At 37.6% G+C, this 72,089-nt stretch overlaps 2 protein-coding genes and 1 pseudogene across 3 annotated transcripts; all 3 read right to left on the bottom strand.

Annotated features, from left to right (window-relative positions):
* Nucleotides 1–1,849: 1,849 nt before the first annotated feature.
* On the bottom strand, nucleotides 1,850–23,674 carry LOC141633333 (DNA polymerase epsilon catalytic subunit A-like). Its single transcript, XM_074445814.1, has 48 exons — nucleotides 23,401–23,674; nucleotides 22,760–22,825; nucleotides 22,600–22,659; nucleotides 22,422–22,517; nucleotides 21,512–21,672; nucleotides 21,320–21,408; nucleotides 20,975–21,192; nucleotides 19,985–20,071; nucleotides 19,765–19,899; nucleotides 19,391–19,513; nucleotides 19,064–19,147; nucleotides 18,244–18,408; nucleotides 17,983–18,159; nucleotides 17,301–17,414; nucleotides 16,378–16,482; nucleotides 15,448–15,566; nucleotides 15,217–15,358; nucleotides 15,043–15,137; nucleotides 14,634–14,739; nucleotides 14,454–14,533; nucleotides 14,200–14,376; nucleotides 14,004–14,091; nucleotides 13,016–13,096; nucleotides 12,768–12,911; nucleotides 11,310–11,405; nucleotides 10,914–11,114; nucleotides 10,574–10,628; nucleotides 10,326–10,468; nucleotides 9,671–10,246; nucleotides 9,396–9,587; nucleotides 9,240–9,314; nucleotides 8,321–8,511; nucleotides 7,831–8,014; nucleotides 7,687–7,751; nucleotides 6,684–6,816; nucleotides 6,494–6,595; nucleotides 6,319–6,402; nucleotides 5,956–6,030; nucleotides 5,695–5,754; nucleotides 5,354–5,616; nucleotides 5,224–5,272; nucleotides 4,577–4,737; nucleotides 4,428–4,494; nucleotides 4,063–4,197; nucleotides 3,805–3,975; nucleotides 3,509–3,718; nucleotides 2,583–2,689; nucleotides 1,850–2,342 (listed from the first exon to the last, which is right to left on the bottom strand). Exons 1-48 carry the CDS (start codon nucleotides 23,587–23,589, stop codon nucleotides 1,982–1,984), a joined length of 6,657 nt encoding a protein of 2,218 aa, XP_074301915.1. The 5' UTR covers nucleotides 23,590–23,674; the 3' UTR covers nucleotides 1,850–1,981.
* Nucleotides 23,675–35,645: 11,971 nt separating this feature from the next.
* Nucleotides 35,646–38,268, bottom strand: LOC141632720 (F-box protein FBW2-like; annotated as a pseudogene).
* A 15,901-nt stretch (nucleotides 38,269–54,169) lies between these two features.
* On the bottom strand, nucleotides 54,170–63,788 carry LOC141633335 (peptidyl-prolyl cis-trans isomerase CYP71-like). 2 transcript variants are annotated; one of them, XR_012538120.1, is made up of 14 exons: nucleotides 63,567–63,788; nucleotides 60,900–60,985; nucleotides 59,798–59,886; nucleotides 59,237–59,476; nucleotides 58,971–59,092; nucleotides 58,282–58,357; nucleotides 58,046–58,153; nucleotides 57,765–57,941; nucleotides 57,417–57,634; nucleotides 57,174–57,306; nucleotides 56,575–56,798; nucleotides 55,748–55,901; nucleotides 55,256–55,406; nucleotides 54,170–54,605 (listed from the first exon to the last, which is right to left on the bottom strand). XR_012538120.1 is itself a non-coding variant. In XM_074445815.1 (13 exons), exons 1-13 carry the CDS (start codon nucleotides 63,758–63,760, stop codon nucleotides 55,323–55,325), a joined length of 1,905 nt encoding a protein of 634 aa, XP_074301916.1. In that variant the 5' UTR covers nucleotides 63,761–63,788; the 3' UTR covers nucleotides 55,155–55,322. The 2 variants fall into 2 exon arrangements, 1 of the variants encoding a protein (XP_074301916.1); XM_074445815.1 differs by lacking the exon at nucleotides 54,170–54,605 and having other exon boundaries at nucleotides 55,155–55,406.
* Between the last annotated feature and the right edge of the window lie 8,301 nt (nucleotides 63,789–72,089).

Genomic DNA, 72,089 nt, shown 5'->3' on the forward strand with positions numbered 1-72,089 from the left:
TTGCCTTATTTCATTATACGTCATATGAATATATAGTACATATCGTGCTAGGGCTACAACTTAATACGACTCAATACGGGCCTTGGACTGGGCCATACAATATTGCCCTATTCTACTCTATTAATATATCTGAGGTAGTATCTCTTATTGTTTATTTTCTGAGTTTTATTTTAAAGTTTTTGAGTTCTGCTTTAGTATAAAGTTTTTGAGCACATTTACTAAAACATTACACTAAAAAAAATATAATATTGGTCAAAAACTATATTTATAAATGATAATATCTTTCGGAAAAATGTGTATATCTTTCGCCAAAATTACAAGTGTCGGTGACTACCTCGGATCGTAATCTTTTTTCTCGTGTAGACTGTAGACCAATTGAGACAATGTTATACCGATTTGAGGCATTGTTGTGTACGGATGGAGACCATTCTTGTGTAGTTGGTTGTCATGTTTTGTCTAATGTTGATAATCGGAAGATCGATAGGGGGCGATTATACTTGGGAACTAGACGTGTTTGGACGATAGTAGTACTAGGATGGTTGATGTTATGGGAAGGCCTCGTGGAGTGCTACATGATTGCATTCTTTGAAAAAATCAAGTGGGTTTAGCGTGTTGGTTATTTAGTTTACCCTTAATCAATAATCATGATTAGTAGTACTATTAGGATGGTTCTCTTTCCCAAAAAAAAAAAAAAAAAAAAAAAGATGGTTGATTTTCTGAGAATATCTCGTACTTCATGACTGCATCCTTTAAAAAAAACGAAGTGAATTTGGCGCGTTGGTTACTTTATCCCAGAAACAATAATCATGATGTCACTAGTTCGGTATGTCAATGTTAATAGTAATAGAGCAAAACTTTTTGATTAGTTGATTACCTCTTTGAAGAACATTCGCGAAAAAGGAATTACTCATTGTCATCGACGGTAGACACCCCAAGTTACACCAAAAATAAAATAAAACTAAAAGACAATTGATTACGTTGGTATTATTACGGGTACTTATTAAACGACAACAAATACCGTAATGCAACATTTAAAACTCATACCCTTAACCATTTTACCAGACTAATTTTGTTGATTTTGACCTTGGTGCGAAAACCATATGGCTCAGGGTGGCCATGGATGACGGGCAACCATGCGGTCCATGCCTAGGTGAAGTCAGGGTTTCGTGGGTCTCCGACAGCTTTGATTGGCTCCAACCAAAGATACAGCTAAACCTAAACAGGTTTGGATGCTCTTGGTCCTTCATTCTCGCGTAAACACCTTACCATGGTGATCTTGGTTAAAGCTGGCAAGTCTAACCCGACCCGACAGAACCTGAGAATATTGCAACCTAAAAACGACCAGATGACGTCCTGTAACCCGACATAACCCGATGATCAGTGGCCCAAACCCTACCCGATACTGACCCGATTAAACTAATGGCCCGACAATTATTAACCTTAATATTGATCAAAATGAAAGTGTTTGTGTTTAGATTGATACGTTTGACTTAATAATGAAGTAATTAAACCTAATAATGATTAAAAAATTGAAGTAATTGATAAAGTAGTCGGACCCGATAATGACCTGACTCAACACAATTGGCCTGAAATGACCAGACCCAATAACAACCCAAACCCGACTCAATATGATCCGAACCCAATATAACCCAACCCGACTAACTCAATTGCCACCTCTAATCTTGGTACAGGCAACACCCATTATGTTATTATCTCCACAATGTTACTTCGGAAAAGGATTGCATATTTCTCGATTTTATCGCGTTTAGAAAAAAATTACTCCATCCATGTTTCATAGTCATACTGTATTTCAAAAACTTGTGATCTTTTGTTTAACTGCAAATTAGTCTGGTAAAACTATTCGTAATTATATTAGAGGTTAAAATGAAAATCCGTAGCAAAAAATGATTTCACTTATAATTTACAAATAAATGAACTCACATACCTGCAAATATACATCCCTCAACATTCTAAATTGATGTTACCTAATTTCCAGAATCCAAGCTACACAATCTCTCAAGAGTTGGAAATTTTGTTGGACAGCTATTTTATAAAACACAAGCATTTTTCTACGGAACTTAGTCGGATCTTCAAGGCATTTGAATGGACCGGCACATTTGCATTGCGCGGTCAGGTGACGATCCTTGACCATATGGCACTTGACACATACCAAATCTTGCAGATGGTAAAGGCGTTCGCGCTGCCTTGCTATTTGGAGAAGCGAGTTTTCTACCTTCTCTCGGTCGTAAGGATGCCCACATTGTGGCACTCCACATCGCCACTCCTCTGTCAGCAGGGTTGGGTCCCTCCCCAGGTCGAGGTCTCTTACATCGTTGCAGTAGCTATTCAATATAGAGCAAACCAAGAGTTAGCCATCCAAGCCATCCATGATAATTTAAATGAGTATTAAGGGAAACGTAAATTTTATAAATAATTTTGTAAAGTAATTTTATTAAGATTAAAAGGTAAGGACTGAAAAAAGGTAATCTGGTACTACACTGCAGAAACCGGGAACATAAAAAGAAATACAAAGAAAAAATAAGCAAGCAAATTAAAGAGTGCTAGGCTTTAGAATTATTTACCTGCAAATCATGTTGGGTAACACAAAGGACGGATGAGAAAGGCTAAATTCGGCTTCAGGAGCAAACTCTTTGACACGTATATATCGTAACAAATTCCTTCTCATGACCTGTCAGATAGCACAAAAAAGTTGTCACTACTCAGAGAGACACAATAAGAATCAGAAAACCAAAAGAGAGCAAAGTTCATGACAATTCTTGACAAGCAATAGCTTTCCTACTCTTGGAGGAGTTGGACAATATCTCAAGTTAAAGTTTTGTATGCACCCAACCAAGCTTGCAGATAAGCAAATATCTAAAAAATTATGGCCACTATGAGCATTTTCGCTTCAACAAGCACCATACCAAAACAACAACATCAACAACATCAGAGCCTTAATCCCAAAATGATTTGGGGTCGGCTGACATGAATCATCCTTTAGAACCGTCCATGGGTGATCGCACACCTCAAAAAGCGAATAGAAAAGGGAAAAATGAAAAAGGAAAAACAACAAGCACCATACCAACTGATTAAAAAAAGGGTAATGCTAAATACAACCCAGTGGGTTGTATTTAAGCATTAAATACCTTCTAATTTGGGTATTAATTTAGGAATTAAGAACTAAATTACACATTAACCAATACAATCAATGCATATATGAAGAATTTATTTCCTCTTTTGGTTTCTTAAATACAGCCCAGTGGGTTGTATTTATCATTACCCTTAAAAAAAACACCAGCATTATGGATTTATGGATTGCGTCCAAGTTCATACATTTAACTTTATGCCCAGGTTGTAAGAATACATAAGCCAGAACAAGCATCACCGGTATGAAGGTCAAGAAACAATTTCAATGCAACAAGCAAGCTTTGATCACAAAAAAGGACTCCTGGGTCAGGGTGCAACATCATATAATTACATCAAGTTAAGAGTCCTTAAGAAGTGTTACCAGGACATCATGCTGAACATTTTGGTCCAATGCCAAAACAGCACAGACATGCTTGATAAATTCCAATGCGCTGTCCCCAGTATAAACATTTCCAGAAAGTTGAGGATCAACTTTTGATAACTCATCGTTTTGAGGTATCTTCACAGCTTTTGAATGACGGACTATCTCGCGGACGATTGTAAAAAGTTTGTCTGAGAAATAACAGCTGATCTGAAGCATAATAAAGTTTCATCAGTCTAATACATTAACAATAAAGTGTGCCTGCCAACAGAAGATTTCAGGTATTTAATGAATACCTGATCTCTGAGATATTCATTCAAACGTGCCTCGAACTTCTCGGCAACGGAAGCTGTGATCGATGGTGTGCACAGGTCACCATCCTCAAGAAATGATTCATTCGTAGTTTGATTCAGGGCATACTCCCACGGTTTATACATAAACTCAGAGACTGTAACAACAAAATGGTCCTGCAAGAGGGACAAAATAGGGGAATTGTGAGTTTGGAAAGCAGAATATCAAACAATGGAGAAAAGTTTTGCCATTAAACAACTTACTTGAGTTGTCTTTGGTAGGTATTCAGCAATATTCCAACTGGACACAATATCCACTTGAAGTTCACCAGAAGAGAAAGTTGAAGAGCTGGCAGATGCTGCATCGGAATCTTTGGCCTGAATGCCTCCATAATTGTACTACAACATCATAGATAATCTTTGAATTTTTGAGCATGAAAGTAATTTATTACTCATTGTGGTAATTCAAATCATGTTTAAGCAGATGCGCCAATGGCTTTGTTTAATTGTGGATGTAATGCTCTCTCTATTTTTTCAGTTAGGTAGGTTATGTGATCATTGGTATCAATTCAGTCGTAGAAAAGATGTTTTAGATGACATGTGAAAAATAATGTACAAGAACAGATCACCTGATCCATGAAAAGCAAGGAGTGCCAAAAGTGTAGTGGTTCAATCTCAATCCACTCAAACATGTCCCTGTATAGAGTGACTAGTTACTTACCAGTAAATTTGCCATGTAAGAAACAAAGAAAAAAAGAAAAAACTGCAGATGCAGTACCTAGTCTGTAATGCTTTAAGCAAGCGCTCACAGTATGCTCTTGCCGCTGATAAGTCTGCCTTTCCAGTGTCTAGAATAATTTTTGAAAAATTTGCGAAAACAATTGTGGCACCCAATTTACGGAACTCTGCCAACAGTAATGCGAAAACCTTTTGCATCACCTGTTCAAACAAGATCGATTGATATCAGTGTTAGCATTTTAACTTTGAAAAGAAAAACAATACATTTACATCAAGAGTATGCATACATCTGCTAAACAATGCCCAAACAGGTATATGCTCAATTGCACCCCTCACATGCTCAATTGGGCATGTCATGTCCTATACCTCCTCTAGTCTAGTCATATAGATTCATTATATAAATTTCTACTCATTGTAAGAAATAACCCAAAAACATTCCCATGCAAGTGTGGGTCTCATTTCTAAAAAAACTTGGTCCAAAATCACACGTGTATTCAAGTGAGAAGCGGGAGTGCCGTAAAGATGTCAAAGGCTGAAATGAGAGAGGTATATCAGTTTGAGAGAGCAGCAATGAAACGACATCAAGCTCATATAGCATGGTGAATATACATATCAAGCAAAAGCTTTTCTCGTAGGAGTAACCCAACAAATCCGGTGGTTTTATGTAATATAGAAACAAGAATTTACCTTGCAAAGCATTGTGTGAAGGGAGGGATCATGAAGTTTAGACTGTGGGCTGAAATGAGAAAGGAAGGTAACTGATTACGGGTAAGTTCCACCAAAGGCGGATAGGAAATAAGCCTACAAAATCACAAACCTACAAAGCCATCGATAAAGATGTTGTAGTATTGCATCAGCAAAAACATTTCCTGATGTAATTGCATCCTGCAGGCATCTTTGGACCAACTGTTTCAGAACCCAGAATGCAGATCCACAGGAAGTAGTCTCATCAAAACTATATTGATCGCTGGACGTGTGTGGCTCTGCATCTGTATCTTGCTCAAATCCATATAAACCACTGCCCTCAATTTCATTGATTAGACTGCTCTTCAGAAGAGCATTAACAGCTAAGTGATGAATCTGCAAAGCAAAATATTTCCTTAAATTTACAAGCACAATGCAGAGCAAAGCTGTAAATAGAATTCTATAGATCTGAACCTTAAGCTCCACTGTGATCTTTCTATATGCTCCAGGGTAGACTAGAACGGGTTGATTGACCTGTAAAGCACAAACGCAGAGTTAAATACAGACAAATGCAAAAAAAAAAAATTGTTGCAGTGTGAAGTATGTTACTCCTGTCCAAAAAGATTAATGACTTATCATGCACTCATGATATATGAAGATAGATCATCTAAAATAACAGTGCCTAAAGTTTCTTTTAATCAATAAGCTTAGTCGAGTTTAACCACCAATGCAAACCTCATCAACAAAGCAAGAGTTATCTTTGTTAAAGCCACCTAAATCTGGAACACCATCTTCAGAAATCCAGAGTACCTGCAAAAGTCCGAATATCTCTTTTAAAGAAACACACGTAAAGAGGATTCAAAGTTTCGGGCTTTCTTTTACTCTCTATCTTTCTCCTTTTTATTTCTCTGGAGATAAGTAACCAGGTAGGAATAAATGAAAAGACATAAAATCAGTGATATGCCATCAGATCATCCTGATGCCAATGTCGCAAGCCAATTCCAATTTATAACTCTGACATAAGAAATTCTGTCTAGGACAATCTATGTTTATCCCCAAGCACCATCAATCAATACTAAAATAAGAACCAGATGGTACCTGCTGATTATCACGCAGAGCTCTAGAGAAAAAGATATCTATAGTGTATATAATCCAGTCAAGGTCAAGGTTTCCAAGAGGTACCTGTATGACATAAAAAAATTCAAGGCTCATGTATGAGTCTAAGTTCATTTAAGGAAGATAAAACAACATCAATTTGCCTTAGGAAAATTACATGTGCATATCTTGAAAGAGAAATCCTCTCATGCAGCCACTGGGATGATGCTGCACATCTTTGCAGGGCAATTTTTGCAGCAACAGTTTGCCACCCAATAGCCTACATACATGAGAATCAGTCTTACATATTAAAACAAAGATCCGGTGCATCATATAGATGGTAGAGGAACAGTGAGGCTAGGCAGTACCGGATATTGACTATCACGGGCATTGGCAGGGATGCTCACGCAAGGTAGGTCATTCAGAACTTGAATACCGGTCTTCAACAGATGAATACTCGGGCACTCAGTAACAGCAAGGCAAGGACGGTTGGTTTGTGGTCTGAAAATGAAAGGCACATTAACGTAATAAACTGTTTAGCTCATCCGAAATAAAGCTTTCTAGTAATAGAACCGTCATGTAAGACCCGCTTCTCCGAGGCCTGATGGTGAAAAACTTCTATCGATGGCATTAGTGGCTGGTGCACTAGGCCATTGTGCAAAAAACATTTTTTTCTCCCCAACATGCACCACATCTCGGAAAGTGGGTCTTACGCAATGGCCAAGTGCACCAGCCACTCTAGTCATCGATGCCCGAACCCGTCATAGCCGGCAAATCAATTCCTCAGTTTGACATTTGCCAGTACCACTCCGTAATGGGAAACCCTAATATTTTGGGACCGTGGCTTTATTGTGGTTGTTAAAATAACTGATACTTCTACGCACAAATTACATCTTTAGTAACACGCATAATCCCCTCAGATTCCAGTTTCCACATATAGATAAGTCACTCAACTAGTGTAGTGTCTTATAGGAACAAACTTTTTACATTGGTATAAGAAAAGGGAAACAGAACTGTAGGTGTTCAAATTACTGAAAAGTCACATACGAATATTAACTTAACTGTAACAACAACAAAAAGTCCATCTTTGCAATCAATTAAAAGGCAATAATGCCAGTGATCTGCCTCCAAATGGCATACCTAACAATAATTTAAGAGTACTAGAAAGTATAAGATCATTTGTCTTTAAACTACGTTAGTTATCTAACAAAGCTGCTTCTGCCGGCATTTTCTTAAACTATTTCCACGGAGAAAGTATTCGTGTGTCCCTGAGTTAGTTTTCCTACCGAGTGGTGCAATAAGTGGGGGTATCATACTCATACCCATCCTGAAACATAACCTAGTGATTAAAAATCATATCTAGAATGAAACCTGTGTTTGCTAATAGTTCTCTGCATAATCCTTTCAGCTTCATGATTCTCAACAACATAGTCAACCTGAATATGGTGTGATGAACATTAGTTAAACATGTACAGAATAGAAATCCAAAAATTTCGAACAAGTTTCCAGACTTGCCTTGTATGAGATGACACCTTGAGAAATGGAAGGATCTATGGGCAAAGCTTGGCAAGCTTCATGATAAAATCTCTTAATGTTAGTAGAATTCAACCCTTTATTTTGATGGGGATCAACTACAACAAAAGAAATCATACTAGAAGCTGGGAAGTACCCTCCGTATACTGCCCGCCCTTCACAACAGCTGAGAGAGAAGAATGAACAGGAAATTAAATATTTAATATACTTATTACGTAGTACTTGCAAACAAATGTCCAGTCAAGTGAAAGAAAATTTATAGCCATGAACTAAAAAGTAGCAAAAGACAAAAGAAATTGTACCCTGCTTACTCATTAAACAGTAACTGATCAAATCTACGTGCGTTAATGTACGTGTTGAATAAGAAAATCGAATAATTTCAACCATGCATATTGTTTATACCCAAGATGAACCAATGAGTTGCTCTAGCCCATCAAAAGGTTGTAAAGAAATAACAAATGAAAATATTTACCTGTGGTACAAGTAAAAGAAAGAGAGGGACATCTCAAGATAATGGCATTCAGCCGTTGTTTTCATCTGCAGTTCATTTACACTCCACTCAGCTTGGGCATTTCTTTTTTTTGCACCTTTATCCACTTTACAGACACAGCCTATCTGGAGGACAGCATTAAATTCTGGAGGAACTTTGGTTTCATATATGCCCTGATAATATAATAGCATCATTGAGATATCAGGGATAACAGACATCTGCAATTGGCATCTTAAGAAACAGAAAACCGACAATTCAGAATGTAAGATCACAGATGTGCCCCCTTGTCTACAAAACCCAATTGAAATTTATCACGGGATCTAATAGAAGTAATTAGCTATTTGATCCTCTCACTCCTATGTTTACATTTTTAACGGAGCCAAAGATTAATTATCCTTTGGTTCTTGTGACCAAAAATAATATTTTTTTGGTTCTAAATATGATGGAACAAAACAAATTGGCTGCACTTAAGTTGTAAAATACCATCATTTGATTGAAGTCTCAACGTGATTTCATTTTGGGTTATTCGAAAATTGCATCTTTACATTATTAATCACAGAAATCTCGACGGTTGACTGTAACATAAAAGCATCATTGTAGTGCCTTTTACAAGAAACTACTACATGACGTTTCCTATTTTTCTATTTCAACCATGCCCAAAATAACAGCTTATGCAGAAAAAGAAGACTCGTGTAAAAAACTAGCCTCTCTACGTTGTTAATCACAGAGATCTTGCTTGTTGATTGTATCATAAAAGCATCAATGCAATGCCTTTTACAAGAAACACGTACATGCCATTTCCTATATTACCATGTCAACCATTCCCAAAATAACAGCTCATGGAGAAAAGAAGACTTGTGCAAAAAATAACGGAGATAATCAAGGTGTTCAATGATCAGACCTCTACTTCTGGATCTGCAAGATGGGCCATTAGTCTCTTGCTTTCTTCTCTAAATTTCATCTCGTCTATGATTATCTATGGAAGAAACAAAAACATATAAAATATAAATAATTCCCACAATTACAATTAAAACAGGAAGATGTTGATCTGCAGCACCTCAATCAAGTTATAGCTGCGACCTCCATGAGGGAGAATCTTGTTAACTCGTCTTCCAGGAAATTCTTCAGTAGCTCTGGAGTTGAGGTAGAAGACTCTAGGAACACTGATGGGAATCTTAAGCATACTATCCTCCACAACAACCCATGCAAAAAATTGACCAGGCAGATCACTTGGGACCAGCTGCAAAACCTGAACGACAACAAGGAATCAGATGCAAGAGTAAAGCCTACTATTGAACACACCACCCTGAAATACGTGGAAGGCAGTAGTACCTGCCAATAGCTGCTTGTGAGAGACAATTCCTGCCTCTTGAAATATGAACTGACCCCAGATCTCCGAATATTTTTCTTCTTATTATTCACACATTCACGTATATTAGAAACACCAGGACCATGTTTTGATGTTTTTGCATCGCACAACCTTTGTCTTTTTCTCTTCTCCCGGTTATCTTTCCATTTCCGCTTCTTTTGCTCAAGCCATCCTGCATAGTCAACAGTCTTATCTACTTCCTCAACTGACGCAACATTCTGAAATTCTACACCACCGTCACGACCTTGGTCATGTATTGTCTGGTTAGAATCTCGTCCATTAACTTCGTAACTTTGGACAACAGGTCTACTGCCAACTCCAGCTCCATCCAAGTTTCCAAAGTCCTCCATATCGGTGATATTGTGTTTATTGTTTCTACCGTTTACTGAGCCAGAAGTAGCAGCACCATCTTTTTCTAAAGCATCTCGTTTAGAAGAGAACAAATCCTTTATGTTCTTTTGCCGAAATTTATCCTCTTTTTCTCGCACCTTCTTGTGTAGCCAATCGGGATGAACGACCCTGGGTACAGGATTCGTTACCTGACACAGACGATAGTTTCAGAATAGGCAACTGTATTACAAAATTAACGTACACAGCTACACAAGTAGCAACAATAACCTTTTGCATCGCAGCTGGAATAGTAATGATCTTCTGAATGGCCGAACTAAGACGTTGTTTGTAATAAGACCAATCAATGATGGATCTAATGCCTACATCTGATGAGATCTTGCACCACTTCCGCACGTAGGATTTCATGGTTTCTGTAATCACAAGAATTAGCCAGCTTTCATGATTTCCTTGGTAAAAAGAATTAGCCAACTTTCAGTCAACTATTCAAATACTGGAAATTTAAGTTGTGGCAGTACCGTTTTCAGTTTCAAATATTGCAACTGGAATCGCTCTCTCACTTACTGGTGTGCCCTGTCGATTAACAGAAGGACAGCAGTTGAGAAAGACATTCCAAAGAGATAATAGAGCAAAATTATTGCTAGATTACTATGGCAGGCCAAGAGGGTATTCCACTTACAAAGATATTGAAAAGCAAGGCAGCATCACTCATAAACCATTGAGCAACATAAAGAAAATGAGAAATTACTTCACAACACGTAGAAGGTATTTACCGTTATTTAATGAGATGAATACTAAGAATCACATTCTACAGCTGATGCATATAACGTGAAATTTAAAGAAGATGAGCTAAGGTACCTTTGGCTCACATGCAACTATATACTGACAGCGAAGCCCCTTATCTTTGACCATGGTATCTCCTAGGAAGTCAGCAAGACGCTTAGCAGTGGTTACGGCACAAGATTTTTGTTCACCATAGTCTACCAAGGACTTGCTCATGGTGCTTGATTCAGAAATGTAATCCAGGAGCTCACTATCTGCTACATCTTTCCCTTGATTCTGACACAGTACTCAATGGGTAAGTATTCTCTTTCGTGACTAAACGTGTATTATGTCCTCTGAGATGACACTTCAAAAGACATACTAGAAAAATAAACACTGATGGAGGGGGGAGGTCTAAGACCGCGATATGATGTGATACATGTAGAAAATCAATTAATAGTTATTTTTCAATTATTATCCCTTCTTACATACATCAAGAAGATCAAGCCAGCGATTGGCAACGTTAGCAACAGCAGCATAGCATTCTTCCAAGGTTGATCCATCCAGAAATTTGTCAAACATCTCAGCCTACAAACAAAAGCATTCTACATTAAATTGTTTCTACAAAAAAAAAGGTTTGACTGCTAAACTAAATACAAAAATAATCTCACTGAAGACAAAAAAAAGAACGCAAGATAAATGATTGTCACTGTACTGTGCTTAAAAGGGGGGTTTTAGGAAAGGGTTTTAGATGATGTTTGGTTAGCCCAAATTTCCGCTCCCTTTACCCCATTTTCAGTTTTGGTTACCCCCTCATTCCCCTCACCCCCCCCCCCCCTAGTGAATGGGATACCCTTTTTTCCCCATTACCTTTTCCTCACCACCACCATCCACCACTCAACCACCACCACCCTGCACCAACCACCAAAATACACCTTCACAACTGGCACCGGTGTCGGCGTCGACGTCCAATCTCCGACCCATCCCGCCGATGACACTCCCTAAAACTTCACCCACCACAACAAACCACCACCCTCAACCCTTAATAAACCTTCTCCCAGCCTCGACATCTCCTTTCCCACTCTTAAACACCAGATCTGGTGTTTTTGAAGGCGGGGGAGGAAATTTCGGTGGTTGAGGAGAGTTTTTAAGAGTTGGAGGTGGTGGTTGATAGGGATTTCGACGGGTGTTACGGATGGGGGTCCAGGAAAGAGTAGGGTGGCTGAGTTGGAGCGCCGCTGACGGTGGCGTGTCGCCGGTGCCGATAGCGGTTCTAGGCGAATGTGGTTAGTGGTGGTTTTCGGTTTGGGTGGATTTGTGGCAGTTTTCGGTTTGGGTTGTATGTGAATCATTCCCTGTGATTTGTTCAACCAAACAAGCAAGTATATCAAAGGGAAACCATTTCCTTTACCCTTGTTTCCCTTTCCCTTTCCGATTCCCATTCCCTTTTCTTAGCGCGAACCAAACACCCCCTTAACTAATACTCCCTCCAATTCATTGGAATCATACCACTTTCTATTTTCATCTCATTTACTGGATTCATATCATTTCCTTATTTGGTAGAAGTAAAACTATTAAATGACCAACAAACCCTCATAAAGCACCCCAAAGGCCCACACTCACCCCTCTTCTAATAAAAAGGGAGGGTATGTTGGTAAACTCCAACCAATTGGCCCACTTTTCTTAAAACTCAACCAAAAATCAAATGCTATGTTTCTAGTGAATTAGAGGGAGTATCATTTTTGACAATTGTCAATCCGAGTTGGCTGATATACTATGTTTAAGACGATTAACCTCATAGTTTGCTATTCCTGCTAAAATAAGTGTATCTTACAGAAGAGCGTTTTAGAATTGCGGCACCGAACTCTACATGTTTAGAAAAAAAAAAAAACTATATACAATGAGGCTGATATGTGTGACGCATCAAAAGGTATCTTACAAAAGTGTTACCTGGAACACCTTGATGAGCTTAAGCTCACCTCTGCGCTTAATCTCAAAACCTTTCAGCTCTGCCAAGGTTCCATCATCGTTGAAAACTGCATACCTCTTCTTGATCAGTATCCCTTCTGCCTTGGATGCAGGAAGAATCATCGCCTACATCCAAAATAAAATAAAATAAAATAAGAACAGAATGACAAGATGCTTATGCTTATCGGACTTAAAGACCGAAAGATTGAAAAAGCAGGCATCAAAACTACCTTGTAAGGACCATCAACTTCAAATTCGATTGAGCATTCATTATGGGTTGCATATGTTCTATTGACAGGATCTTTCAGTGTCTGTGGAAAAGAGATACAACAACATTGCCCCAATGACAAGAGATCAGAAAACTAAATTTATCTTGGGGCAAATGGATAGAAAAGGCACAAAGCAATTTTTTATCCTCTTAAGGCAGTTCAGTGAAAGACGGCATAAAAGATTATCATACATGAAAACAAATGGTGTATTTGGATTATAAGATCCCTCGAATAAATGTTAGTTTTCTGATTAGTCATATTCCCCACTAAACTACCTTTTACAGAGTACCTTTCAGATAGGGAATATATATTCCTACAAATAATGGAGGACAAGCGGTACTCGCTTGCAAAGAATCACAAAGAAGTCCAATTCCATTGAATAAACATTCTTGAAATCCATTTACAAACTAACCCAACTTTAGTCCACAAAGAAGTTAATACAACAATGACGAAGTAATTGAGGACAAGGGGTCATCAATTGCAAACAATCACAAATAAGTCGAATTCCATTGAATAAACATTCTTGAAACCCACTTACAAACTAACCCAATATTAGTCCACAAAGAGCTAGCGGTTCAAACCTTCCCCAAATATTAGTGACTTTTCCCTGGAAAAATATCGAAATTTAATTCTAACAAAATGCAACACAAGATATCTGACGGTATAACATCGCCAACCTCCTCTGCAACAACCTATCTTTGGTATAAACCAAATCTCAAAGCTTAATATTAAGAAAAAAAAAATTATCTTACAAGTGTTGGCATCGAAACTGATGCCAAAAAAATGGGAGACGCAATATAAAGAGAGAGAAAAATTTGATGCTAGTAGACTAGTAGTCTAGTACACATCTCACATCATATAAGCAACGATTAGTTCACCTGATATATTTAGTACAACTAAGGTGAGAGGAAATTAAGGTATAGAGGGAAGGAAATTTAGCCAAGCTGACCTGATACTGATCATTTGTATTATTTCTAGCTACGTCCACATTCAACATAACACACGGATAAGAAATTGTCAGCTTCCTCTTTGAGTCTCTGCCACAAGGAGTCGGTTAAAGAGTCATTAACTTCTCAAGGTAGTAACCGATGCAGCTACAGAATTATGTTGGGGCATGTGGGAAAATCCAATCAGTGAAAACTTACTTTGTTTTAAAGGTAAAGTTCTCAGGGAAAGATCCAGGTAAGGCACACCAGATTCCATCTGTATCTAATTCAAGTGGTCTACCAATTTTCTCAACCAGTAAGCGAGCATTCTGAATGATTTTTGCCCCTGTGTAGGTGACCACACCAGCCATTTCCATGGAGTACCACCTTGCACCTCTACACATGGTTAGGACTAAAATTAGATCAAGAATCAGAAACATATAACAATTTAAGGGGTCTCTTAACCAACTTACTTGCGCATGACATATCCGTAAAAGGAATTGAGGATACACTTATGAGCAAGTTGCAAAGAATCATACAGGATAACCATATTCTGCAAACAAATCATAGACCAAACCAAACAACCCAAAACAATTAGGCAACCATACCAAAGAAGAGATAATCTATAATATGATCTGATAAGATAATATTACCTGAGCCTCCTGGATCTTTATTGGATTCCCACTTGATTTTGCTTCAGACAACTTCCCTTTCCACACTTTGTTGAGTCCTTTATACTCATACCTTCTATCTCGAAAGCTTAAGCAAGAGAGAAAAGAAACCATTCAACACTTACACCTACATCTGTGAAACTCAACCCCTATAGTTCACATTTCATAGAAGTTGAGCAGTCCATCTAAATTAGACAGTTTGTCCTGAATCTCGATCAGTTTAGATTTTTGACAGTATGATTCATTCATACATTACCTCCAAAGGGGTCAGATGTACTTGACAAAAATAGCATCGAATTTACAGATGCTCAATAAGAAAAAACGGGAGAGAGATTCCTTGCGGCCAACAGATGGTAAAAGGAAAAAATCACTGCGAGGCAATGACACCAACCTGCGAACAGTATCAACATAAAAAGAGTTTTCCCTCATGCATATCCCTGCTTCACGAACCTCAGTTGTTGGCTTGTCAAGAACCCGCTTGTATGCCTATGAGAGCAATAGTAATTAGTGCAATCCTCAGTCTAACAAACCCAACACTAACTTCAAAGGCCGGTGCTGATATTACCTTTTGACAGTATTTGCGTAGACGATCTTTGAGCTTTAACTGTTGATCCGCCTTTGGTAAGTCAAGGAACGACTTGGAGGATTGCCCATCAATACTTTCCACTGATTCACACTCAATTTGTCTCTTCAAATGATAATAGTCACTGTATTGTTCACCAGAATGCAGCAGTTAACTCACAAAACTTGAGATTTATCAAAATAAATCAACTTTATTGCAAAAATTGTGAAATACCTTTTCTTAGCCATGTAGGTTTCTCCACGCCAAACCCATTCAAGTTTACGAAGACAAACTTTTCCAGGACGACTAAAATTGCATGCAGTGCAGTCCTCATCTGTAACTATAGACGGGGGCTAGAAGTGACAGCAAAAGTAAGAATGAGCAGCAGCAACAATAACAAAACTAAGTCAGTGCCTCAGGGCTTCCCACAAATTGCAGGGAAAGAGGGGTCGGATGTACTTAGTCATACCCCTAAATAGAAACTGAGTACAGAATTAAATTAAATGACCAGTATTTTAGATACTACTCCCTCCCATTCACAGAATCATACCATTTGAATAAAAAACTCCTCACATATATTCAACTAATGGTATAATTCCACTGAATAGGAGAGAGTACTCTTCATGGAGCCTACTATGTGCTTCTACATCAAAATTATCAAGAACAGCAAAGAAACACCAGTACTGTCAATATACCACCACAACTAATAAAATGAGTGCTGTCAATTAGAATTCTACAAATGTATGTTACATCAGGGGATGATAATAAGCATAGTCTCTTCTCTCAGCTCTTTTATATAAATTAACTGAACTTTTGCAACCTCTCGGGTCAAATAGACATAGCATTAGATTATACATATTATTCAATATTATATCTTCCATTCTTAATGATGTATTAACTCTTTGTAAGATCTAAAACAACCATGACAAACACCTACGGCATTCTCCAAATATGGTGTTATTACTTCCAAATAATAAACACTTATATCAGAAATACTGGGACATAAATTTCTTCACTGCAGTTTACTAAGAATACTAAAGCTGTAGAGCACCATCATGGTCCAGGAAAAGTAAAAAAAAAGTATGCCTTCTTCCATACAAGCTAGCAATCAGCCAATCACAGTAAAAGTTCGCAATCAGTGAGGATGGCTAGCGAGGGACACACCTGAAGCCTATTAGTCAAGATAATGTTAGGGTACATAGCAGCCACATCCAAATGATATATCAGAGGCCCTTCTTCCCGTATGGGTCCATCCCGTAAGCAAGTAAGCTGCAATCCACAGAGAATAGAAATAAGACATGCGCAGAACCAACGAATAACATTCTGTCAAGGTCGTCGGCCATCCCAGTGGTTCTGCGGGGATCTGTTCAACTTTTAGAAATCAGGCCCTTCAAAAATGTAATTTTCACAAACTACACATGATTTAAGTCTATATATACAAATCATAGCATGTTTTGTCTAAAAAAAATCATAGCATGTTGAGAGTATATTTTACTATGGTGTATGTATAATTACTTTAAAATTCCTTGAGATTGTATATTTACTATGTTGTCTAAATAAAAGGGAGAAGTTAAGTTTTATAATTGCTTTTTTTCAGGAAGAATCAAATATAAAAATTATATACCTTTTAAGTAAACAAAAAAGGTTTTGTAGCAGAAGAATATCTAAGGATGTAGTGTGTAATGTTAGAAGGCAAGAACAAAGAAGGCCAACATTAACTCAACTGCACATAGAATGATTTGAATATAGAGGTGTAAACATATAATTAGGAGCACTTAGTAAGTGAATAACCATTGCACTATAGCCAACCTACAGCTACATCCATGTTTAGAAAATAATAAATGCAGCTTTGGGCCCTCAAAAGAACTGGGCCTAAGTTTGCTGAACCGATGTACTGGCAAAGGCCAGCCCTGCATTCTGTGTGAGAGGATGACACTGGACAGGCAAGAAGTGAAATAGCATTTAGTGTATTACAAAACAGAAAGCTAGGAAAAGATCATGTTAACAATTTTTAAAGTACATACAGATATCCATTCCAGCAGAAAATAATACCTAAAGTCGACACTAACAGAGAAAAAAAGATGCACCTTATCTCTAATTGCATCCTTGATTTCATCATAATTAGAGACTATATCCAAGTCCATCTTGCCCTCCACTTTAATTGCATATTGCAGGTCACGATCAAGATTGTCAATGAGTTGCTGAAAATGAAAGACTGCAAGGTTAATTGATTAGACAGGCCAAATTTTGAACTACTGGTGCCAGGAAGTGTCGTGGAAGCAAAAGCGAAAAAGATTTGAAGTAAAAATGCAAGAAAAGTAAATTCAAGAACAGAAATGAAAAGAATAGCAGTACGAGATTCGCCTGAAGAAGGCTAGTCGTTATTTTGGCTTTAAGAGAAAAGTGGCTAGTAGCCATTCTTAATTTTAAAAAGTGTCTCAAACGCGCCTAAGGCGCACCTTGGATGAGGCACTAGCCTTGGTGTGCCTTGCGCCTCTTCAAACTAAGTTGCCATTGTTGGAAGTCTTCCAGACATCGATTTAATGTTGTTCTAGTAGTTGTTGAATAAGAACACTCACTCAATGGTTGTACGGGAATGATTGCATGCAACTGAGAATCCCCCCACCCACACACCGGTATATAATGACTATATGAATGGTTAACTGTCTATGTAATGTATCTAGCATGAGGAAGTTCAATTGTACGTATCCCATCCCCCCCCCCCCCCCAGGGATCATGTTACACCCAGTAACAAATTACATGGCAGACCTGATACGCAGATGGCTCAAGCTTGAAACTGGTTGGAAGATCAGATCTAAAAACACCACTTTCAAGGCATTCCACATGACCACCAATGTAAGTCTCGCTCTCCAAAAGTTTACTGTTGTGGAACTTTTCTGGCTCGGATTGATGTTTGTTAGGACAGATAACATTTGCGTTAAAGGCCTGGAAATGTCATTAAAGGGTTGTAACTTGTAAGTTAAGTACAATATAAAACATACAGTATGAACTGCAAGTGTTAAAACTAACCTGGACCATCAAAAGCATCTCACATAGAGTCCCACTTCCTTTTCGCAAAACCTCGTCTGGCGGCATCGGTATTATAGTGGCAAGAGAAAATATGAAAGGATGAACATATGTCATGTACAAATAATAAGTTGCAACAGCATCAGAGACTGAATATGAGGCCATCATCTGTACAATATTTCAAGGATACACAGGGAGTTTAGAACAGAGAGAGAGTCTAACAGAGTAGAAAAATCACAATAATTTATGAAGTTCACTGAAAGTTGAAAGTTCAAACTATTAGATTACACAACCTAGAAATCAATTTGCTTCACAGCATGCTTCCCAGGAAGACGCATGGCAATTCAAATTTTTCCTTCTATTTTACTTTAAAAGCTTTTTACTGTGCTAAAAACCATGAGACTTGAGACTTGAGCCCTGAGAACATTTTTGTTCTTAGAATGAGCCAACGGGGTTTGATACTTTGATTCATGAAATTTGACTACTTTCATTTTAGAATTTCGTACACAAAACTAGTGAGCAGATATGGTCACTATTGTTTTAAGACGCACACAGCTCCATTTTAAATTATTAAACAGGAAACTAGTTCGTACCCCACAACAGGATTCTAGTTTCATGCTGTCGCACCTTGAGTGAGTACAATACGGGAAGTTATACGGTTGACAAGGCTCAATGTCTCAATGTAATTTTAGTCACAGCAACCTAGAGTCAATGTCCAAAGGAGAGCCAGCTTCATCTACTACTCAAACAGTATATTCCACGAGACTATTCAAGTAAATAAAAGAAACAGTAACAGAGAAAGCAACGAAACAGAAATCCATACCTGAGGTTTACTTTTCGCAAAATCAACCATGTCTTCAGGATTCACCTCCATGGGATCATAACCTAATTTGGCTTTTGTAACAGCCTAAAGAGGTTGGCGCAAGGAAGTCAGTAAGTGTAATGTACATCAATCTAGTCTAGTGGACGAAGCAGAGTACATATCAGCGAGGCCACGTCTCAGAAATGAGAGAATGTGCCCTCTTAGAAGTAACTTTGTTCGCCTACACCCACCCTCTACATAAAGTTCAAAAATACATATGCAAAATTGAAGTATTCAACTAAGAATTGGTGGACAAGTCATAATGTAGACTGCTGGAAAATGGGTTACCTTCAGGCCCTGACTACCCTGAGGGAGATAACTATCACGCTTTACCCAGGCAAAGCAATCCAGGTGGCAAGAAAATCTTGCACGGCATTCACCTTGAACCTTGTCACACTGGAATCCAATCTCCTACAAGTTCCAAGCAAAAAGATGACAATTATTTCTTTATTTTAACATAGAGGGGCAGACTAGGAGTGAAAAAACCATTAACATTGGTCAAGCTTTGCAAAATCAACAAATTTAACATCTTGGATTAAGCTGCAACACTGCATGCTTTTTGCAAAGAAAACCAGAATGTGTTTGACCACACATAATCTTAGTACAATACTACATTAAAAACAATTGATGCTTAACAAAATGACTACCAAAATAATACATACATCACTCATTTTATAACCATGTTCGGCTACTCTCCGCTCCAAAAATGGCCAATCGAAGAAATCTCCATTATATGTCACATATATACCAGGTTTTACTTCTTGCATGTGAGAAAACCAGGATCTCAGCAGCTCTTTCTGTAACAAATAAATTACTTATTAGCAAAGAGACAAGAGTTGCAAAACAAGTTTGCTCTAACTGAACAAAAACAAGCCATATCACCTCATTTTTCACATTTGTAACTCTGAAACATCCTTCGAACTCTGGTTTCGGTGTGTACTCCAAATCCTCTATATCATCCCCAACAAACTGAAAATACAAAACGTAATCACCATGATGAAATGCCATCCTCATAAGAACGATTACACCAATGAAATCTGAACAGAGAGAACCTACATAGCATATTTACATGGTCATAAAACAACAATTTGTCTACTGGTTGGCTGATTGCAAGGAGCTTTAAAGATGGAAAGAGTTAACATGCATTAAGACAAGAGGTAAAATACATACACCACTCAGGAATAACTAGTAAACTGGGAAGAGAGATGATCAAAAGCTATCGTTCACACAACCCACATGATGCGAGATGCTATCAAGATAAACGAAGCTTTGAATATTTCTTCTAATGATTCATATGAGAAAATTAACGAACAAATACTATTGATGCTTGCTCTCCAATCAAGTACAAAAATTGATACGACATTTCGCAATCCAACAAAGATAAAGTAACCTTTCCACTAGAAGTAACTTATAATGTTTTTATGATCAATGAAAAAGCACCTAATCTGAGATTGAATTGAACGAACATTTTTTAGGTATGAAGGGCAATAGTAACACCATCTACATGAGTTAAAAAGCTATTGACAATGTGTCACATTCTAGAAGAACAATCAATGACATAAACTATTAGGCAGGTCCGCGGGTCACATGACTACATTTGGCATCACTGTTGAAAGCCTTTTGTTTCAAACTGCTGGAAATTTTACACCACTTTTATAATCGAAATAGTTTCCAGGATTTGATATTGCGAGACGTTGGGTAAAAGATTCCTATGATGTCAAGTAATTGTCAACATTCTTAAAATTTATGGAAGAAAGAACTGTGCAAAAACTTATTGCACCTCTTACGCAAAAAAAACAGGTTTAGGAACATGAGCAATTAATCTTTTAAGCAAGGAATGGTGCTTAAAACAGTTGGATTTTTCAGACGTACCTCTCGGTTGATAATTAAATATCCTTGCCCGTCAACCATGTATGATATCATCATTATTGAGTCATACTCAGCATCTGGAAATCTCAAAGGAAGTTTTGTTGTCTCTATATCAAATGCACAGACATGAACTTCCGCACGTTGTAGCAAATCAAGTCTCCTATCAAGGACAACTCCAGTAGTAGAAATACTAACATCGTACCATTGTCCACACCTTACATCTGCATCACACAAAAGGCATAAACCATATTTATAGGTATACCGCATGTTACAAGTTCTCAGTTGCAGAAGAACCGACTGAAAAATGTAAACTGTGGATTACAGCGAAGTATGAGAGCATAAGAATACCATTATCAATACAAAATCGAACATGATATGGAACGTCGTATTCACGGAGATCAGTTATACAATCTACAAAATCCTGAACTCTTTGCTCACTGCATATAAAAAAAAAATTACTACAGGTACTGAAAAACCTTTATAGATGGTGATACAAGCCTACTGTAGCTTCTCTATATTAACTCCATGTCCATCAGTTACCTTTTACCCGTGATTATAGACTCATATGCTTGAGCTGCTTCAAACTTTGTCCGGTTTCTTTCAACAACTCGTACCAAGTCATTCCTCACATTCATCAACTGTTGCACAGTGTCAAATGATATCTTCAAGTATGACTTCCGAAGCCCAGATAAGTGGTTTTTCTGACTCCAAGACACACAGAAAAGTTTAGCGATTGAATTATGGGTACAAAACAATAGCCAGTCTCACAGACCAAAAAAAAAACAATAAAAAAAATAGTATAATGCCAAAGCATACGTACAAGATACAGAGTTAAACAAGACAACAGATCAGACTCGATGATAAGGATTAATTGAACTCAAATGAAATCATGCAAGTACTAAGATAGTGTAAAATGATGCCGCTAATCCCTGATATACAGTTATTTTCTCAGCAGTAAAAAATCCACAAAAGTCTCTAAAACTAATAGATCCAAGAGATTCAACCTCAATGTCCCAAACATCTCTTGAAATTAACACCCAGAAACTGATCTCCACACTACCTCCTTTATATAGTAATGAGAAATTGAAGGGACTTGCCATTGACCAAATATACTAAAATCTCAGTTAGAACAGTTGGTGTAGTTTTGCAACTTAGTAAGGCAGTGTTTTCTAAATTATCGGTGAAACTCAAAGTTTAGATTCAATTGGCTGTAAGGGTAGCTTACTGAACACGTTTCACAAGCCATGCCTCATGTATAGATTTTCTACAAACAAAAATCATTAAGACCAATTGTATCAAAATAGAACAATAGAATGTTAAACTTCTTCAAGAATGGAGATGGTTATTCAATTAAACTAACTCCCGACATGTCTAATATTTTCAGTAAATAAATGCTACTGTACTTCGTATGGCCGAAAATGCATTAACTGTACAGCATACGAAAACTTACAAGATCAAGGTCTTCCTTCTCTAATATATCAATTCCGGCAATGTCATTCTCGTACCGTCTTTTTAAATACATTTCTACATCAGTTTTCATTTTATCCTGCAGAATTCCCTCATTCATCATACAGTTGCCAATAATTACAAATCAATACAATTCTAAAGAATCACTAAATAGTACTTACTTTTGTGGCCGCGTAAAAATATGGCCGGAACTTGTATTTAACCTTAAAATAACCACCTTCCTACAAAACCAAACAAAAAGAACACCCAATTCACCAAAAAAAAAAATCAGCTGATTCCAAAATGTCATCACATAAATTATGGTTCTCAATCTTCACTCACCTGAGTAACGAAATATAAATCTACGCAACTGTACACATTCCTCGTCTCTTGATCTTGCACCGACGACTGAACAAAACAAACAAACAAACCAACCAATTCATCAGCCAGTCCACTCCTAAAACCCAAATTTCAATCATTTCCAAAATCTCCCAAACTCAGCTAGAACAAAATCAATCACTACGTCAACTTAAAATTGAGAGATAGGTCCGAATGGCAAATACAGATTCCTAATTCAATAAACAAATCAAACAATGCACTCTTAAAACCCTAATTTTAGTAATTTCCAAAATCTCCCAAACTCCGCAACAACAAAATCAACTACTAAATAAAATTGGGAGAAGGAGTTGAATACAAATCTCTAATTCAATAAGAAAATCAACCAATTCATCAACCAGTGCACTTCTAAAACCCTAATTCAATCATTTCCAAAATCTCCCAAACTCTACTTAATCAAAATCAATTACAACGTCAAATTAAGATTGTGAGATCAAGTTGAATACAAATCCATAATTCAATCAACAAATCAACCAATTCAATCTTAAAACCCTAATTTCAACCATTTCCAGAATCTTCCAAAACTCAGCTAAAACAAAATCAATCACGACAGTAAGCTAAAAAGTAAGAAATAATAAGAGGAATACAGTAGATAAGGTGAGAAGCCATCCGAGACGCTTATCGCCTTCAGTGAAAATATCAACCCCTAATTTAGCTTCAAGCACATCTTCAGCAGTTCGGAATAATTGTTGCTGCTGCTGTTTCCTTCTACTATCGTCTCGACGTCGAAAATCACCGCCTCTGCCTCTGCCTCTGCCTCCGCCAAATGGATTCATGTGATCGGATGGGAAAAAAATGGGAGTGTTTGAGGAGAGAGAGTGTGTGAGGTGAAAGTGTGAATTGTGAGGCGAAATGAGGAAGTTGGGGAAATGGCGGGAAAATAAAAGGGTTTTTGAGGAGCAAAACTGGGTTTTCCCGCGCTTTTTTATGTGTGGGTTTTTTTATATTGACGAAAATGTCCCTCTGATTTGATGTTTGTATTAACTAGTTGTTGCACCACGCCCTATCGGGCGCGGTGCCCCAATTTGTCGAAATGTTAAGCGTAAGTAGGAGTATTACATAACTGGCGGATTTTTTTGAAAATACGTTGTCTAGTGCCAGCTATTAGAGAATAATCGTCGGATAGAAGACGAATGACAGCGCCACTAAAGCATAGGCAGTTTCTTTTTGGGCAAACCAACCTAAAGAACCTGGTAACAATACGAGAAGACTTAATCTTATGCGCTGCTGCCCGACATGTCTCGTAACCAATTTATGGGCAAAGTGCGCAAAAGGAGTCCTCGACATTAGCATAAGCTTGGGAAAGCGTCGTTGCTTTTCATTGAGAAAGATGTTCAACAAGTTTAGTAAATTTTATTTTTTAGTCTAGTAAATTCAATTTTTTAAGTTTCACAATTAAGACTCCCGAGTCCAGAGGCATTTTTAAGAAGATTCACAAGTAGATTACCTCTGGTGATAACAAAAGACATGGGTTTGACATGTCCAACTATTTCATTCATGGCATTGTAGATTTAGCTCTCACAAGTTGCCATTAAAAGTGAGGATATGAAAATTCCATGGGATTGTTGCCCGACAACACCAATGGGTTCATGGACTGTTTGCATATGACATGGTCCATCAGAGAGTGCAATTAGTCCATGAATCATGAAAGTACAAAATTTTGTCAGAAAATCAACAATAAATATTACGCATGTGTATCACTTATTTAAACATAGTTCAGATACGATGTATATCTTTCCTGTTGAACAAGAGGTAAGCACAAAGTTAGGAAATTAGAAATTACGGACAAGACTTTTGAGGAACAACAGAAGAAACTTGTAGAATGAAATGCATCTAAAAGCAGGCAGTTAGTTAATTAGGTGAGCAATCCTCTTTTGGCCAAGGCCCTCATTGAGTGCCGAACGAGCTACTGCTTAATTGATATCCTTGCATCACCTTCAAACTAAGTTGTCGGGTGAGTCTCGTGTCAAATATTTTCAACTTTTTACCTGAAATAATGCACTGCTAATAAGCTTTTCCTAAGCCGATTCGAGGTCCCTCCGGCGCCTGTCTAAGGTTTAAGGTCCCGTATTATGGGTTTGACTTCGGCGGTTTTGTTGTTGTTGTTGTTATTGTTGTTGTTGTTGTTGTTGTTGTTATTGTTGTTGTTGTTGTTGTTGTTGTTGTTGTTGTTGTTGTTGTTGTTGTTGTTGTTGTTGTTGTTGTTGTACATGGAGTAGAAGGGTAATTTTAATCCCGATGCCTGATTGTTCCAACCTTGGTTATGAGAATCACTATGAAGACAACAAAGAGTCTGATACATGACCCATATTTCGTTTCTTCTCCTACTCTGAACTCTTATTTCTAAACTCACCTGACTCTGAATCCCTCCGCTTGTCCCATTGATATATAAGAAGCTTGAATATTCAAATTTCACGGGTTGAGCAATAGGCTCCTCAATTGCAGCTGGTGTACTGTATCTTGAGACCATCGTTGCTCTTAAGCTACGAGTTCTTCCTGTGCACTAAATCCCTGGGAAACAGAGTTGTTGATGTCCATTGCTTCTTCTAGCCTCTGTAGCCAGAGAGCAGGGGAAAAACAATAATACTGATGATATTTGTCAATTAGACTCAGGTTAAACTATTTCTTTAGCAGAGATTTTAACATGAAAACTAAATCTACGGAATCAATACAAACAACAATAAATATGACTGGAAAAGCTATCAAATTTTTGTTTAGTCTGGCCACGTAGTTGGTGAACATCACAAGAATGCAGTTTCCGCCTAGATTACTTTGTACTTTAAAAGACCGCATCAATTTTCATTGATAGGCAAATTACTGCAAAATGGAAAGGTTGCCTAAAGTAGAGATCTACATAATCCATCGTAAACTTAAATTCCAAACTAACTTCCACTATTAGGCGTTCCTAAATGGTCAATTTTGTCATACTGGACTCCTCAATTACCAAATCATCATGTTAAATAACCTCGGTAATTAAACAACACAATACAATACAATACAAGAACTGAATAAATGTATCAACGTTTGCATTCCTTAATTCGTAAACACGAATCTTTCTCTTATTTCTCTAAGAGTTGTCTTTGATTTTACATATTCTCTACGTCTAATAACCTCCCCCTCCCCCTTATTTAAAAACCTAATAACATAATATCTAATCGACTTTAATTACTGTGTTCCATCGTCAGTTCTGAGGCATACAATAACCAGTCGCCTCCACAAAATCCATACGTGGTTCGTAATTTCTCGTCTTACCTTGTTAGCTTAAGCTTTTAGTTATATTTCACAACAGTTTGGATGGGCACGTGCATGATGACACAGGTGTAGGTCTTGGCAAATCTAGTAGCCATTAGTAAAGTCGATTATGATATGTATGGTTCTCTTTCCTTTTTTTTGTATTGATTAGAAGATGGGAACATAGGGTATGAAGGTTGAGCTGTGATTGGGTGGTCCAATGCAAACTACGCCAATATTTATAGGCAAGACACTATCTAGCGAGGTGGCATGTGAAAGCACCTAAGTGTCCTGAAGTAAGTTAAATGTAAGGTCAAAGGTTAATCTAAGATAAGCATAAAATTAATTGCCCACAACTTAGACCAGCGATCTCCCTAAGGAGCAAGCATAAACCAGCCGCGGGAAGCAAACAGTCGCATAAAATTAATTGCCCACAGCTTAGACCAGCTATCTCTCTAAGAAACAAGCATAAACCAGCCCTGAGAAACGAACCGCCATAATCACTTGGCGTAGATCCTAGGCGAACGTCTGTAATATCATATGGGAAGCACCACGAATTAGGACCGATTCATCACAAAACCATACGTACTGGTACAAACCCACAAAACCATAACCACTAAGCATAGGTCATAGGGTTGTCTGAGTAAAACATAAAACTCAAAAGACTCACATCAGGTGGATACAATTACAAGTTAACACGATAATTAGAGCACACATTATAAAAGGCATACGAGCATTATAAAGAGTAACGGTAGTTAGCATACCATTAAAACAGCTAGGGGCGCCACCTACCAAGTTCAAAAGTTGATCTGCAGAGTTTAATCGATATCAACTGCACAGGCAAGCGAAGATGCTTTCACATACAAAGCCCGAGAGCAATAGCAAGAACAGGCAAACCCGATAAAGGAAAAGGGTAGGACAACCCTAAAGTCGGAGAGGTTGGGGGTCGTCAACGATTGGAATTTCTGTGAAAGCACGGAGCAATCATGAGATGAGGCAGCTCAAAGAAACCATGCTATAATCAGAGGTAGATAGAGGAAAAACTACAATTAACCAACTAACTAAAAGTCGGAGCCAACAAAAGTATGGAGCACCCAAATTAACCAAATAACAAAGTTCGCGAGCCACACTTTATGTTAGTTCAAACTAACTAATTAATCTCGATTAGTTGTTTACCTCTGCAAAATTACCAATCATCAACTACAAATGTACCAGCCCACAACCAGTTATAAGTAAGGGTAGACAGATCAATAAGCTACAGTCTTTAAATACAAATAAACCTGTAAAAAACAAAAAATAAAACACAAAAAAAGCATTGTGCATATCGAGGCTTAGCATAACAAGTTCGGTTATCGAAGCTCTGTTTCTTTCCTTAATTCATCGAATTCCGTTTGACATGGGCTAATTAGTTTGCGTTTTCATCTATGATTTGCTTGGATTTCTAAAGTGTCGAAGCACGGAAAGCTTATGGAGGTATGTCGACCCTGGGCAAATAATCAATTATCAACTCCAAACTCACCAGTTCACAACCAATAATACACCCTTTACGGTTTATCGGGGGTGTTATTGTACATCAAGCAGAAACAAATCATGACCCGAATCAACAAATTCAACCCCAAAATTATCATCGAAAATAGAAACACTCTAGCAAAGAACCCCTAAATCGCCATACCGGGTTGCTTGAGAGTCGGCGGGACATCGAAAACAGATAGAATAATCGAAAGGGTAAACAATTGAAGAGAGGAGGAAGGGAGAGCAAAGGTCTTACACGAAAAATGAAGAGATGAGAATGAGCGGAGAGGAGAACACGGTAGAAGGCATTTTTTAACGAAAACTTTAGGAGTCATGTGCAAGGCATGCTTTTGAATAGTCTACCACTATTCCTAAGGAATGAATTTTAGATGTTGATGCATTTTAAGAGGTTATAGATTACTAGATTTTGTGCCCGTGCGTTGCACGGGTTTCAAATTTGTCCTTCCTCTAATTGTTTAGCCCTTTTAATATCACTTTGAATTATATTTAAAAGTTGTATTTCAATTACTCAAATAAGGTACTCCGTATAATTTTCACTTTTCAAATTTACAGATAAATTTTTTAATGGAATATAATTTAGTAATTTGTAAATTAAGTTAGTTATCCGTACGTAAAACACCATATAGTTATAGTAAATGAAACTTTCATTGAATACTTTGCTTATCACCCAAATACTTAGCTCAATGATTGTCACCACCTTATTATACAATATAAACTCCTCAAAACTGCAAGTCGTTTACCTTACTATGTTGTTTATCCCCATTGTTTATCTCCATATCAAATTAATAAATGTACAAACCCCTCAAAACTCGTAGTTGTTTACCAATTTCTTTGGACTTTTTGGTTAATTAAGGAGCATTAGAACGGTAGAACTGTAGAAATGTCAAATTAACGGGAAGAGCTTCGTCTAATAATGTAGTTCTATTTTTTAGATAAATGGAAAAATACAATAAAATATTACACTAATTGTGTTCAAGGAAAAATCTTAAAAAAAATGATAATAAAATAATAATTTCTTTTATGAGAGAGGTCTTTTATTGAGATTAATGAGAGACTATCTTTCTTGAGAATTTTTGCTCTTCCCGTATAAAATTGTAGGTTGAAAAATGAAATATTTTTATAACAAAACAAGATCAATAAAAATGAAAAATATTAAATTTGCACAAATATTAGGGATAACTAACTATACATAAAATTATTTTAAATAAAAATTAATAAAACCGTATGTAGATAGAATTTGCATAAATATTAGGATAATTATACATAATATTATTTTAAATTTTAAATAAAAATTAATTAGGTAATTTTAAAAAAGTTGGAGTCTCTAGAATTGCCTGAAAAAAGCCTCTTTTATATATAGAGAGATTTAATGTCCGTGCGATGCACGGGCCATTCGGTAGAGACTTTTGCATTATTTTTAATTATGTCAAAAATGTTATTGATTACCTCAACTTCATGAACGACTTTTTTTTCAATAATAAATATAGTATATGGCTTAAATTGAAGTGCGTTAAGATAAGAATTGTTGGTAAATACTTCTTCTTGACCAATATATGTCTCAAATAAACTCGATCAATAACTAAAAGGGGTTAGAACTTAGAAGTGTAGGGTTTGAACTTTGAAGCCATTGAGTTATATTTTCTCCGTACCATTTATTTGTTTAACTATTTCATTTTAGGGTGTTTCAGTCCATTGTTTACCTTTCTATTTTGGGAATATATAAAGATTGTTAACATTACATCCAAAATGAGTAATTACGATGCTAGTGATCTTAATAGTCATAAGATAAGGTTGGAGTATTAGATTACTTTACAAACTCCTATAATTTGTAGATATTCAAGCCTCGATCAAATTACTCAGGTAATTGTTATCTAGTCAAATGTACATTCCTCTAAAACAAAAAAGTTGTTTTTCTCATGTAAAACTCATTAGGTAGTGTAAATGATATCAATATACCAAAAAAGAGTAGCGCGTGTGACCGTGTGAGACATAGTCAAATTTTCACACCAACTTTGTACAGAAGTTAAAGATTAATATTTTTTCCAAATTTTTCTGTCCCCTTATAGATAGTAGTAGTAGTAGTAGACTATATATTGTCCATTTACGTATTCAAAGCCTGGAAAAAACAATATGAATCTTCAGCAACAATAGCTTATTTTTCCTATAGATTGTTAATTGCTAATTCTTGATCTAAGTCTCAGTCTCTATAATATACGAATTTTTAGCAACAGTAGCTTATTTCTTGCTACTCATCCCGATATTGTTGAATAACCACATCGTCCACATGATTAGATAACCTGTTAGATCCCAAATAAAATAGTGTTAATATTATAAGAAAGCTAAAACAAATACAGATGTATAAGAAAACTATGCTTTTTAGGAAAACATTCAAGTAGAATAAGGCGAAATCGAAAGACTTTAGAGGTATTTTCAATGACATGAGGCCATTAGGGTATCCCCAGGATATACTTCGTAGTAGAAGCTTTCCTAAATTCCAACCAACAATACAAAAACTATAAAAACTTGTATATCGTTTGATTATTTGTTTACCTATTTTATTTTTAGTTCATCAAGGGCACTTGAAAACATAAATCCTAAATTTAGGCCACATATAACACTCTTACCCTCGCAAACAAAAATATTAGGATGCAATATAGAGTTGTAAGAACTCAGAACATTTGTTCATTCAATAAACAAATTAGATTCATCAACTTACTTTAAAATCCTATCCTTGCCCTTTTGTCAATTTTTTCTCCCGAAATCCTGCAAATAAAAATCAAGCAATTGATTAGTTCTCAAATGAAAATTAATCACACAAAATAGGTTGCTAGTGTACCGTGTACGCATATTATGATGGAGTAGGACAACATTGAAATTTGGTTAGTATTTATACAGGTTAGAAGTTGGTAACTACTAATGTTCTAGCTCAAGTAGAATTTTTGTTGCGTAAATGTTTGATCATTTAATGGTTTTATTTATATATCAATTCTTTGGTAGTTCTATTTCTAATCAATGTAGCTAGGTACGTAGGAGTAGAATTTTAGTAGCACAACACTTTTTATACAGTTGGTTTATGACTATGATATGATATAAAATATTAGCTTCATCTTTGATAATTATTATCTCTAAAATATAAAATATTAGCTTCATTTTTGATAATTATTATCTCTAAAATATACTCCCTCCTATTCACTATATTCTTCCCCTTTGCTTTTTGCACAAAGAATAAGAAACCAATTTTGGACCACACAAAACATACTACCCCACATGTAATTTAATTTGGACCACACAAATCAATCCCAAAAAGGAAATAGGGAAGAAAACCCGAATAATCCGAATAAGGAAATAGGGAAGAAAATGGTGAATAGGAGGGAGTAGTAATTTAAAAAAATATTTTTGGTAGTATCAAAAATTTGGAGTCTCTAGAATTGCCTGAAAAAAGCCTCTTTTATATATATATATATTGATTTAAGGACGTTTATTTTTGCAATACACATTTTACTCATTATAGTACGTTGTTGACCGTTCTACCCCTCTAATTTTCACTCCTCATCTCTCTCTCTCATTCTTCTCTCATGTACGGAGTACTAAATTGGAGGAAACAAATTGTACAGTACATACATACACCTCATGCCTCACCACCTACCCTTCTACAACCGCTCAACTGACTTGCACCAAGCCCACCACCTCTACTCTATCGGACCATAACTCCTCCCACCAGCCATACCACCCGCCTCACCGTTGGAAAGATCTAGTAGTCGATATACACTCGTCGATTTCCGTCAATATGCAAATTCTATTATTCATGTTGTAGGTAGCCGGAGCAATAGCTTCCGCCAGGTGTACCACGAAAACAATAATACTCAAACCCTAAAACCATACTAAAACAGTAAATTACCCAAATTATTGGAAAAATTCATCAATTTGGTCAATAATTTACCCTTAACAAATTAAATTGATTTTATATAGTTAAATTTTCATCCATAACGAAGAGATCTAAGTATAGTTGAATGATAAAAAATCGAGAGAAATTAGTTCAGTGTTGTTTTTAGCCGGAGGGTATCAAATGGAAATTTTTGTGTAAATGGTAATGTAATGAGTAAAAAAATGTAATGTGAAAATAAATTACGTTAATTGGACTGATTTATAGTATACAAATTCTCATTTAAGACTGGCATGATCTATTTTGAGTTTAAGATGGGTTAAAATGTCAAATCTTATCTTTATTAATTCAGAAGACAATCCTCAATCCATAACGTGCCACCTCATTAATTCAGCCTTTTTTTTAAATTCATGTTATGGTGGGACCCGTTAGTGTGCAAAAGAGTATTTTTTTTCAGAATTCCGCCAATACAAATATCCTACAAATTATGTCGTAGAACAAATACTATGAAAAAAATTTATACATTCCGAATAAATGAAATTAATGGCATATAAGCGGTATGAATTACAAATTGGAATAAATGAAAATAATACTATGAAATAATTTTATACATTCCGAATAATTTGATAAAACTATATTTATACATATGCAATAAATTTACTGACAACGAGTCCAAAGCGATATTAGCCCAAGCTTTACACTTTGATTTTATTTGTATACGGATTATTAATTTTATTTTAACAATTCGAAATTTTATGATAAATACGGCATATTTGAATTTGTTAGTTAAAAATAAGAAATATTTAATTATCAAAACAAAATATGAAGTATTATTTATCGATCCATGTACTTCATTGTATATGGGTTTACTAGCACACACTAATTTCACCAATAAATCATATAAGCTTTGACATTCTAATGTTACACTAAGTTGTGTTAAAGTAGATTATTAAATTATATTTCTTTATTCGAGGTGTAAAATTTTTTATGTATGCAAATTTTATTTACAACAGTATATTACGGTATTTCCTCTTAAACCATTGCATTTGAACACGTATTTGAAACAAGTGTAAACATTAATTATGTAGATCGATGATTTAGACCAACTAAATAACTACAATAGAGATGCAAAAAAAAAAAAAATCATCCAAAATCATTAATACCGGCCCAAATACATACCCGTGCAATTTTGCACGAGTTTAAAACTAGTACATACTAAATCACATTGTAATTTGTCTAGAAAATGCCAAAAATTGTCTTAATTACCACCATGGGGTAACATTTCACTCGTCCTAAACTTAAATAAATAGCGTCCATCTTAAGCAATACTCCCTCCATTCAACTCCACTTTACATATATGCTTTTTGCACAAATATTAAGAAAATTATATTATAGTATTAAAAGTACAACAAATAGATAGAAAGTGTTAGGATTTTGTGTAATTTGTGGGCCTTAATAGTGAAATTATAGTATTATAGTAATAAAAGTACAACCAAATAAGGAAAGATGCAATGTGGAGTTAAATGGACAAAAAAGGAATACATGTAATGTGGAGTTGAATGAGGGAGTGCTTGTTGTTAATAGTATTGGACCAAGTAAAAATGAGTGCTTTAAGATCAGCTTCTTCGTCCAAAAGCAATTCAGCCCGGGTTCAATTCAGACCAAATTATCTGGTCCAGTTTATTTTATTGTTCCGGAGCTAAACTTGCTCAGCCTCTAACTAGAGGTAGTCAACTAGAGATGAAATGGGGCTTGTGCAGGCTCTAACTAGACCAAAAAAACAAATCATTTATAGTTTTATACGCGTCGGGACGGGCTAAATGTGTGGTTCTATTTTGTGAGCGCAAGCCTAGTCTAAGTGGGCTAAATTGGTTTGGGCTCTATATGGGTTTTCGAATACTAAGATTTACGTCTTATGGAATGGGATAAATAACCATCGTAATTTATTTTCGCAGTACATTTTGTACTTAATACAGTGCTTTTTGCACCAACTTTCCATTTGTTTGCCCTTCACTAAAAAAACATTAAACCTAATTCTCTCTTCCTTCTCCCTAATATTGAAACCTTAATCATCTTCAACCACAATAAAATTCTTCAATTATGAACATTATTCGAGTGACGAACAGATAATTATTTCATTAATCCTATATTACTTGTTAATTTGAATATTTTTTGTAATTTAGTTTCTTTTTTAATTAGGATTTAGGGTGTAACTTAATTAATGTGTATTATGGTGGGTTTATTGGTGTTCATCATGGCTGCCATCGCCGGCGTTAGACGATCGATATGGTGGTTAGTATTTGGTCGTGTCAATATAGTACAACCGTTTATGTAGATTGGGACGGCGGTGAAGATGGGTCGCCGGCGAGGCTGGGACGACGGCGGCGAGAGTGGGATGTCGGCGATGGTGGGTCGCCCGCGAGGGTGGGACTCCGGTGAGAGTTTGTTTTTTTTTTTTCTTTTTCTTTCTGAAGTAGTACACGTTGCTTTGGAGTATTGACTATATTGTTTTGTTTATTTGTTTATTCCTTTTTTTCTCAGAGTAGTACACAATCCATAGTGCTACAGCAAACAATGAGATTTGAGAAAAAATTTGAGATGTTGACATTAACCGCTTAAATTTGAGATTTGAGATGAATTGATATGAATTAATATGATTGATATTTTGACATTAGAGAGAGGTTTGAGAAAGGAAAATGGAAGAGAAAGTGGGAGGGGTAAAATTGTCAATAGTGTACTACGTTGAGTAAAATGTGTACTGCGAAAATCAGGACCCATAACCATATATACTATATTAGTACCTTTAACACAGGCTTAGTTCATAAACTTATACAATTGATTAAAAAAAATACATTTGACGGTTATATGACTTGCTTGATAAAAGAAAGATAAGTGCAAATATACCAATTTTAAAAATGCTTACTCGTACTCAGAGACTAATCTATGTCAAGAAGACATCCGTGTTAAATTTGAATGAATAGCATGAGTTTTTTAAGAGACTTTTACGATTTTATTATTTCCTCCGTCCCAGTGAATAGTTTACACTTACTTTATTCTGCAAGAGAAAAATAAAATAAATGTAAACTATTGGTTGAGACGGAGGAAGTGCCACGTTAAGTTATAAATTTTTTTACAATTCTACTCCTTAATACATACTCCCTCATATTCAAGATAAACCTCCCTATTTCAATTTTCGTCTATTCACAATAACTTTCCTATTTCCTTTTTTTGGTAAGTGTTTGTGTGGTCTAAATTTAATTGTATGGTGGGGTAGTATATTTGTGTGGTTTAAATTTATTTGTATGGTGGGGTAGTATATTTGTGTGGTTTAAATTTATTTGTATGGTGGGGTAGTGTGTTTTCTTAATTTTTGTGTCAAAATGAAATGAGAGGTTTATTGTGAATAGGAGGGAGTACTAGTTAGTGGTCCGCACCCTCTCGGGCACGACATTCTATTAGTTTACGTTGTAGTTCAACTCCGATTAATTTAATGTGACTGATTGCTTACATATATAATTTTGATAAATGTCGTATATAAAACATCATTGTACTTAATTGTCAAACATTTCCCTCCAAAGACCACACAATTTCCCGCCAAATTTAAGCTATTTCCATCCATGTTTCAGTAATTTTCCCTCAAAATTTCAGGATATTTCCCTCCTATTTTATCTATTTAAGTTGTTTGGTTCCAAGTTCGTTTTATCATGCCATTCAAAACAACTGTAATTAACTAATTATCCCTCTGAAAACGCACTGACTTTTACATACTGTTCTTTAAAATTCGCCTCCATCAGGAACGCAATCATCAAATCACGAGAAACCCAAATCATAACATGTAGCTATTGGACGGATCAAGGTCCGAGTATATTTTAGATCAACGAATCTAAGTCGGATTAAAATTAAAAATCATGAATAATATGTTCTTGTATTTGTTGACAATTGGTTTACGTGTACCTAAAAGATGAAAAGCTAAAATGAGGACATGAAGCTTCACATACCAAAGGGCCAAATATACAAACTCGATTTTCATTCATACTACATATATAAATCCACATATATAGGGCTCAACAACTATGCATAAACCAAGTAAAAAAAAAAAAAAAAAAAAAAAGAGGCTTTATGAATCTTATGACAAGAATTTTCACAAGCCGTGAAAATACTTAAAGTAACCGTCTTTTCTACTAATCAAGGAGATGGTGGTTAGCCGAACTCATACATACTATCTGGCCCTTCATAAATCCTAAGCTCTATTCCATCATCATCCCACATTCCGTCAAAGCTCTCATCACTATTATCCATGTAATCATAATACGAGAACTCGGAGTCGGAGTAGTAATCATCAAAATACGATCTTCATTCAAAGAATCCCATGACCACTTGAGGTCCAAGAACTTCGAGCACTGGGTGTTTCTCTTTGAGAAACTTCTTGTCAAGGCGGACATCCCAACAACCTCTCAAATCCAAGGATTCAAGCTTAGGGGATCCCGAGAGCATCCCGAGGTCGCTTTCATTTATACGAACATAAGCTAGCTCGAGATGTTTAAGTTTGGGTATAGAATAGGCAATGGCGAGCTTCATTGGGGGTGTGAATCCTTGAATGCTGCTCCTAAAGGATATACATATTCTAGCTTAATGACGAGAGCATTTTACAGCTCTTTCCAATGGCTTCAAGGGCTCGAGTTCCAATTTTAGAGCAATAACTTAAGTCTAAAGATGTTATTAGACTTTGAAGGGATCCCGAACTACTTACCATATTGAATAGACAAAATGAACCACAAATTTACAAGTTGAACAACATTACGATGAATGAATGTAATAATAAACAAATCAAATAACACTATTTAAAGTAGAACATATTTCTCATCAAAAGTTCCATAATAATGTCGTTAAACAGTCAAAAGGTTTAGCAAAAATAGACCTCTGTGGGTGTCCATCAATTTAATCATTCAACATTAATGAGTCAACTTCTTGTTGACCAAAAACAGTCATGGCACATAGCATAGTACATGGAGTTAAGAAGGTATGTATCAATAACCCACAACTTAACTTTCCGCAATGATTTCTCTCGTGTGTACGAGGGAGCAAAATGGCACTTTCAATGTTGATCGATCCTGAAGATAGTCATGAGTATATATAATTTGTTCCAATTTCATTCAATCAAGCACAAAGAGGCATCTATGTCCATTATCCCATGATTCCCAAACTGCTTTCAGTGAAGCATACTTAAAGATTATAGTAGTAAAGATGATTTATTGATTTGCAAACTCGCTTTTCTCCATCAAATTAAGGTGGGAAAAAAACAGCACAACTATCAAGTACTATGCATTCCCGCACAGCTGAGTAGAGCGTCGCGTCTACGGAGTCATAAATTTGAACCAGCTATTAAATTGGCTACGACATTGGATCGATAAGAGACATTAAGATCATAATTTTCCCAATGTGAATGCTTTGAAATCAATCCAACACACATATCAGTGGTCCCCTAATGAAATTACTTTTTTTCCCAACAGATCTTAAACTCATTGATCTCTTACTGATTTCTAACCTCATGGGTTCATTGGACCCTAAATGATTCCTAACCGGCTAACCCACTTATGTTTTGCTGGGAAAAACGAAAGGAGATGTTTTCCTTACACCAATTGTACTAACACATAACCATATGCACAATCAACACTCAACCACCAAAAAGTAGTAAAAAGCATAATTTAGCAGTAAACATTGTCAAATGTCAAGGCAACCGACCGCCAATGTTTGTTAGCTTAACTGCGACTTGAGTTTGAAACCCGTTAACATTAATTAAAGTTTCCATTATTAGATCCTTTCATAAAATATATAAATGAGTTAGAGTACCTTACTTTTCAGCGATAAAAGCGAAAATCTGGTCATTACTGACCCGAGAAACATTAAGCTTTCGAAGCGATCCACAGCTTCGAGTAATAAGCAAACGGAGCATCCGTTCAACGTGCTCCGGTTGGCAAACAGTGCGCCACTTATCAATGTCAACCTCTTGCCAACAATAAGGTCCCTGAACTGCTTTCCCCCATGCCTTACAAACTCTGGGTATCACTGCCAGTATGTCATCCAAAGGCAAATTCTTGAAAATAATTCCCAATGCATCTGACATCATCTCAACCCATTGTCTATAATCACTTCCCCTTCTTATCCCATATATATTTACCTTCAAAAATACCCAAATAAACCGAAAACTTAGAATCAATACAATAATACACTAAAGTTACAGTCTTTTTAATCTAGGTAGTCTTAATTCTTGCTACCATATTGAAATATAATCCCTTCGGCTGAATCATTTATTTACATTTTATTGTAATTAATTAGTGCATGATTATGACACTTAAGACTTACGTAGCTTAAGCTAAGCCATCAATAGCTTGGGGTGTGCAGTGCATTCAGAAGCTACACCAAATCAATAACATTGGAAGGTAAAAGAGTTAGACATACCTCGAAACTCTTCAAGGAGAAGTTCCATATGCAACCCATAAAAGTCGAGCCTAGGAAGCATTTGAAGGTAGCCTTCTGAATTGCATAAAACGTTTGAAGGGGGATATGTAGCTCTCTACCCCTGAGATTTTTTTGGAAAAACCACATTTGTTTAGCTATTACACTGCAATCAATTTAAACCCATTTAAACCCAAACACTAAACCGTAACAATTCAATTCACATTATACGTGTTCAATCAGTAGCTAACATCTAATATCAGCATCAATGGAGTTAATTAAGCCTACGCTACATTAGTACTGACACATTCATCGCTGGCGACCATCCTCTTTGTAATGCACAGACCTCCATATCTGCTCATTTGAACCAACATCAACAACGAAAGGCGCTACGAAAAGGTAAATTATAAACAAACTAATATGTCAACAGTTAACCATGAAAATATCTTAGGTATCGATAATGATGTTCACTCTAAAAAGTGATCGACTACATACCTTCAAACTCCAAAAACTCCAAGGTCCTTTGTATGCTGGATGGATTCAGACCTATCAAGGTTTCCACAAGCTGTCCTCTTCCTCGTCCCAAATTTCATGCTGTTCACAGTTGAAATCAACTGCTGCTTTTTAGTGCCTCCTATATATTAAACATAACTTTTGACCAGATGACAGAAATGTGGCAACAGGTCAAGTTACCTATTTTTCATTCGGGTCGGGAATTTTCAAGTGGAATTGATAGTAATGTATTGTGTCGGTCTAAGGGGGTGATTTTATCACCCTCGTGTCTTTTAATATGGGTCTTTTAGTACACTTTTCCTAGCATTTGACAATTGGCTATGTGGTGGTAACTTGTGCACTTTACCTCGGTTGGATACTTGATCTTAATGCACGAAACCCGAGAGGCGATAGAGCACCTTTCAAAAGTCAAGACAAGGCACGAGAGGATCACTTGCAACCCGAAAGCCAGTTGGGAGATGTAAGAATGAAGATTAGAAGAAATGAAGGCAATTGAAGAGGTCTAGCTCGTGGAAAATAGAAGTCCAGAAATGCGAGCCTGTGCGCAGCCTGCGCAAAACAGTGTGCGCAGTCTTACTATTGCGCAGCAAGAACAAAGATGGTTGCGCGGCTACTGCTTTCTGGGTTTTCTAATCTTCTTTTTGGGCTTCTTAAGTGGAAATCTTTCTAGGTTTTCGTGAAGCCCTATATATACCCGAGAGTTTGAAGACCTAAAACATTCACCTACCATCCTTTCATCTCATCTAATCTCATTTTTAGGGTTCTAATCTTGTAATAATTTAGGGACTATTTCCATTCAAAGTTGTAATCTTTCCTTATTTCTTTGGGTTTTGAAGACTATGGAAGGCTAAATCCTTCCCTTCTTGGTGTAATTCATCCAAAGTCTCCAACTTTGGTAGTGTAAGACTCTTTTAATCTCCTCTTATTTATCTAATGATCTTTCCTTATGCTTAATCTTCATGTTGAATGAGTTTATGTTTGGGTTGGCCATCCATGCTTCTTATTTGTTCAACTATTGCAAATTCTAGAGAAATGGTTTAATCTATCTAGGATTGTTTGGAGCAAGCTTGTTGTATGTTGATTTGGTTTAAAGGATTCATGCAATAAGTAGGAAATTTTATGTCTTTTCTCATTTGTATGGTTTAATCTTGTGAGAATTGATCTTAGCTTCTTGTCTTGGCACAACTCTTAATGTTCATGTTTTATTTGCACTCATGGTTTAATGAATTGTTGATTAAACTTGGAGGACATCCATAGATGGTTTAATTTGTGCATGTTATTATCTTGACTTGAAAGTATTGGGTAGAAATTAGGAGGAGAATTATTAAAGAGTTAAACTTTACCATTGTTGGTTACAAAGGAAGAATTGCACCAAGTTCTCTTAATTATTGAATTATCTTACTCACCAAGTGTTTGTTATATTGCTTGTTAGACTAAGATTGCAAATTTTGCTTTGTTTCATGTCACCAATCAACTCAAAAACCTCCTTTTTCATGTCTCTCTATTGTTTGTCATTGTGAATAACCATTGTTTGTTTATAATCTTGTCTTTAGTAGTCAATAGTTTACAATTCAAGTATTTAGCTTAAAAGACCTTCTCTTGGGACCGACCCTTACTTGCACTATATTACTTTATCATTTAGAGTAGTCTAGAGTATAGTTTGGCTTATAAATTGTTAATTTGGTAGCTTAATTCTAGTATTTTACGACACCTAGTTTTGTCCTACCAAATTTTGGCGCCGTTGCCGGGGAAGGGCAACATAGCTAAAGGCTTGATTGTTAAATTGCATGTTAGTTATTTCTCTTCTCTTTGTTTTGGATAAGTAAGTGGAAGTTCTAACTTGTGTGTGTAGTGCGAAGGTTTATGTTTAGTTCTCCACAACACGGTGAATCAACCCCCGTGGAAGAGGACGCTTTTGGAGCATATTCGTGGTTATTTACTAATCCGTGGTACCAAAGAGCACAAAGAGAACATAGAGTAGAAGAAGCACCTTTAGAAGAACCTATTGAAGTAAATCCGATTGAAGTAGAGTATCCCCCTATGGCGAATGACACGAGAACCATCCGGGAGATACGAGCAAGGAATTATGATGAGCAACCCTTGTGTATCACCTATCCCCCTTTAGGAGCCAATGCAAATTTCGAACTCAAAGGCTTCTTTATCCATAACTTGCCTAAGTTCCATGGCCATGCGGGGAATGACCCAAACCGTCACCTTTCGGAATTTCACATGATGTGTGAAGGTGCTATTCCGAATGGGGTGACGGAGGATCAATTCAAATTACGGGCCTTCCCATTTTCTTTGTTAGATTCGGCCAAAGATTGGCTCTTTTATCTTGATCCGGGATCTATAAGAACTTGGAAGGAAATGAAGGCGGCCTTTCTTGAGAAGTACTACCCCGATGCCCGTCACAACCGTGCTAAGAAGGCCATTACTACCATAGAACAAGACCTCAATGGTGAAACCATGTATGAGTATTGGGAGAGGTTCAAAAAGTTGGTAGCTCAATGCCCATACCACGGGTTGAGCGATGATGATCTTCTTGTGAACTTCTATGAAGGGCTAGGCCAAGATGATCAAAGAATGGTCAATTCTGCTACCGGAGTAGGGTTGGAAAATTTTTCCATAGTGGATGCCAAGGAAATCATTGAGAGACTTGCCTCTACTACGAGGAATTATGGAAGAACTCAAAAGGGAACAAGGAATACTTCTTCAATGGGAACCTCTTCCTCATCTACTCAAAACCTTGAGCAAAGTGTGAATGATTTGACTCACTTAGTGAAGAATATGATAGTGAACAATCCAAACAAGCATGGGGGAAGGGGGAATCAAGTGGAATGCAACTATTGTCAAGGTCCTCATTTGGAGGAAAATTGCCCCATCATGATTGAAGAAGGAATTGGCGTGGAGAATGTAAGTGCAATGGGGTATGGGAATTACAATGCTAGGAATCCTTCCGGAGGAGGATACTACAATTATGACCCTAGTGGCAACAATTACAATGTTGGGAGTAGAGACAATCCTAGACTTGGTTGGGGTGGTGACACCTCAAAGAGCTTTGTGAATGGTCAATTCAACCACTTGAGGGACCAAAATTCCCGACAAGGTCAAGGTTCAAACTCTCAAGGAAATAGGAATGGGAATTTCAACAACCAAGGTAGAAACCAAAACCAAGGTCAATCATCCCAATTTGGCAATCAAGGTAACAACAATTCTCAAAAGGAACCAAGTGTTCAAGACTTGCTTAAGAACATTTTGCAAGATCAAGTCAAAACGAACAAGAGGCTTGACAAGATTGATGCCGACAAGAATGTTAGTGATGCCAAGGTTGCCAACCTTGAAGTCCAACTTGGCCAAATTGCCCAAGAACTTGCCAAGAAAAATCAAAGGACCTCAACTTCTATTCCCCCCACTACATTTCCTCCTAGAGAGAATGCTAGTGCTATGACATTGAGGAATGGGAGAACTTTAGAATCCCCTCCCAAGAAGAAGAGAAGGGGCAAGTCACAAGAAAGGGTTATTGACATTGAAGAGCAAATTGAAGAAGAGCCTGTGGTTGAACAAGAGAAAGGATCATCTTCAAAAGCTAATGAGGAAAAAGAAAGGAGTCCTTGGAGCATTGACAAAGGAAAGGAAGGAAGCACCAACACAAAGAATCAACTCAAAGAGATTGAACAAGAGTACGAACCGGAGGTACCATTTCCTAGTTCCCTCACAAGTCCCAAGAAGTTTGATAAAGACACCGATCTTTATGAGACTTTTAGGAAATGTGAGGTCAACATCCCTCTTTTTACTATCATTAACACCGTTCCTAGGTATGCTAAACGGAAACTAAGGAAAGGAGTTGAAAGAGTCACGGTTAGTAGGCATGTCTCGGCAATTTTCAAACAAAATCTTCCCAAAAAGTGCGATGACTCGGGCATGCTAACTATACCGTGCTCAATTGGAGGCAAAGCTTTTGCTAGAGCTATGCTAGACTCGGGATCCTCTATTAATGTCATGCCTTATTCCATTTATGAGACCTTAGAATTGCCTCCCTTGTCTAGGACCAATGTTGTGATCCAATTGGCGGATCGTTCCACAATTCACCCTAAAGGTCTTGTAGAAGATGTGTTGGTAGAGGTTGATAAGTTCATATTTCCGGCCGATTTTTATGTTTTGGACATGGAACCGGACTCTAAGGCTACACCCCTCTTGCTAGGGAGGCCTTTTATGAGAACCTCCAAAACCAAGCTTGACATGTATGATGGAACTTTGACCATGGAATTTGAAGGGAAAGTTTTGAAATATAATGTGTATGAGACGATGAAAAAGACTGATGATTTGAGTTGTTGCTACTTTCTTGATAAAATTGAACATTTGGCAAATCGAGTTTACCAAATTAGTCATAGGGACCCACTTGAGGTGGCCCTCACTAACAATGTCGAGAAGGAAGGGTTGCGGTTTTTGTTGTCTCATGATGTGCAGGAAAATATAGAGGCATTGGAAAAGGAAGAACCACTAGAAGAAGTAAAGGAAGAAAAAGAAATGAAAGAAATTGAGGAAGAAATGTCGAGCACAGGCGCAACCTGCGCAATCCCCATGCGCAGCCTGCGCAGCCCCCATGCGCAGCCTGCGCAATTCCCAGCTCAACCAAATCGTGTTTTTCTTCCTATTCTTATGACAACCCATCCAAATTTATTCCCCTAGAGGCCTCCCTTGAAAGACCACTTCCATCCATCATTAAGCCACCCACCCCCAATCTAAAACCACTCCCCGACCACTTGAAATACGTCTTTCTTGGGGCAAACAACACTCTACCCCTCATAATTTCAAACCAACTTGAGAGTGATCAAGAAAAGAGATTGATGGATGTTTTGCAAAAGTACAAGGAAGCTTTCGGGTGGAGCATTGCGGATCTAAAAGGGATAAGTCCAAGCGTTTGCATGCACAAGATCCGTTTGGAAGGGGAAGCAAAGCCGGTTCGACAACCACAAAGAAGATTAAACCCACCAATGATGGAGGTGGTGAAGGAAGAGATCATCAAGCTACTCCAAATGGGAATCATCTACCCCATTAGTGATTCTCAATGGGTAAGTCTCACTCAATGTGTACCTAAAAAGGGTGGTGTGACGGTAATCGAGGGCAAAGAAGGAGCTTTAATTCCCACCCGGATTCAAACCGGGTGGAGAGTTTGCATCGATTATCGCCGCCTAAATGTCGTGACTTTCAAAGATCATTTTCCTCTACCCTTTCTAGACCAAATGCTAGAGAGGCTAGGGGGAAAGGAATTTTATTGTTTCTTGGACGGATATTCCGGATACTTTCAAATTCCCATACGTCCGGAGGATCAATCCAAGACAACATTCACATGCCCTTTCGGAACATATGCATACCGAAGGATGCCCTTCGGTTTGTGTAATGCTCCGGGTACATTTCAACGTTGCATGGTGAGTCTTTTCTTGGATCTTGTTGAAAGAGTCTTAGAGGTCTTCATGGATGACTTCACCGTCCATGGAGATAGTTTTGAAGCTTGCTTGGACCACCTAACTATGGTCCTATCACGATGCACGGAGTCACACCTTGTGTTGAATTCCGAAAAATGTCACTTTATGGTTAAAAGCGGCATCGTGTTAGGTCACATAGTCTCAAAGAGAGGGATTGAGGTGGATGTGGCTAAGGTTGAAGTGATAAAAACCTTGCCATATCCTACTAATACTCGGGAGATAAGGTCGTTCCTAGGACAAGCGGGCTTCTACCGTCGATTTATTAAGGACTTTTCCAAGATTGCTTACCCCTTGTGCAAGCTTTTGCACAAGGATGTGGAGTTTGTTTTTAATGATGCTTGTAGGTTGGCATTCGATAAGTTGAAGGAAAAGCTTGTAACGGCCCCGATAATTCAAGCTCCAAAATGGGACCTCCCGTTTGAAATCATGACCGATGCTAGTGATTATGCCCTTGGCGCGGTTTTAGGCCAAAGGGACGGGAATATTGCTCATGTGATACAATATGCTTCTTCACTCTTGAATGATGCTCAACGGAACTACACCGTCACGGAAAAGGAATTTTTAGCGGTGGTGTATGCCATTGAAAAATTTCGGGCTTATCTCTTGGGTGCCAAGGTCATTATCTACACCGATCACAAGTGTATAAGGCAACTTGTAGACAAGAAAGACACCAAGGCAAGGCTCATGAGATGGGTGCTTTTGTTGAGCGAGTTTGACATAGAGATCAAGGACAAGCAAGGGAGTGCTAATGTGGTAACCGACCATTTGAGTAGGCTTCACATCAATGAGGATCTCGTGAAGACCATGGGAGTAGTTGACGGTAGCTTACCACATGAATCTCTATATTCCATGAAGGCCGTTGAGCCTTGGTATGCCAACCTTGTCAATTACATGGTAACTAAGAAGTTTCCCTCCTCACTCTCCTCAAGTCAAAGAAATAAGATCAAGTCCGATTCTAGATTCTATATATGGGATGACCCATATCTATGGAAAATGTGTCAAGACCAAGTCATCCGACGTTGTGTACCGGATATAGAAATCCCATCGATACTCAAACATTGCCATGAGTACGCTTGTGGGGGTCACTTTGGGCCTCATAGAACGGCACGTAAGATCCTTGAGTGCGGGTTCTATTGGCCCAAATTGTTTAAAGATGCTCACGTTTTCGTCAATACTTGTGACAAATGCCAACGGGTTGGCAACATCTCACGACGAAACGAAATGCCCCAACAACCGATACTTTATTTGGAGGTTTTCGATGTGTGGGGGATAGACTTCATGGGTCCATTCCCCAAGTCGGATGGGTATCTCTATATCCTATTGGCGGTGGACTATGTTTCAAAATGGGTCGAGGCTATACCAACTCGGAATTATGACGCAAGGACGGTCTCTAGCTTTGTTCACAACAATATCTTCTCAAGGTTCGGCTATCCTAGGGCGTTGATAAGTGACCGGGGGACTCATTTTTGCAATAGGATTTTGGAGGGATTGTTAAAGAGGTACGGGGTCGTGCACAAAGTCTCCACCGCCTATCACCCACAAACCAATGGGCAAGCGGAAGTTTACAATCGGGAGATCAAGAATATCTTACAAAAAACAGTGAGCCCCGATAGGAAAGATTGGAGTCAAAGGTTGAATGACGCTCTTTGGGCATACCACACGGCTTACAAGACACCCATTGGTATGTCCCCATATCGACTCATTTATGGGAAGGCATGTCATCTTCCTTTGGAAGTGGAGCATAGAGCCTATTGGGCCATCAAATCCTTCAACCAAAGCATAGATGATGCGGGGCTCCATCGGAAGCTTCAACTTCAAAAAATTGAAGAAATCCATCTTGACTGTTATGATAATGCCGCCATATACAAAGAGAAAGCTAGAATATGGCATGATCGAATGATAAGTCGGCGGGTTTTCAAGGAGGGCACCAAGGTTCTTGTTTTTCAAAACCGGTTAAAGTTGTTCTCCGGGAAGCTAAGATCAAGATGGGTTGGACCATTCATTGTGAGCAAAGTTCATCCTCATGGAGCGGTCGAAGTTGAGAACCCGAGCACGGGAAAGACAATTAAGGTGAATGGGCAACAACTTAAAGAGTATCATGAAGGCATGGAAGCACAAATCGTTGAACAAGTCACTTTGGAAGACCCCATTTACCAAGCATGATCATGAGAAGCACTTTGTCGAGCCATCGACGTTAAATAACGACAATTTTGTAAATATTCTATCCCAATTTAATTGCTTTCTTAGCGTAGTTTATTTCCGCAATTTATTTCCGCAATTTAATTACTCGCATGTTAATTTCGTTAAATTAATTTCATTTGCATTGACATGTGAAAAGGCACTTGAGGTTTGTTTAATGATATAGTGATTTGCAAGAACCCTCTTGGAAGGCGTGCCCAAGAGGAGATGAGAGCCGAGTTTAATGAACAAAGTCATTGGAAGAGACCAAGGGAAAGGGAACAAGAAGAAATGGGTTAAAATTCGGCTAAGTAAGAAAATTGGAATCAAACGAAGAAGAGCCAAACTGCGAAGGTATGCGCAGCCTGCGCATAAGGCTTGCGCAGGTGTGCACGATTGCGCAGGCAAGAGTAAAATTTGCGCAGCCTGCGCAGGGCTGTAATCTCGGCTCTTTATTCTTCTCAAGCCCGAATTATTCCTCATTCCTCATACATCCTTCATCGACAACTCCCCCAAAACCCTCCTCTCAATCACTCCAAATCCAACCAAATCACCACTTATCATCAACAAACCCCAACTTCTTCACCAAATTCTTCAACAAATTCATCTCTGCAATCAAAAACACCTTCAAACATCCCATTTTCTGACAAAAATCCCCCAATTTCCCAAACCCTAGAATTTTTCCGGGTTGATTTGAAGCTTGTTCAAGTGGATTTATGGGTTATAAAGGGATTTTTATGCAACATTCTTCTTTATTCCAGCAAGATTGAGGATTTCCGGGAAGGTATAACAACTTTCTTCACTATCTTTGTCTTAAATTTATTCAATTCAATTTCCATTGAGTAGTTGACTTGATTTCTTGCTTGTAATTGATTACTTGGGGATTGTTGGCAATCATTTTCTGTTAGGGAAGGCAAACATTCAACAAAATTACCTTAACTACACTCGATTGTGCTAGTGCCCACAAGGTGTGTGTTGAATTGCCCCTTAGAAAATTTTTCAGATTTTGTGGTTGTTTTGAGTAATTGTTTTTGAAAATATTTAAAGAGCAAGATGGTTTTTGGACTTCGGAAAGGAAAGTCTAAGAAGAAGGGTGAGTCCTCCACCCAACCTCCACCCATTGCACCACCCAAACCTTTTAGAGGGGATGAAGGGTTACTAAACAACATTAAGACTTACTTTAAGTTCTTTGAGAGTAAGCCCTTACCGATTTCAAAATTCCTTCACCCGGGGACCTTGAGGGACATGGGTATCTTTGACCAAACCCTTGACTTCCTCACCAAGGTGGGGTTAGAGAGGTACATTAACCTCCAACCTCATACATACCCCGCCTACACCTTAGAATTCCTCTCGACCATCCAAATCACGGGGGAAAGAGCGAATGAAAGGGTGAGTTTTAGGTTGAACAAAACGTGGCATACCCTAACCTTTGAGAGGGTGAGGGAAATTTTGAGAATCACCAAGCCTCCCTCCTCCATCAACCCCCCGGGATTAGCCTTAAATGACACTTGGTGTGCACTCACGGGGAAAATGACCATGTCCAATAATGACAAAATCTCCTCAATCAGAATCCCCCCCATCCGGATTATTACACGTATGATTTCATGTTTCTTCTTTACGATGGGGGAACCTACCAAACTAAATGAGGGGGTCCGTGAGTGCATGTGGGCGATGTTGCCCGAGGGGGAGGGGGTTCCGGATTGGGCAAGACTTTTTGTGGTTGGTGCATCTAAGCAACGAGAGAAGAAGGGGAGCATTAATTGTGGAGGTTTGGTCACTCTTTTTGTGGCTAGTTTGGTTGGGGATATTCCGGATGAACAACCTCGAGTGTGGGGGAATAACCTGTACAATGAAGCGGGGTTGGTGGAGACCCATATGATTCATCCATTGGACACGGTCCCATGGAGTTGTCATTGGTTGGGGGAAGGGGGTGTCCAATACATGAAGCTACCATTGAATGGCCCCCTCCTAAGTGGACCACGAGCCCGGGATTTCTTTTGTCCCGCCGAGGCCAATCTCCCCAACCCACCCCCACAAAGAATGAGAAAGAGAAGAGTCGTTGAATCTTCCCGTGGTCCCCAACAAGAGGAAGAAAGAGAGGTTGAAATTATTGAGGGGGGATTCCATACTACCCCCCCACATTCCTTCGTCCTACCAAACGCCTCAAGACACTCCTATGTTTGAGGCCGGGGGTTCCTCAAGTCCACCTTTAGCACCATGGCAACACCAAATGTTCAAGTACTTTGAGGAGACCCGGGGGACGTTGGAAGCAATTAGTGGGAGGGTTGAGAGCTCCCATTCTTGGCAACAACAACAAGCGCCAAGATTGGAGAGTTTTGATCAATTTCGGAGATCTTTTGAAGAGCATAAAAGGTTGGGAGATGAGGCCGAATTGGCCCAAAGGAAAATGCTTGAGGGGATTGCCAAGAGGCAAGAGGAGTCGTATGCGTGGCAACAACAAAGCGCCAAGGCTTGGGCGGAGAATCAAGCAATGTGGCAAGAGCAAAACAAGTGGCGTGAACAAGTGAGCCAACAATTTGGGAAGCAAAACAAAAGGCACCACCAATACCTTGAGGATTCTTACTATGACGCTCAAGCCCATGAAGACTCCTTTGGCCTCATTCAAGGCCTTTTCGGAATGACTCTCCACCACCATGAACCAACCTATCAACCCACCATCAATGAAAATCAAGTTAATGAGGCCTACATGAGGGCCAAGCAAGAGAAAGAAAGAAGAGAAAGAAGAAGAAACAACCACGGGGCATATGAGCGAGGCGAAGGCTCGGGCCCCTCCAACTAAAAGTTTGAAGAAGTTGGCACTCCCTCACATTGAGGACAATGTGAAATTTAAGTGTGGGGGAGTGAGAAATTGTAACATTTGTAAATTGTCTTTCAAATCAATGCAAATGCAAAAAAAAAAAAGCAAAAAAAAAAAAAAAAAAATTGAAAATTCCGGCTAGGTGAAAACCCACAAGGGTGGGCACCTAGACAAGATTGGAAAAGGTGGCCGAGGACGGAATGAAAACCCGAAAGGGCATTCCGGGCAAAATGAAGAATCGAGTTGTGAGCCACCGATGAGAGGAAAGGAAAAAGCTAAGGTGAAAACCCGAAAGGGCACCTTAGGCAAAATGAGGGATTTTCAAACAAAAAAAATCGAAAAACTGAAAAATGCAACACCAAAAAGATGGAGGGATAAGAAGGGAGCAATAAAGAGGGTCTTGGAAGGAGGTTAGATTTAGGATTTAATTTCTTTTTGAGTCAAAGAAAATTGTTTCAAATTGGTGGTTTTTCATGTTGGCTACTAGGTTGTTGATCTTTGTTGGTGTTTGGCCAACTTAGTAGCATGACTTGCATTGCTTGGAGTGATAAGGGGGTGATATAAGGGGAAGATGAATGAGTTGGAGGATTGTTTAGGTCACTTTGCTATTGCCTTGGGATAAAGCAAGAGTGACCACTTCTACTTTGGTGATATAAGAAGGGTGGAGTTGCGTGATGAGTCGGCGTTGGTGGTGTGTCGTGTCCGTGTTTGAGGGAGAAATAAGGCGGGGGAGTGAGTGAAGAGTTGTGTCAAATTTGAGTCAAGTTATTTTCTTTTTAATTGGTTGTGTTTTGAGGGAGATATAAGAAGAAAGAGGAAAGTGGAGAGTGATCATTCACTCCTACACTCTCTTATAGACTTCATGTTTGCTTATTTCGGGTTTTGCTCGGGACTAGCAAAAGTCTAAGTGTGGGGGAGTTTGATAGTAATGTATTGTGTCGGTCTAAGGGGTGATTTTATCACCCTCGTGTCTTTTAATATGGGTCTTTTAGTACACTTTTCCTAACATTTGGCAATTGGCTATGTGGTGGTAACTTGTGCACTTTACCTCGGTTGGATACTTGATCTTAATGCACGAAACCCGAGAGGCGATAGAGCACCTTTCAAAAGTCAAGACAAGGCACGAGAGGATCACTTGCAACCCGAAAGCCAGTTGGGAGATGTAAGAATGAAGATTAGAAGAAATGAAGGCAATTGAAGAGGTCCAGCTCGTGGAAAATAGAAGTCCAGAAATGCAAGCATGTGCGCGGCTGCGCAAAAGCAGTGGTGTGCAGTGCGCACTATTGCGTGACAGCAAGAACGATGAGTTCTTGTGACTACCTTTACGGGTTTTCTAATCTTCTTTTTGGGCTTCTTAAGTGGAAATCTTTCTAGGTTTTCGTGAAGCCCTATATATACCTGAGAGTTTGAAGACCTAAAACATTCACCTACCATCCTTTCATCTCATCTAATCTCATTTTTAGGGTTCTAATCTTGTAATAATTTAGGGACTATTTCCATTCAAAGTTGTAATATTTCCTTATTTCTTTGGGTTTTGAAGACTATGGAAGGCTAAATCCTTCCCTTCTTGGTGTAATTCATCCAAAGTCTCCAACTTTGGTATTGTAAGACTCTTTTAATCTCCTCTTATTTATCTAATGATCTTTCCTTATGCTTAATCTTCATGTTGAATGAGTTTATGTTTGGGTTGGCCATCCATGCTTCTTATTTGTTCAACTATTGCAAATTCTAGAGAAATGGTTTAATCTATTTAGAATTGTTTGGAGCAAGCTTGTTGTATGTTGATTTGGTTTAAAGGATTCATGCAATAAGTAGGAAATTTCATGTCTTTTCTCATTTGTATGGTTTAATCTTGTGAGAATTGATCTTAGCTTCTTGTCTTGGCACAACTCTTAATGCTCATGTTTTATTTGCACTCATGGTTTAATGAATTGTTGATTAAATTTGGAGGACATGCATAGATGGTTTAATTTGTGCATGTTATTATCTTGACTTGAAAGTATTGGGTAGAAATTAGGAGGAGAATTATTAAAAAGTTAAACTTTACCATTGTTGGTTACAAAGGAAGAATTGCACCAAGTTCTCTTAATTATTGAATCATCTTACTCACCAAGTGTTTGTTATATTGCTTGTTAGACTAAGATTGCAAATTTTACTTTGTTTCATGTCACCAATCAACTCAAAACCCCCCTTTTTCATGTCTCTCTATTGTTTGTCATTGTGAATAACCATTGTTTGTTTATAATCTTGTCTTTAGTAGTCAATAGTTTACAATTCAAGTATTTAGCTTAAAAGACCTTCTCTTGGGACCGACCCTTACTTGCACTATATTACTTTATCATTTAGAGTAGTCTAGAGTATAGTTTGGCTTATAAATTGTTAATTTGGTAGCTTAATTCTAATATTTTACGACACCTAGTTTTGTCCTACCAGGAATCAAATCATAACTTTGTACAAAAGAGCATGTAATTTCTTGAACAACATCAAATTCTTTCAGTTTCAGAATATTTGACAGTTTGATAGTGTCAAATTGTGACGAGTCAATAGGTTAATGTTATCACAATAAACATGCTTGATACCGTGTTTTAGTTGGACTTGTTGTAATATACCGGTTTGCACTTTTGGTTGTAATTTTAGGGTCTTAACTTATAACTTACCAAGGTGAAGAAGGAGAGCAAAAGGTAAGCCAAGGGAATAAGTTCAAAGTCAAGAAAAGTAAGCTAATGGAAGATTTGATGCCTTGACATAGACAAACAAGAGCCAAAATGAAGAATTGAAAACTCGGTTTCACAAGGGTCAACTTCAAATGGATATATCTAGAGTTCTAGAGCTCGTATTGACGCAAGGCCAGTTGGAGGTAAAAGCTTGTGATCTTAGCTTTTCAACGGTAGGTCACACGCCTCGTTTGTCCAAGAAACGAGGGAGATATGACCTTCACAAGATGCTGCTGTCAGTTTAAAGCGCAGCCTGCGCAAATACGCGCTGCTATCGGAACTCTAGTTCCGTGTTTTGGGCTTTCTTAAGGGACTTAACCTAGATTCTCGTGCCTCCCTATATATATCTAGAATTTTGAGATCTAAAGGGACTCCTACTGACATCATACAACCTCCTTACCATTAAGATCTCATGCTTGGCTTTAATCTTGTAATAATTAAAACTTAATCTTTCCTTAATTCATGTTAATCTTTCTTCATTTTATGGGTTGTAAGCAAACTATGGAAGGTTAATCTTTCTTTACTTGGTGTAATTTGATCAAAGTATCCAACTTTGATGTTGTAAGACTCCTAAATCTCTCTCAATTTATCTATTGTTCTTTCCTTTGTTCTTAAATTCTTATGTTGAGTAGATGAATGTATGAATTGATCACTCTTGCATCTCATTTACCCAACTATTGCAAATTCTAGAGAAATGGTTTAATCTATCTAGAATTGTTTGGAGCAAACTTGTTGTATGTTGATTTGGTTTAAAGGATTCATACTCCCTCCCATCCAGACCAAAGGTTACATGGACTTTTTGGCACTATTCATGCTCATAGAGAATCTTTGATATTATTCTTAATTTATAAGGGAAAATATAGTCATGTGAGATCTTGTTTGGTTTATCGTTATGAATGCTATAAGAATGTCAAATTTTTATAATTTTTAATAATGTATAACTAAAAATATTCACGTTGCAAAACGCGTCTCGACAAGTGTGATAAAGTCAATGTAACCTTTGGTGTGGATGGAAATGAGATGAGAGGGCTTAGATTAGATTACAGGAAAGAAAAACTGGTAACGAGCGGTCCTGATGGAGCAAAACATTATTCCTTACTGTTCAATGCCGAGGGTAAATTGAATAGAGGAGAGTGGCTCAGATTAAGTTTGAGGTAAGTGAGAGGAGTAATGAGTGGTCATGATTTTGGAAAACACTATTGCATACTGTGGAAGTGAGCATACTGTTCCTAAGGAACCCCAAAAGTGAAGTTCATGCATTTTAGTAGTAAAGGATTGGTCGGGCTGGGTAAAATTTGGGCCCTTTAGAACTTCCCCATGGGCTGTTTTGCGACTAGATAAAAGGCCCAAGCCTTACATAAAAAAGCGGTCAAGCACTTCGAGCCCAAATACCACAACTTGACTAGCATAAATATTGAGCTGCTCGCAAACTTTTTGAGCCGAGCTTGAGTTGCTCGCGATTGTGTAAACTTGAGCCGAGAGCAAACCCAAGACCCAACATTCTTATTCTATGGCTTATGCTCCTGCTGCCGGTGGTGGTGGAGCTGTGGCCGAGCCTGCAAAGGAGGAGAAGAAGGTCGAAGAGAAGGAAGACTCTGATGATGCAAGTTTTTGATTTATTGTCTTCTAAATTTCCTTATTTAAAAGTCAATGTTGACCACTAGACGGATAGCCATCTAATACTTTTCCAATTTTTGTGCAGGATATGGGTTTCAGTCTCTTCGACTAAGCTGTGCCGTATCTTCTTCTTTCTCGAGGAAGTAATTTCCCGGGTCCCTTTTTTTGTAGCTCAAGTTCTGTTTAGATTTTGGAGACATCCTAGATCTCATTGTATACTTGAAATTGTTACATTTTCTCTTCGAACCGTGTTGTGTAATGAGGCAATATTCCATTATATGGCACTCCGAAATTGTATTTGAATCGGATGATGACATATCATTAGGTAATACGGAGTACTAGTTCCACTGAGCCTTTGTTCACCAGTCAATGAATATTGCGTAGCAGTGTGTGTGTTGCTCCGTGCAGTAAATTTTCATATTCGATGGAACTCGACTTCCAATTCAGATAAACACTGTTGTGAGTCTTGTGACTATATGTTTGTTTAGTTAACTACGGGTGAATAATTTGAACCTATGCAGTTCAGATCGATCACATAAATGCCCGCATTTTTGTGTATACCTTGTCCAAACCAATGTGGATGGTTCAGTTAATAACAACATCTCGCCATCTTGGATGTCGTAGCTCCTTACCTCCACCTTTTTGCTTCAGTAAAACACCATCAGTGTGAAGTGTGAACTGAGGCCCGAGTGAGTTTTATATGACGATGACGAGTTTTGAACACAAAATATGAGTATCAACCAATGAGGCAATGAGACGGGCATTGTATATTATGAAAAATAGTTGATCGATACTAATTTAAACCAATTGAAGTGGTAGGGGGGAAACGTACATCTCCTTGACCGGAACTAGTTTCTATGAAAATTAACAAGTAAGCCCCACATCCAAGTAGACGGTAATTTACTAACTAATTGCCTAAAACAGGAATGAAATCAATGGAAATAATTTACTAACTGAAAAGAAGTAGAGGTACAATGCAGGAGTAATCTAATCATTTATCTCAGTAAACTATGCATCTCAATTCTATTCTATCGAAAATTTTGGGGGGGCTATAGTTGCATATAATACAAATACAAGAGGAGAATCCATGCTGATCCTGTAAAATCAGTACATCATATTGAAATGCCAACATGAATGACAGGTACAGCTGTACATAACTAAGGGACTTCCGCTTTCACTGTCAGTAATCGATTCACACCTGATGATTAACCAGACAGTTCAGAAACCAAACTTTAACTTAACGCTGACATTAGGAAAGGTTTCATGCTTTCAGAGTTTCAGTCTGCATTTCACTGCAATGACTCTTCAAATATCGCCAAGGAATTCGAATACTACCATAAGGTTGCCAAGGAGAAGCACCACCCTACAAGTCTCAAGGTGTCTGAATTAGGAGGAAACACTAAAAATTTGGGACACAGAATACTACGAGTAATTAATAAAAAGTCCAAGTTTTAATGAAACATAATTTCAGGAGTGAAAAAAACAATCAAGGGAAACTCCCACTAAAACACTTGTGATGAGATATCAGAGTGTATAAACATTGATCATTGAAGAAAATATGTCCAGAATCCAGAGAGACGGAAATATCTATATATTGTCAAATTTATGGTCAAACATGGGAATGAGGTAGATTGGTAAAGGGATCGCCAAATACATTGAATTATTGACGCCACGTCTCAGGTGGAGCCTAAAAGTAACTTGGTATGGCCATCCTGACATTCTGACTTCCGAGTTCTGACTACATCAATGAGACAAGAACAAAAGTACATTTTTTGCGGAGGTCAAGAAGGATATTATAAGCAAAACAGTAACAAAACGAGAGAGAGCAGGGAGGGAAAACAACAGCCACAACTCTGAAAGAATGTCTCTTTTCTACCCTACTTTTAAGAAGCATTAAAAGCTTTCAATCTCAGAATAAATCTGCTAGCGCACATACGATAAATTTCAAAGATATGTGTTTTAATGAAAGCCAACTAGATGATGTTGAATCAAGGTAAATTAAATTCCGTATACCTGCGTAGATAACATCCAGGAGGCCACAGCCACCATTTCTATCATGAATTCATGATTGTATGCTTTCCTAAGATTTAGGAACAGTTACATTAAAAATTTTCACGTCCTGGTAAGGTCTATCATTCCTGTCAGTTTTCACTTTGTCTAGCGCCTGTTCAAAGGTGAGTCAAAAAGGAAGTTAGATGACGAACAACAATACGTTAAGGGTGTGTTTGGATAACAAAAAGAGGAGGAGAAGGAAGGGGAGCGGAATGGAGGGGAGAGAAAGGAAGGAGGGGGGGAGCATGGAGATGGAAATCTCTCATATATTAGAGAGATTTTGAGTAAGCTTGAAGGTGGGAAAATGGATCCCTCCATTTCCCTTTGCTATCCAAACAAGGGATCTTGCATCTCTCCCTCCCCTCCCTTTCCCTTCAAATCCAACAATCCAAACAAGCCCAAGAACATAAAAGGCTAATTTAGGAATGTGAGAGCAAAATAGTCATATCATACCTGGACAACGTCCATTCCTTTAATAACTCTACCAAAGACTGTATGCTTGTTGTCAAGCCATGGAGTGGCTACCGTGGTGATGAAAAACTGTGAGCCATTAGTACACGGGCCAGCATTTGCCATAGAAACTGTAAAGGGTCTATCATGCCGCAGACTACAAAGCAACACAGATAATACACGTCATGTAAATGGCAAAAAATTAGCAGAATGAAGTAAAATGGAAGGTATATTTAAACAAATAAAATTTATTCAGTCCATCGATAAATTCTCTATCAATTAGATAAACAATACTCCTAACTCTGATGATAGACTCACGCCACAATATATAATGCATTAATGCCTAAAGATTTCAACTTTTTGATTTATCACTTCGACAGAAACCCGCCTTTGGAGCCAGATTAACTGCTCTATCAAGTGCATCTACCAGAAAAAAATTGCATTAATAGGTAAAATTCCAAGGACAAAACCCCTGAGTTCTGCTTATGTAATGACCCCCTCCCCCCAACTGAAACACCTCTTGTCAGTATGTGCCACTCCTTAGCAGCTATGATGCCACAAAAAGAGAAGCGCGGAGAAAAAGTAATTTCCCCATCGCGTCGTGGCAGAGTGGTGGATGGCACTGGAAATTAGGGAAGGATTGGAGGCGTGATCAATCAAAAGTGACAAACTAGCCAATAAAATATTTGAGACAATTATACTATCAAATGCACCATTGTTAGAGCTCTTTCTCAAAAAATAGGGACAATGGATCTTCGAGGTAAAACAAAAATGACTGATATTTGATATGACAACCAGATAGTCAGAATCAGCATAGAACAAATGGTTACCTTTTGTGAAACTCATCTTCGAACTCCCTTCCCCAAATTGACTGGCCACCAGTTCCATCACCAAGTGGATCTCCTGTCTGTATCATGAAACCTTTGATGACACGATGGAAAATCAGATTATCATAATATCCATTTCGACAATGTGTAGTGAAGTTCTCCACAGTTTTGGGACATTCTTCTGGGTAAAGCTTCATGTGAATGTCTCCCATTGTAGTGTGTAAAATCTGCATGTTCAAAATAAGGGGAAAAGGCCAAGGAACGATAAGCAGCAAAAGCATCCCTACTAATACAACAATAGCATCAAAGCTAAGTGTATTATCCCAACATGGAGAGAGGGTAACTGTTACCATAAAAGGTGAGTAAAACTCATCCACCATCCCCCTACGGTAGTGCATTATCCCCTAAGATAGTAATAGTTCCCCATCACCCCCTCATTCCATCCTCCACCACCACTATGTTGCCACATTTTCATTCCTTTTTCCCTTTATTTCAAGTTTTATTACCACCGAAATAGCCACCCCAAGCAATTCCCTAGTCGGTGAATGCAATCAAATCTAAAATTTAATTTTATTAGTAATAAATGGGCAATGTTAACCTACCACGTTATCAGGTAGGGAGGTCGTGGCTGATTTTCCTAATTCCGAGACAGCCAAAAGTTCATCAGCAGGAGGTTTCTCATTGAACACGTCTCTTCCCTTGGTCACATCTTCTGGCTCTTCTGGCTCCCTCCGACTGATATAAGCAACATCATGAATTAGGACTCGATTAAATTCACATATATAGCACACTTGCCTTTCTCTCAATCATGAAAGTATATGGTTGGTTAAATAGGAAAAAAGTACCTGAACAAATAGATTCTGTGTTTTTTGAACGCACAACAGAGCAAAGTAGAATCTATCGAGGGTTCTTTGCTTTCGTTAGCATTAGCAGCAGCAAGAGGCATCTTTCTCACTCTTTTACTACTTCGGTCACCTTGATACAAAGCAATCTTCAAGAATCTGTCATTACCCTCCACCTTCCCAAGAATACGTGATGCTTTGTTGGTGTGCAAATTTACTACCTAGAACAAGGACGGCAATATACAAAGAATGTTGGTGAGCCATATTATATTATTATGTATGCCATTTGTTCTCATTAACTAATAAACTTAAATCAACCAGCGGTATCTATGAAACAAAGTTATAACATACTTTAATCCCGAGGAGTGTTGAGTATATAAGGAAGTTTGAGCTTTCATCAAAAACAGCATTTGGTTGGGGTGCTGTCACTGTTTGTTCTATCTGCTTTTCAACAGCCATTCGTCGACCAAAATCAATAGTTTCCAGACGATACATGGGAGCATCACTTCTTTGTAGATCTTGTGCTACCTAATCAATAAAAGCAAAGCCTGCTGAGTCCAGAAGTAAGAAAAGAAAACTAAACAAGGGAGTGAAAATAAATTTAAGAATTATTCTACCTAGTCAAATCTTACCTCAAGGGATTCGTCATACACTCTCCTCAATTTTCCCGTCTTATACCAAAAGACACGTATTCGACGATCAGGCGATGTAACAGAAAATTGTTTACCATCAGGGCTTACCTAAGGACCATATTATTAGTCGTAAGTGACAAAATTCATATAAAAACAAGGCCAGGCCAAAATAACTTTTTGGTCAACAACATATTTGTTAGAAGGTTGAAGGGAGGGATGTAAACAATAGATAGTACCTCCAATGCTGCGACAGCTGTTTTACATTTGATGATTTCAAAGAGGTCGGTGTCCGATTTCAACTTAAAAGAAACACTGCACACAAAGATGGTATATGTCATGTAAAACTTTTAAGATTTAAGCAGCAACAAATTTCTACGATCACACACACAAGAGCAATAAATATTATGTTAACTAAAGCCCTTACAGAATTAAAATTGGATAACAAAGATCAAGAAAAGAGACAACACAATATAGCCGAAAAATAAATCCTTCAATTACACAGAGTAATATAGTATGCAAAATTTCTCATTCTCAATCAAAAGGAAAGAGAGCAATGCACTTGTTAGGTTGAGTTTCAATTAAAAAAAACAAAGCTTTCAATTCTGATTTGATCTAAGAATCTGCAAGAATTACTAATTTATGATCACTGACGGTTCACCAGGGGTAAAATAATTGTGAAGCACACTCTGCACAGACAACCATCTCAATGTTTTAAGTTTAATCTACTATTGACAACATATCAACCAGAATAAACTGAAGAGCTGTGCCACAAACATGATGGATGGCGGCATCCATGGATGTGAGTTGTGATCAGAAGAAGATAATTTATTCATATAATGTACATCATACAAGCATATACAACAAAGATACATGGCTACATGCAATAGTTGACAGGGCAAGGCAAATCACACTAGTAAGAACATACCCACTTACTGGAAACTCAAGTGTCGCAGGATCCCAATACTCAATTATTCCCCTTGTATCCGCAGAAACAACAGAATCGCACACAGCATTGTATTTCATCACTTTCACAGGCTCTACGTGTATCTGCCAAAAGAGGGGAATTAGAACTAAAAATTAGTAACATTAATTTACAATATCTATCTAAAACAAACAATGATTCTTAATTTTTATTTCTCCCTCACAAAAACAATCATTACTCTGAAAGAGGTGTAGTGACATATAACTTACCTTCTTAGAAATGATCGGTTCATTTGAACCAGCTCGCACATCAAATATATGGACATATGGAGAATTACGATCGCTGACAGCAAGCTTAGCCTTGAGATCTCCATGGTTGTAAACCCACTCCACAGCACCAGGGATAAACTGTAACCGTATCATGACCATCATGTCAAAGTTCACCACATCATATACTTTTAGTGTGTCTTCATTGGAAATTGTACAGCAAAGCAAGCCATCAATACTAACCTGCACAGTTGAAAAAAGCTAATGCTGAATACAGTGTAAGATGTAGCACTTCAGAGTACAAAGACTACTAAAACCACGGCAAAAATAAAAATCAGAGTATGACATGTTCAGATTCTATCCTTGTGCGTTACAAGGCGCTACAAATGTGAGATGCCTAGTCCTTTTCTAGGGAGTGTTAAATGCAAACAAGTGTCCACTGATTACAGGTTTGCCTCATCGTTCAGGGGTCTAAACAGATGGAAACAACGTGACGTAATCTCAAGAATAATCAAGCAATAGGCATAAAATGTAAGCAAACAAACAAAATTTAAGTTAACTCACAGCTAATCCTTCAATAGGCCCCAGATGGGATCTAAAATGCTTTGCAAACTCGATGCCAATTGGCTTCTTCTTCCAAAACTTAAGATGTCCTGAAAAAAACACATTAAGTGCCAAGGTCAATAACTTAATAAAGGAAATGTGATTGGAAGTAAATATCCCTACAAACAACCCATAAGGCTATAATACTGAAGTTGCTTGATTAGAATTACGAAACTAAGGGGGCGTTTGGTTCATTAGCATGGAATGGAATGGATTGGAATATGAATCCATAATGGTATGGGTTCTAAATCCATTCCTTCATAAACTTGTTTGGTTCATCTTAAAATTGTAGAAGGGATGAATGGAGTTTGATACCAAGGGGGGAAGTTGGGTATGAGATTCTAGGGGGTTGGAATGGAGTTAGAATCCATTGGGTATCTAACTCCATTCCAAAAGACTCCAACCAAACATTGGATTGGAGCAAATCCATTCCAATCCATTCCAAGAGAGCAAACCAAACACCCCCTAAAAGAATTTCACAACTTCAGGTCATCGAACAAGTTAATGTAAGAACATTCAAATAAATGCCTAGCAATTGGTTTCAAAGTGAGATTTTGGTGGACAAAACACCTACTACGCTGCTCTCATGAGTCTAACAACTTCATAGCCTAGCAGATCATAACTAAAGGTCGCATTAATTGTTGTTCTTAGCATAGTCATGATACTACCAATATCGCAGCTATAAATTGTAGATGAACTGATCAGACAATACAACTCCTCTTATGCTGATAAATCTAGCAACTAAGACTACATGGACGAACAAAATTGCCGACAAACTGCAGGTATATTATCAAGAGATGCTATCGAATTTAGTTGTGCATCTAACAAACAATGTCTGGGTGCTCCACAACTGATCATGTCCTCCACAACTGATCAGGCCCATGGCTAAAATTTCTTAACACCAAATCAAAGCAATAATCCATACGATAAATTCCTTTCAAAAAAACAGTTATACATTCTCGGCTAAGAGGCTATAAACGCATTCTCAGCTAGGAGGTTATAATCTTAAAAATACATTCTCAGTTACACAAATAACGAGGCAACTAAAGTGAGAAACACTGACCATCACAGCTACCGGTGATGAAGAAATCAGCACAGGAGACGCCAACATGAGTGACAATGTCACGATGCATATAGCTCTTCTCATACCTGATTTAGAGCAATCACATTGTCACTTATCCCAGCAAATCACATTTGATAACAAAACATGAAACTTCAGATCTACCCGTCCTTAATCCTTATGAGTACGCAATTACGTACAACAGATAATAAAGGTATAAAATTGAGAACTATACACATCAATTCAGCTAAAGAAACTGCAGAACACTAACTGTCTATACTCAAATAAAGTACTCCGTATCTAAATTCACTGAAAACAGTATAAGAAATCGCTCATTGTTATGCACTTCATTTGATGACGGTTACACAAGTGCGAGTGTAAAACCAAACATAGGAAGAGGAAGCTCTATTCATGTGTGAGGAGTATTTTAATCAAACCTAAACAATCAGCCACGTTATATTAATTTCACTAGCAACACCGAATATTCAGCAGCGAAAACAATAAAACGAACACAAATACTCAAATAAGACCGACCTCAAGCTATGTTATGCACCTCATTCGAAGACTAGGTGTCGTAATATACTAGGTGTCGTAATATACTAGAATTAGCCTATCAAATTAACAATTTATAAACAAAACTCACTCTACACTATGCTATTAAGGATAGTAGTAAAGGGAAGTAAGGGTCGAACCCAAGAGAAGGACTTTTAAGCTAAAGACTTGAATTGTAAACTATTAACTACTAATTAGGACTCTATGGACTAATCAAGACACTAACCACAATCAAGACCTACTAATTATGTTTATCAACAAACAATGATTATGAACAATGGTTAACATGTAGTATGACATAAATGGAGAAAGTTTGGTTTTGAAGTAGCATAAGGAAAAGTAAAGATGCAATTTTTATCATAGAAGCAAAACAACAAACACTAGATATGCAACAATCAAATATGGGAAAGACTTGATGTAATTCTCTCTTAGTAACCCAACAATGGTAAAGTTTGACTCTTTTTACTCTCTCACAATTATCTACCCAATACTATCACTTCAAGATGTTGATACATGTAAATTAAACCATCTACACATACCCTTCAAGCTTAAGCAACAAATCATTAAACCATGAAAAGATACCAAGCATGAGCATTAAGAATTTACCAAAAGATGAAGCTAGGATCAATTCCTCGTAAGATTAAACCATACAAATGAGCAAAAGACATGAACTTTCCTATTTGTTGTATGAATCCTTTAAACAAAATCAACAAACAACAAACTTGCTTCAACAATCCCAACTAAATTAAACCATTTCCTTAGGATTTGCACTAGTCAAGTAAATAACATGCAAGGATGGCCAACCCAAACATTCAATTACTCAACACAAGAAATTAAGCACAAGAAAAGAGCATTAGATAAATTAAGAGAGGTTTAAGAGTCTTACAATAACAAAGTTGGATACTTTGATCAAATTACATCAAGCAAAGAAAGATTAACCTTCCATAGTTTGCTTACAACCCATAAAATGAAGAAAGATTAACATGAATTAAGGAAAGATTAAGTTTTAATTATTACAAGATTAAAGCCAAGCATGAGATCTTAATGGTAAGGAGGTTGTATGATGTGAGTAGGAATCCCCTTAAATCTCAAAATTCTAGATATATATAGGGAGGCACGAGAATCTAGGTTAAGTCCCTTAAAAAAGCCCAAAACACGGAACTAGAGTTGCGATAGCAGCGCGTATTTGCGCATTTCAAACTGACAGCAGCATCTTGCGAAGGCCATATCTCCCTCATTTCTTGGACAAACGAGGCGTGTGACCTACCGTTGGAAAGCTAAGATCACAAGCTTTCACCTCCAATTGGCCTTGAGTCAATACGAGCTCTAGAACTCGAGATATATCCATTTGAAGTTGACCCTTGTGAAACCGAGTTTTCAATTTTTCATTTTGGCTCTTGTTTGTCTATGCCAAGGCATCAAATCTTCCATTAGCTTACTTTTCTTTACTTTGAACTTATTCCCTTGGCTTACCTTTTGCTCTCCTTCTTCACCTTGGTTGACCGTGGCTCGGGTTTGACTTGTGAGTTGGTTTGTACAAAATGATCCATTCATCTCAACTTACCAATATGAAGTACTTGAATTACCTTGAGATGTAAATACCAACAACAAGTTCACATGATCCAAATTGCAACAAAAGTGGAATCACCGGAAAATACCACGATTAACATTCAAAACCGGCTTTATGACAAGTTTATTCAACTAAAATTACCTAATTAGGCCGACACTATTTGACTCTATCAGTCTTACACAAAAACGTGTGTAAAAATCAAAAGAGTATTTCAATCAAACGTAAAGAATCAGCGACATTATATTGAATTTCACTAGCAACACTGAAAATTCAGCAGCGAAAGAACACAAATACTCAAATAAGACAGTTGTACAACATACACAAGCAAGCCGAGTATTTTAATCAAACGTAAAGAATTAGCGACATTATACTGAATTCACTAGCAAGTAGCAACACCAAAAATTAGTAGCGAAATTAACAAGACGAACGCAAACACTCAAATAATACCGTTATACGACATAAAAAAGCGAGGCGTAAAATCAAAAGAAAATTATAATAATAAAATAAAAAGAGGAAACCCTAGAAAAAAGAGAGAGAAGAGAGCGAACATGTTAGCGGAAGGGAGAGCGTCGAGGTAAGCTTGCTCGAACTGAAGCGGTCGTTTAGGGCGGCGTTGAGGTGGTAGAATAGGCCCCACCACCGTATCTTCCGCTTCATCTACGACGTCGTTTTCCGGTGCAACAGCTTCTTCCGCCGCGTTTTCGCCGTTTTGTGCTTGATTGGGCTTCTCTGAGTCGTCCATTTTAATTGAAATTAAATTAAATTGAATTAAAAGTATTAGAGGAGCGAGTCAAATTTAAAAGGTTGGTTACTTGGGCAAGTTTGGTTTCCTTTGGGTTGAGCCCAAGTTAGAATCTTTGGGATACAAGTCTACAACACAAACATCTCCGTTAATGTGTTTGTCGGCGATTTAAGAGCGAATATCCCCGATTTGAACCAGCCGGGGGCCTATTCCGTTCCGATTCTAGAACAAGCGGAGGCCGTAGCGCTGACCTCTTTTTTTATTGATTCAAGTTCATCTTTCCAACTAGAAATATCATAAGAGAAGGCAAAGCACCTACACTCGCATATTAAGTAAGAAAAAGAGCCGGCTCCGTGACCGAAAAGACCTACCTTCCTCCAAAGCTTTTGAACCCGAAAAAAAGTGCAAATGTGCAATGGAAGAACTTTATATAAAATTCTTCTTTGTCATCTAAGATTTTGACAATTTCAATAATTAAGATTTTTTTAGTGCAAACTATAATTAATTTGTTATCTCTACAATTTATTGTTTTTTGGTAAGAGTTTGTTCTCCTTTTCAAACCTAGTTTGTTCATTTAAAAACAAACTTTAGTTTGAGATGGGACAAACTTTTTCTAAAAGTTCTTATTTACAAATTCAAGACAAAAAAACCCCATTGCAATTGCTCTAAGGTAATTGTGTTGAAGTCCTTGAAGACATATTAGAGCAACTTCAATGGTTGCATTTAGGGACTTTCTTGCAATTATCAAAAGTTTTCAAGCAGTATGCTAACTATTGGAGACGAAAAATATGCTCATGCTTATAAGCGGGTGTAGCTCTACCACCGACAATAATTCTTTCTTACGAATTCAGAAAACGATAATTTTTTTTTTCAAACCAATTATCTCGTCAAGGCCTTTAATTTGAAAAACAAAATCACCGTTTTTTGAAATCGTAGCCGGTAGTTATGGTTAGTCAAACTGAAGGCCTCTTAAAGACGGCCAATTTGAAAAAAAAAATATCGTATTCTGATAGACTCGTCGTATACCTAATCAAAGATAAATACCCTAAACACAAATGAATGTAGTAATAGGGGTCGAACACAAGGAGACGAGAGTTGCTATATAAGTTGTTATGGGGTGAATTCTATCAAGGTCGGTAAATGTATGATTGCTTGGTTTGGTTGGTAAACTTGTGATAAAACAATAATAAAGGAATAGTCTAGGGAGGTCGGGTCACACATGCAATTTATATAAATGCTAAAGTTAAACAAAGGAGTTGATAGAATTGTTAATTGTTTAGGCTTAAAGACAACCACCTCTCGGCCTTATTGTCAACCATAGGTCGGGTCCTAGAGAACTCTCGTTATGACTAGGTCGTCCTACTAACACATGTTTAGTCTAATTCAATTTCGTGCCTCTCGACTTATAAAAGTGAATTAACAAATTTAATCTAAGATAGCGATCATTTATCAAAGATTAACAATACAATGCAAACATGTGAAAGAGACAATGAAACGATATTATAACATCCTAATTCTAACTATTGCAAGAACTACTTATGCATGATTTCCCTTATTCCTAGACAAATTTAACTATTCTTGCATAATGTAAATTAAACTAGTGACAAATGATAAAGTGATCATAATAACTAATTGATAATGGAAATGACAAGGGAGATATTTCGAACAATACAAGAAATAGAATTACCTTAACAATTGGAAATGAAACTTAGATTTGAAGAACAAATGCTTGAATGGAAATTGTAATACAATATTGAAATGCTAAAAGAAATGTAAATAACATAAAGAAAATCTAACCTACATTCTATTCTAAAACTAAGACTAAAACATATATGAAATTGTGTGGAAAGAGGTGTAAGAAGTGTGCTTGAGGTCCCGGATCAACACCCTTTATTTAGGAGTGAAAGATGAAACGTAAACATTGAAGGAGGGGGTAACCTCGATCGGGGACACCACACCCCGATCGAGGTCGTGGTTATTTAGCCTCTTTGTCTTAAATTTGTCTTAAATTGCAAAGGGAATCCAAAGATGTGTGTTAATGCTTCATAATTCCTCCGTCTTTAAGCATAAAAAGGGATCCTAAGCTTAGCATTCTCCACATGAACTTGGACTTCTCTTTTGGGCTTTAGTTTGTATGAACATTTTGCATATTAACCCAAGCTTCATACTTCTTACTCGGGCTTGGAAATTACCAAAATACCCTTCCGAGGTCATGCTTAGTCTTTTTAGCCTCGTGAACTCATGTGCTTGCTACTTTGACGAGAAAAACTACTAAAAGCTTAATTTCCTACAAAACACAATGAAAACAAGCAAACACATCTAGAACACGGAATTAACTCACAAACACATTAATAGAAGTGTGATAATCAAATAAACCGAGCTAAAATAAGGAGTTAAAGTATATATAAAATGGACTTATCATATTCTGAACTTGTAGCCAAGAGCTATTGACGGTCAAAGTTTTTTTTCCAAGAAAAGAGGGGTACATCTTAGAAAATGAAAAAGTTAAGAGTGTAGATGTGGAGATTTGAATGTATATCCACGGGTTTGAAAATTATTTGGAGTCGCCACCAAATTGAAGGAAATTTGGGAACCATTAAAAACGAGATTTGAGTTCGTCGTTGAAAGTACGTGATAGGAAATTCGTTAATAAAACACCCACCCCCGCCCATTGCAATAACGACCTCTACTTGGGACTATGATGGCTAATTGGACAAGACTATGATTGTTGTATGAGAGTGAAAAACGCCATTTTGATCATAACATGTGAGCTTGGTTTCTAATCGTTTAATGCATTTAATCTACTTTGTCCAAGTGATTTAGCATGTGAGATTGATTTGAACTATGCTAACAGGCATTCACAAACATGGCTTAGATGGGAGTAAGGGAGCTCTTGGGGAGCTAAACTATTACAACCCAGACGATTCTCGTCGACTCGATTTGCAAACAATTGAATTAAGGATACAACTCGATCTAAATACAATTGCTAAACATGACACTTGACACACGACACAAACTAGCCTACTTAGGCCTTGAAATTCGTGCCATATGGTGAGGCCACGACTTACATGGACTTCGTCCTTGGCCTTATCATCGTTTTGTGCACTCGTTTTGATTTAATTGATTAAATACTTCAATTTAACCAACTAAAATAAAGGTTTTGTAAAATCATTTTAACTCAAAATAAAGGACTAATTTGGCCCATATTTAAAGTACAAATTACATTACTTAAAATTATAATGAAATAATTACAACGATTACATAACAATAATTGAAATAAACTGCAATAATTAAACAAAACAAGCAAAATCGAACCAAGGAGTGGCACGAACGCCGAGACAAATAGGCACGAATGCCGAGGCCTCACACGACCAAAACTGGTGGTCAACGTTGACTATTCTAGTCATCGAGTGTCATGAATCGGATGCTAAGCATGCGCAATTCAACTAGCGAGAAATCGTCATAAGATGAGATGAATTCATTAAATTCTTTAAAGAAGTTCGTTCAAAATCCTATGTCGGGTTTTGTATGACCTATGAATGTCTAATTCATTTAACATGCATTCTACATATTAAATTGGACAAGTTGCGATTTAACAATGATAAACGATACAAATTACATACATGCATCATAAATCAAGTAAAACAAAACATGTGAATCAATCTTAACTATTTCATAATTAAAATTAAAACAAAACAATAAAACATGTGAATACGATTTAATTACTTCGTAATTAAAATTGAACATATATAAATCATGTGAGAATGAATTAAACTAACTAAAATTTCATTTTAATCAATTTAAAACATGTTATCGTCATACAATTAACAAATTATTTCGTTTTATAAATTAAACATGATAATTATTTTAACTAAACATGTTATCGTCATAAATTGAAACGAACATGTGATTCACATATTATTATTCTAAGAACAATTAAACCATCAACAACATCATAATTACAAAAAATTAACTAATGAAACGATAATTAACGAACGATGCATAAAACGAGACAAAAAAGGCCATAAGGCCGTGACAAACCCGAGCAAAAAGAGAAGGAAAGAGACGGGATTTTGTGCACCCTCAACTTACATGTAAACTTGGACACCACTCGGGATCCCGTATGCAAGTGTTGCTTAGAAGGCGCATCTTCGACGATTGTAAAAAAAATATCGAAACAATTTAACAAAATCAATTTCGAAAAACAAAAACAATTTCTCGCGTAAAAGAGCACTTCGTGCAGCGATTTTCAAACGAAGATTGTGACTTTGTTTCTTACTCAAATTTAAACCCGAAAGATGTTATGGAATCTTTAGACTCTAAAGATTCAAACTTTAGCAAAAAAACAGAGGTAAAAATGGCTTTAAAATGACTCAAAATGAACGAGAACAGGTGATGTCCAGAACGCGAGAGAACACGAACAAGAGAGGAAATCGATGCTCTAATGTTCGTCTAATCTCTTGTATGAACTTTATGCTTTGTTTATGAGTATGATAGGAGTTTAGGGTTGCTTTCTAACGTGAGATTGATGGTGGTTTCCTAGGGTTTCGAGTACTCTCAAAACCGTGTGTTTTTGTCCTTTTTTTCCTCTGTGTGTGTGTGTGTGCGCGCGCGCGCACACACACGCTTATATAGGAAATGGGGATGGGGTACTAGGGTTAGGCTATTTGGCTGCTTAGGAGTTGGCTTGTGGAAGGGGTAAGAGAGTTTGGTCGAAATATGGAAGGTAGAGAAGATTATGTTGGTTTTGGAAAGGATGTGGAAGGAGATAAAGGAAGGGATTGTTTCGGTTATTTGGAGGATTGTGTGAGTCGGATGGATCATCAAAATATCTTCTCTTACTAGGGGAATAAGTAAGGGAAAAGGAGGAAGGGAGTTGGCTTGGATGGGGCTCGAAAAGGGGACAAAGAGCTCCCTGCTTTGACTCGCAAAAACAAGGGCTCGGGTTGTGGGTTTGGGCATGGGTTTTTAGCTGGTTTGGTGCGGGTTAGGGCTAGGTTGAGGTGTTGGGTTATGGGATAGGTGGTGGGTGTGGTCTAGGTTGAATGAGGAATGGGTTGGGTGGTGTTTGGGATGTCGGGTTGGGCTCGAAAACAGGGGATGCGGGTGTGGTTGGAGGTGTTTGGGTGTCGGGTTTGAGGTGGAAAAAGGAGAGGGAAAGATGGTGGTATGGGGAATCGAACACGGGACCAATGGGAATGGGTTTGCACCAAAGCTATGCCTCGAAACTTGTGCTCAAAACCGTTCAAAAATCGAGCTTAAAACCGTCTCAAAAACCTCGTTTGAAACCGCTTGAAAAATCTAATTTTTCAAATTAAATAAAGCGATAAAAATGAAACCGTCACATATTTGTAACACCCGCGAATTTCCCATTTTGACATTTAAAATTTATTAAACCATTAGAATTACTTTATTAAATATTTTTGAATTATTCAATTTAGTTAATTTTATGTCAAACACGATTTTTATAAAAGTATTACATAAAAGCTCGTTTATATAAAAATACGTACGATTAAATTATATCTTTAAGGCATGATTTACATAATAATATATATATATACGTGTTTTTGGTCGGATAATAATAGTGACAGTAATAATAATAATCTTCGTCTTAATTTCCGTCTAACATTAGACCGTCACATTTCATTTTGTACCTACTTTAATCCGGACCAACCAAAAACCAACAACACATTCACCTACCCTTTTTCACTCTACTTTTATATTATCATTTTATATCATTTTATATCATTATATATTATTATTATTATTATTATTATTATTATTATTATTATTATTATTATTATTATTATTATTATATACTATTATTAGATATTATTTTTATTATTATTTGTTGTTGTTGTTTGAGGACTGTGACCCCCACCCCCTCTTTATTCTTCTTCTTCTTTTGTTTCACCTGCACAAAACAACAACATCAACAGCAACACAACAGAGCCGTACAAGCTCCATTCCCGCCCCCCCTTCAAACTCCGATCCCGACTTCGTTTCTCAACCAAACTCCATTATTTTTGTACCATTAGCTTCCTCGTCCCTTCCTCGTTCTTTTAAGGTAAGAAAGCTTCTATTTTGTTGAGGTTTCGAAAATACCGTTTTAAATGACAACTCGATTTCTTGTCTTAATCGACTCGTTTTTCCTCCTTTTAGCTGAAGACTGATGAGATACTCCCATTTTTGACGTTTTTACTCGGGAATTCGAGGAGTTAAAGGTAACGGTGATAGGTTACTCGACAAAGTGTCGATATTTCCCTCCATAAACTCGTTTTTAGCCTCCTTGTGTGTGAAAGTTGTGTTCTTTATGTTTACTTTCATTTGTATGGTTTACATGGGTACTCGTCTTACTTATGCTCGAAATTTCCGTCTTGAGTTGTTGCTGAGTGTGGCTGTTTTAGTCCCATTTATGACATAAATTAATGGTGTTATTCCTTAGTATAGCCGTGCTCTCTTCGCCTCGTATTTGTGTTTTGTTTTCCGTCTTGGATTTTTGGATTAAAGAGCTGCTGGAACTCTTCTTTTTGTACCATGTATGAGCAGTTTGGGTCCCTATTTTAGGACGGACAAATTAGTCCCGCGGACTGGTGTTCCTGCTAAATTGCCTCGCATTGAGGTGGTCTTGGGTGTACTTACTTTTCCCGCTTTAAATTGCTCAGCCTTGAACTGTGAGGACTCTGTTTTGGGCGGCTGTTTACACACCCTTTCCGGGACAGCCGAAGGTGACGGCTTGGGCTGCGTTGACACGGTTTTTATAAGGGTCGGATGAGTTGTGGTTGGCTTGGTTTTGACGGGAATTCTGAGTTGTTTGACACGGGTTTTTGATGGAGCTTAGCTCGTCTCTATGCGACCCCGATGGCTGTTTTGGGAACGGGATTTGTGGCTATGATGGGGTAGTCACGAAATAGGGCTCCCTGCCTTCTTTTCCCCTTCCTTTATTCCTTTTCTCTTTTTCCATTATGATCGTTGGGCTAGCATATTGGGCCATGTTGTTATGTGTTATAATTGGACCAAGTTATAAGCTTGATTATTGGGCCACATTTAGTTTATGGGTACTTTCTGTAACACCCAGGATATTTAAGAACTTTGTTGACCGTTAATGTTGACCAAACAGACCTTATGGAGGAATGGGTGAGGGATCAGACTTGTTTCATGAGGTTTATAGGATTGCTTGCTCGACCTAGCTGAGGCTAATCGGCCGAGTATCACCAATACTCGACCGAGTAGAGCCTACTCGGCCGAGTACTCTTGTACTCGACCGAGTATGGCTGCTGTCGACACGTTAATATAAACGCAATGTCGCGAGATTCATTTCATTTTTCTCATTTCTTCGACAGTTCCTCTTTCTCTAACCCTAGCCTATCTCTACCCTATCAACCCATATCTTCACACTTTAATAAAATTAGCCTAAACCTCTACCATGGGAATGACGGGATTCGCCGAGAAAGGATGACGGAAGTGGTGGTCGTCTATGTCACCGTCGATGCGTAATGTAGGTAAGTTTCTGCCTTGTGTTCTTGTGAGTGATTCTTTGAGTATAGTTGTGTAATAGGAGATGGTTATCATTGTTAGGATGCTTATTGGAGCCGTGCGTGGCCGTAAATGGGAGTCTTGCATGCTTTGCGATGAGGTAGGGTTTCCCTACTCAGTTAACTGTTAATTGATTTAAGATTGTGATTGTATTGTGTATGACTGTCATCTGCTGATCATCGGAGTATTGGTGTAGTGGTGATGGCGGTGTTGTTGTGGTGTTGTGATAACTGTAAGGCTGGGTGTGTTGTGATGGTGGTGGAGTCACTTGCGGGAGTGACTTCACACCCTAGTTCTCCCTCCGTGAACCCGCCACGGGAGGGGATGTGCACATTAAGGGACAGGGATTATTAGTCGCTCGTTGATGAGCTGGACTAGGTGGGATGAGCTGCGGTCACCCATCGGCGGCGAGGATTACCCGTTGCGATGGGTAATGGGCAGGCTACACCCTTCGGGCGTAGTCGATTCGTACGTGGTCGTGAGACGGGATAGAGGATGATCACTTTGTTTATATTGTTATTCGTCTTACTTTTGATTAGTCGATCTTGTTATTGTTGTTTTGTAAAACCTGCGGTGATCCATTCGGGGATGGTGAGCGGTTGGCTTAAAGGTATTGTTGATGATGATGGCTAGGATTGGAGGGATCGAGTCATCACGCTATCGATCTAGAGAGCGATGTCATGAGTGTTATGGTTGTACCTTTATTATAAAGACGATGTATTGAGTTGTATTATAAAAGACAGGTTAATAATATAAGTTTGTTCTTTTAGTTGTCTAATTTGATCTACTCCCT

This window comes from Silene latifolia, chromosome Y (assembly GCF_048544455.1).
Source record: "Silene latifolia isolate original U9 population chromosome Y, ASM4854445v1, whole genome shotgun sequence".
Taxonomy (NCBI): Eukaryota; Viridiplantae; Streptophyta; class Magnoliopsida; order Caryophyllales; family Caryophyllaceae; genus Silene; species Silene latifolia.

Excerpts from the sequence above, each read along its gene's own strand:
- LOC141633333 (XM_074445814.1), bottom strand. The coding sequence starts at position 23,589 with ATGAATCCATTTGGCGGAGGCAGAGGCAGAGGCAGAGGCGGTGATTTT. Across the intron at positions 15,567-16,377 it reads TCTTGACTAATAGGCTTCAG|CCCCCGTCTATAGTTACAGA; the intron begins GTGTGTCCCTCG and ends TGTCACTTCTAG. Across the intron at positions 6,031-6,318 it reads CTCTGCGTGATAATCAGCAG|GTACTCTGGATTTCTGAAGA; the intron begins GTACCATCTGGT and ends GGACTTTTGCAG.
- LOC141633335 (XM_074445815.1), bottom strand. The coding sequence starts at position 63,760 with ATGGACGACTCAGAGAAGCCCAATCAAGCACAAAACGGCGAAAACGCG. Across the intron at positions 59,477-59,797 it reads GGCCTATTGAAGGATTAGCT|GTTAGTATTGATGGCTTGCT; the intron begins GTGAGTTAACTT and ends TCAACTGTGCAG. Across the intron at positions 58,154-58,281 it reads CAGCTGTCGCAGCATTGGAG|GTAAGCCCTGATGGTAAACA; the intron begins GTACTATCTATT and ends TATGGTCCTTAG.